The sequence below is a fragment of the Periophthalmus magnuspinnatus genome, chromosome 5 (genome assembly GCF_009829125.3).
Source record: "Periophthalmus magnuspinnatus isolate fPerMag1 chromosome 5, fPerMag1.2.pri, whole genome shotgun sequence".
Taxonomy (NCBI): domain Eukaryota; kingdom Metazoa; phylum Chordata; class Actinopteri; order Gobiiformes; family Gobiidae; genus Periophthalmus; species Periophthalmus magnuspinnatus.
The window spans coordinates 10,410,158-10,482,246 of NC_047130.1; the positions used below are offsets into that span (position 1 = coordinate 10,410,158).

General features: G+C 38.4%; 3 protein-coding genes across 3 annotated transcripts; 2 read left to right on the plus strand and 1 right to left on the minus strand.

Annotated features, from left to right (window-relative positions):
* Positions 1 to 9,075: 9,075 nt before the first annotated feature.
* Positions 9,076 to 10,817, plus strand: LOC117370884 (uncharacterized protein C20orf85 homolog). The gene is made up of 4 exons (XM_033966432.1): positions 9,076 to 9,131; positions 9,698 to 9,779; positions 9,857 to 9,940; positions 10,668 to 10,817. The coding sequence occupies exons 1-4, from the start codon at positions 9,076 to 9,078 to the stop codon at positions 10,815 to 10,817; spliced, it is 372 nt and encodes a 123-aa protein (XP_033822323.1).
* Positions 10,818 to 13,196: 2,379 nt separating this feature from the next.
* Positions 13,197 to 19,872, minus strand: LOC117371297 (cytochrome c1, heme protein, mitochondrial). Its single transcript, XM_033966947.2, has 7 exons — positions 19,751 to 19,872; positions 17,867 to 18,057; positions 17,147 to 17,273; positions 16,319 to 16,476; positions 14,974 to 15,134; positions 13,753 to 13,853; positions 13,197 to 13,353 (listed from the first exon to the last, which is right to left on the minus strand). The coding sequence occupies exons 1-7, from the start codon at positions 19,829 to 19,831 to the stop codon at positions 13,249 to 13,251; spliced, it is 924 nt and encodes a 307-aa protein (XP_033822838.1). The 5' UTR covers positions 19,832 to 19,872; the 3' UTR covers positions 13,197 to 13,248.
* Positions 19,873 to 25,986: 6,114 nt separating this feature from the next.
* LOC117370885 (high-affinity choline transporter 1-like) lies at positions 25,987 to 40,479 on the plus strand. Its single transcript, XM_055222000.1, has 8 exons — positions 25,987 to 26,244; positions 28,995 to 29,111; positions 30,309 to 30,464; positions 32,133 to 32,281; positions 37,040 to 37,183; positions 37,811 to 37,964; positions 38,630 to 38,847; positions 39,534 to 40,479. Exons 1-8 carry the CDS (start codon positions 26,061 to 26,063, stop codon positions 40,086 to 40,088), a joined length of 1,677 nt encoding a protein of 558 aa, XP_055077975.1. The 5' UTR covers positions 25,987 to 26,060; the 3' UTR covers positions 40,089 to 40,479.
* Positions 40,480 to 72,089: the final 31,610 nt, after the last annotated feature.

Genomic DNA, 72,089 nt, shown 5'->3' on the forward strand with positions numbered 1-72,089 from the left:
AAAATGTGTTTGATTTTGCTACAGGTTGCCTTTTTATTCATATATGTTCTTATTCTGTCTCTTTCACAAAGTTGCTATGAGAATATTTGTATGTGCTTTTTGAGATTATTGAAGCTCATTCTGCTTTCTGTTTGGATGATTGTCTTAAGAACCAAAACACTAATAAATGGGAGCTCATGTCCAATGTTTTTGTATTTAAGAATAAATCAGGATTAGAATTGTTATCAGTAAAAGCTGTGATTGATTTGAGAATTTTTACCTTATATCTGGGGACACAGACAGGTCAAGTGTTTTTGCTATTGAATGTACAGGTCATCAGGATTATAAAGAAATAGTAAATAGTCAAATTTTATACAGTACTTTTTCACCTTCAATGCACTCAACAAACTTTCACTCACCCATCCACACGCACATGCACAGTGTCCGCGTACACCATAGACTGTATATATAAATGGACGTAGCTAACCTGCTAGCCACCGCAATCCAAATAGGAGGTGATCATGGGAGCGCTTATGGCTCTGACTCTGGCTCCAATTCACTTGACATAAAAAAAAAATTTCATCCCTCTCTCATAACTGCTGCAGTGAGCCTCGTCATTTTGGTCTTGAAATGTTTGGATTAACCCACTCTGCATGATCCTAGTATTTTATTCTGCCTTCTTTCCCCAAGATTGCTCCCGCTAGCATTAGCAACAGGTTTAACTGACATCCTTGCTAAGCGCTCACTCCGTGTTAAACCAGCGGTGCAGCCGGAAACGGCCTCGCTCCGGATTGGCGCTTTGGTTGCTATGACAGTCACAGTCAGAATTCAGATCAAAATTCACCCCTATAACTGCCAGCCTCGATGAGCTTCATTTGACTGGTGTCGAACGCTATGGGTGATGTCACACTCACTTAGTCACTTCTTTATACAGTTTGTGGCCTACACTGACGGCGCAGCAGGTTAAGTGTCTTGCCCAAAGACACAAAAATAGTATTCACCTGAGAGAAAGAGGATCAAATCACCAATTGTCAGATCACAGGCCCAACACACAGTCATCAAAGTTGTCTGGGCCTGACTATTCTAACAGTTTTACTATGGCTAGTAAACATGTTATTGTACTTTCTCAATCATATCTGCAGAGATAGTCTTGTTTTATGGCGGACAGATGAAACACTGTATCTTATATTGAAATGTGTAAAGATACCACAAGTTTATGATCTGTCTGAATGCTCTTCATAAAGTGTCGTGTGACGCAACAAAGAGAAGTGTTGTCAAGGTTTTCTAATGAAATCATCACTATTAACATTGACATTCCTGTTTCTACAAATACTACTACTATTACTGCTGGACTACTAGCTCCAGGCCTATTGTTTCTTCATAAACTATGCCACTTGACTACTTACTACTACTACTACTACTACTGCTGCTGCTGCTGCTGCTGCTGCTGCTGCTGCTGCTGCTGCTGCTGCTGCTGCTAGGCTATTATTACTAGTACCACTTCTTCATAAACCTTTGTGTGGTGAAACAGAGAATGAGGTGGTTGAGGTATTATACCATTTTATTAAACTCAGATGAAGCAATAAAATATTTGCAATTAGTACTATTACTCTTCCTGCTTCTACAATGACTACTACTAGGGCTATTACTACTAAAACTAATACTAGGCTACAACTACTACTACGACTATGACTACTTCATAAACTATGCCACATAATGCAACAGAGAACAAAGTTCAAGGTATTCTCCCAAGTTACTATAACTACTACCACCACTACTAGCCTACTACTTTTAATACTAATAGTCATACAATATGGTTACTGCCCATAGACCTGCTGCAGCTACTTCTGTCACTATCACAAATGCCATTTCTGCTACTATAATGATTACTACAAATTTTACTACTACTATTACTACGTCACAGTGTTAAAGGTCATGTCCATCTGCAGTTCTGGAGGTTAACTACAGTAAACAGCATCAGGGCATGAACAGGTTAAAGTCTGTGCTCTGACGCACTCGGAGATCCTATTCAGAGATATGTCCTTATATGTCTAATACTATTACTACAGCCTGCTACTACTACTATTACTGATAATGCATTTGTCTTATACAGCACTTTACCTGGTCCTCAAAGTCACTCTACAGTTGTGTGCATTATTCTTTTATTACATACTTGATGGTGATAAGCTACTATTCAAGCAATAGTTGTCCTGGGGCAGACTGATGAAAGCAAGGCTGCCAATCTGCCATTCAGCCCCTTCTACCAACACCAACAGTCATGCACACTCCACACTCATACTAGGAAAGGTGTGTGAAATGTCTTGCTAAAGGACACAACAGCAGTATGTGCTAGGGCCACTGCTGCCCCACAATGGCACTTAGTATTATCATCCATCCCAATACTAATCACACCCAACTTAGCTTCCAAGATCAGATGGGATCAGGCAAAGTAGTATGCTAGTATGAAAAATATCATCACTATTTCTACAACTACTATTACTACTACTGCTACAAATACCCAGACAGCATGGTAGGTAGATCCATTTTATAGAGTTATATTTGAATGTTATTAAAATGCACTGTTGTAAATATAACCTAATCACTACTACTTCCCCAGGGTGGAAGAAGTACTTTTGATATTTAAGTAAAAGTACAGATACTGGAGCAAAAAAAATGTACTCATGTAAAAGTATCACATAAAAAAATCTGCTACTAGTAAAAGTATTAAAAGGACCCATTAAAAATGTACTTAAAGAGTAAAAAGTAAAAGTATTCTTTGCAGGTTTTGAGAATGGGTGAAGCTTCAAATGTAGTGATTTTGGTAAAGATTTGTGCTGAATTTTGTTCAATATTTTTGTTGGTTTGCAACGTGTTTAAAATAAACCCCTCAGTAATGATAAATAATACTTTTAATTTTCAGTCCTGTTAAAAATGTAGTGGCGTAGAAAGTACAGATACCTGCTCTCAAATGTAATGAAGTAAAAGCATCCATTGTGATTATTATTATTATTATTTTTTATTTTTTTATTTTTTTTTACTTAAGTACAGTACTTTGCTACTTTTACTTTGTTACGTTCCACCTCTAGCATTACTACTACAATAGCGATGAGAAGTGGTCCTACAACTAAAACTTCAACTATTACCAGAAATGCAGCACTTGTTTCAATAGGATGTTACTAAATTATATACACTGATAAATCAGAAGGTTAAATGAAAAAATTGACAGTAGCTATACCAATAATCAAAAGCAACAATGTACTGGACAATTGAAATACTTATCTGTGGTAATCTGCTGCCATCTGCTGGTGAGTCATATAGTAAAAATACACTTTGAAGACTTACTAAGTGGTTTGCTAAGAGAGGCAGTTTTACACTACCAGTTAAATGCTTGGACACATCTTCCCATTCATTTTGTCTTCATGTTTACTTCTTTACTGCATTGTAGATACAGAATACATCACATTTATTAAACAAGATAAAGAAAATATACACTATGAGTCAAACGTTTGGACACACTTTCTCATTTATGTAGATCCTTACTGAAGCATCAAAAATGTAAATAAACGCATGTGGAATATAGTAAACAAAAATAAACTCAAAATTAAAAGATAAAAACAGCCAACCTGTGCTTTGATAACTGCTTTTGACTCCTGACATTTCCCTGATGTGTGAAGTGAAAGTGAGACGACTTCATCATGAAGCTCATCAAGAGAAGGCGATGGGATTGTGGCGTTGGTAACAAACAAAGGCTGCCTCAAAAAAACACATTACTTGAATATACAATCTAAAAAAGTATTTAGTTTAATTTAGTATTCTTTGTTACTTAATTCCATACAGTTGAAGCCAGACGTTTACACACACTATATACACACACACTCCCCCCTCCCTCACTGTCTGACATGAAATCAGACTAATCTTTTCTTCTTTTAGGTCAATTAGGATTGCCAGATTTATTTCTATTTGCTAAATGTCATAATAACGAGAGAAGGATTTTTTAAACAATTTTTCATAACTTTCAGAAGTTTACATACAATAAGATTACTATGCATTGAAAGAATTTGGGAAAACCCAGATGACATCATGTCTTTGGAAGCTTCTGATTGGTTTATTGACAACATCCGAGTTAATTAGAGACACATCTATGGATGTATGTGAAGGCACAGCTGAAAGACACTTCTTCTTTGAGTAACATCATGGGAAAGCCAAAAGAAATCAGCCAAGATATCAGGAAAAGAATTGTCAACTTGCACAAGTCTGGTTCATCTTTGGGTGCAATTTCCAGATTCCTGAAGGTGCCACATTCATCTGTTCAAACAATTATACACAAGTATAAACACCATGGGAATGTCCAGTCATCATACCGCTCAGGAAGAAGACACTTTCTGTGTTTCAGAGATGAATGTCCTTTGGTTCAAAATGTGCAGATCAACCCAAGAACTAAAGTAAAATACCTTGTGAAGATGCTGGCTGAAGCTGGTAAGAGTGTGTCTTGATCCACAGTGAAACGAGGACTGTACCAACATGGGCAGAAAGTTCGCAAATGCATAGGGACAAATGCCTACTTTTTTGGAGACATGTCCTGTGGTCTGACAAAACTAAAGTAAAACTAAACATAAAGTGAGTTTTTTATGACACTAACACAAACACTCGTATCTACTCCTTCTCAAAAATTAGTCAAGACAAACTGTTTCCATTCTTTGGCCCTGATGACACAATGTCCATCCTGCCTCAGAAAATATGAGCTCAAGTACAGTGTGGGCAGGATTACACCATAAACATTTATCAGGAGTACTTTTTTTTTATTCTGCTTGAGAAGGTTGTCATATATTGCTTTCTTTCTCTGGTTGTATCCATAAGTATCATTTTGTGTAAAGCAGTGACCTCTGGGTTATGCATTTGCACTTTTTCATTAAGAGACGGCTATTATGTGTTTTTAGTCTTTCAACTCTAAAAGGGGCTGCACAGTATGTCACCTTTCCTCTTTGTGTTCTGCTATTTTATGATTTTATGACCTATTCTTGGTGACAAGCACTTACACTCCATACTTGTATGTGTAGAGGACACATACAAGATTTTCTCATTCTCAGTATATGGACAGCATACTACAACAGCTGAGATAATGATGATTTAATTACTGGCTGATTTAATTGGATTTTAGCATTAAAACTAGCAACCCAAAGGAGAGACTCATGTGAGGCTTATTCTGCTTTCTGATTGGATAATTGTTTTATAGTTCTATATTTGATTTGAAAGTGTTTACCGCACATCTGGGAATACAGTCAGGTCATATTTATGGAATTCTTACATACAGTTCTTTTAAATAAAATAAAAACAATAATAATAATAATAATAATCTGTTTATTTTCTGTCCACTAGAAGTGAGCTAGTGGTACTTGTTGTAGTGTAGTTTATTGTACTGGATCTATTATTAAATCCTATATTTTTTGCTCTATAAAAATGTGTACTATATTGTTTGAAATGTATTTTTAATGTGGTGTTTTAATAAAGAATGTGTATGAAAAATACATTAGATGACTAATATCTCACTCTTTGTCCTGTCCTTACTCTGTGAAGTAACACAAGTCATATTTGTGTGAGAGCATCAAAAAACGTGCTTCCTGCTACAAAAAAAAAAAAAAAAAAATTGTGTGTACTGTGATCTCCACATCAGGCCTAGTTCATACATCACCAGCTCCACACTGCCAGCTCAGTCGTTGTTATCTTGGCTAATGTCATCAGAGGTATAATACTTCCGACAATAGAGGTATAAACACCAGACTAGAGTACAATGCACCAGATTGAACACTATCACAATGTGTTGAAGGTTCATGTTTCCAGGTGCTGGGTCCTGTACTGATGGTTAATAAACTTCTCCTGTGTTAGAACTTCAGACTCTTGTCTCTTCTTATAATTCCACAACAGTCACTGCAAGGCAGTAAAGCTATTTAAATCTGTTTGTTTCTGACCATGGTAACTTACTTTTCCCCGTCCCCCAGCGCACATGAGACATAGTGCTACCATGGACCTATCTGACTCAAATGTGTTTGTGAAAAAAGCCACTTCAAATAAACTAGATCTGACCAATAATGACAAAGACAGAAAGAAGTTAACACTGCACAATCATATTAAATGTTCGTCTGTAATAGGTTACACAAATGTCACAAAGGATGTGAATAATTAGGCCACTAAAATACATGTGATTGTATAAAAGATGAATATAAATTTACACAAAAGACTGATGAAGACAAGTAAGCTGTTGATTGGTTCCCATTCAGGATAAGACAGTCTGGCTGTTCGGATTTGGTGGGGAAAATCATGTAGTCCGTTATATGGCAGCAAACAGGCGACCTTTAAAGCAGGACTAAACACCTAAACTCCGCCCACAATCAGATTCAAATAGAGCTGCTAAACTGGGCAGTGCCTGGAGGACTAAAGAAGAGAGTTCAGGGGAGGAGGGAGAGGTTTAGATGTGTAAGGAACCGTGTGAGTCGTCCAACAGGTGTCCCCACTGCAAACTCCGCCCCTGAAGTCTGTCTCTGTTCTTACTACTTCTGTTCTACTGTGAACACGGACAGACAGAAGCTCAGAGAGACAGGGAGGGACCAACTCATGCAGACATTTAAAAACTATCAACAGAATCGTAAAATCAATCCTGAAGCTGACAGGGAGCCAGTGCAGAGAGGCCAACACATGAGAAATGTGCTCATATTTCCTGGTGCCCATGAGCATTCTGGATTAAGAGAAAGCGGTGGATGGAGCCCTAATCCAGCCTACAGTACAAGGAGTTACAGTAGAATAATCTGCAGATGATGACGGTATGAATGACATGCTCCAGGTCTCTGGCAGGTATGGAAAAATGCACTGTATCCCCAAATATGTGGTAGACATGTTCAAATCAAATATAGCCACTATCTAAAAAGAAAACGTCTCTTTAAACTTGTGAAAAAATGTAATCGAGTTCCTTTATAATGGGGAACAATGTGTCAAATCTCATTATTCTAGGTTTTACGTTTAAGAAGGGAAAAAATGGGTGGAAAATTCATTTTTGTTTTCATTTTAGTTTTTCATTAAAATATGACCCCCTGGACATCAATGAAAAGTCAGTATTACGTGACAGAATATTCAAATCTGGAGAAAATTTTGTTTATTTCAGGTTTGTGAGTGAGAAAGTATTTAAAAAGTGATTCTCTATACCTTCCTTTCTCACTTACAAATTACTAGTACTAGCACTCTCCTCTGCCATCTCCACTATACCCCCCTCCAAAATCACAGAAATGTCACACACACAGATACACACACGCATACACAACACAGACTTGTCACATACAATTGTAAATAACTTACATTTACAAACGATGTCATGTCTTGATATGTCTTTTTTATTATTATTATTATTATTATTATTATTTGTCTTGGGCAAATGGACATCTTTTCTCTTTGCATAGCCTAGGCAGCCACAATCGATGTCAATCAACACAATGATACAAGAGACAAGGAAAACTAAACAAAAACAGACAAGCAAAATACACAAAAAAAAAGAGTATCTCCGATTGCCCAAAAAGGAGTGGGAAGAAGAAAATTTATTTAATCCCACCCCCTCTGTTATTATTTCTTAAATTTAGCATACTTTACTTCCTTTTCATGATTGTATTACATGATTACATTGGGGACTATGAGTTAAACTCATGCAACTTACGTGTTACATCATATTGGATAAGGTGCCAACAATGGTAAGGAAAGTTATTAATACCAACAATGGTAACGGACAGTAAATACCAACAATGGTAATGAACAGCAATACAGCAATAGTAATGGACAATAAATACAACAATAGTAATGGACAGCAAAATACAACAATGGTAATGGACAACAAATACCAACAATGGTAAAGAAATGGTAGATACAAAGCCAGCATTGCAAGATTACTGAAATTATATTAAGACTCTTCCTCTAGATACTGCGACCAGATCATATTTTTATATCGATGCTTGAACGTACTGATACTATGGCATTGCTTGATGTGTATATCCAGACTGTTCCAAAGTTTAACACCACATACCGATACACGGAAACTTTTTCGAGTAGTTCTAACTTTAGGCAATTTGAATTTCTCATATTCTCTAAAATTGTATGTTCTCTCTTTGGCTGTAAACAAAACTTATGTCTTGTATGTCTTACCACCACTTATATTATATATATATATATATATATATATATATATATATATATATATATATATATATATATATATATATATATATATATATATATATATATATATATATATATATATATATATATATATATATATATATATATATATATATACATATATACATATATATATATGGTCACTATGTTTGTATGTCTTACATTACATAAATACATTTTTTTAAAAGTGGTTGACGGCGTGCCCTGTGGGATTGAAGATTCAGTACACACATCCTCCGTGTCATACTGAAATTCTCATCTCCAACCATGCGCCAATGTCAGAAATGTCTTAAGGATGTTCGTCCTGGTGCAAGTGGTCTCATTGGAATGAGTGGTATAGGGGGGAAGGCAGAGGGAGCGAGGGCAGGCTTCACGGTTGCATGCACCCTGTGGTCGCAAGTGAGGACAAGGGCCTTTAGTGCTGTATGTGGCTTTAATTATCATTTTATAGGATATAGTTAACTCTTTTTTTACAGTACAGAAAAATTTAAAATTTTCCACACACTTCTTGCAGCATAAAAAATAGTTTTGTTTTTGTCAGACAAATCACAATCAATTTCATCTACCTCAACACTGCCAAAGCAAAAGTCACAGTATATAACTTTTTCAGTGGAATAATGCAGGTAACATGTAAGTTACATACTGTACCTTTTAATTTTTCTTTCTACATCACATATGTATGTCAAATGCATAGATAATTTCCCTTGCACATCCACTGAGGCTGTCCAAACTTTGTCAGAGACACACAGGGACATATGTGTGGGAATGTGTCTCCATGGTGACGGTAAACTCTGGTGTCACTGAGCCTTAGATGTAGGTGAAACATTACACCACAGCACAGCTCCAGGACACAGGCTGACAACACAGCCTAGGAATCGGAGTGCGATGGAGGGACGGAATGCTCCTGCTCCAGTCAACTATGTTCACCAGGACGAAATATGGTAAAAAATAATATATATGTGTGCTTTTTAAATTCAAGGCTTGATGTGTGGTCATCTATAATATTAAATTATGCATGGTTTTGGAACGGTAACAGGGACAACAGTAACATGGTAACATGTGAAATGGTCGGCCTACAAGATGTTAAATGATTTGAATTTCAAAATAGTAATTTGGGTGTTCTGATATATTTTTAAGATTTTATTTTTTTTTTTTGTATTCAGAGCAGTGCTGGAAAGTAACAAAGTAAAAGTTGTAAAGTACTGTAATTTAAGTGCAAATACCTAAAAAATCTACTTTAAACTGGATACTTTTTACTTTTACTTCACTACATTTGAGAGCAGGCATCTGTACTTTTTACTACACAAATTTTTTATCATTATAGCAAATAATATGTGACAAAGTGGGCCTGACAAAGAGGAGGCGTGCCCTATGTCGGCCAATTTTAAAGACTTGGGTGAGGTCGTGGACCAGAGAGAACTGTTTTAAGTTCTTTTTGTTTTGTTTCAGTGTCTTTGTGTTGTTATAATAGTTGCACTGACTATTAAAATAAATGTGTTACTTTTAGGAAGGCCCATGTCAAGCTGGAGAAAGACTCTGCTGATGTTTGGCCGAGAAAATGGGGTTTTCTGACAGAGGAGTACAGAGAGGTGAGAATTTACAAAACAAAATCATACAGCTTGGGAAAAGAAATGTATTTATCATTCATATTTTTTGTCTGTTTTAGTACCAGAAAGAAAGTTTGAAGCATGCAGACATCAGAGGGCACCAACAGGAGAAAGAGAGCAGCGTCCCAGACCAAAACAGCAACGTAAATGTTATTTGTGTACATTTTATTTAATAGAATATATTATTATCACTGCATTTGCACATTTGGAACAGACAGAAGTCAACATTTTCATGGGAATAATAGGTTTAAAGTAAAGGAACATTATGTAACTTTTCCGGTGGACTGTAGCCCCCTGGTTGCCTCCAGTGAAACGTAATTTGCTTTGATTACAATATTTCACAGTAAACTTAGTTAAACTTTATTACATTTGTATTTTATTACAACTAAATTTGAAGGTGCACAATGTCGCTTTTGTCACTTGTGAGAGGATTCAGCACCTGCTTGTCTCCATGGAGATTTTATTGCTTTGCCTAGAATGTTCCAGAGTATCATCTTAAACAGATCTATGTAACACTTAATCAATAACATGTGCTTTTATTGCAAATGAATAAATGTATTTTTTTTTCTATATAATTCAATGCATTGTTACATGGATCATCTCTCCAAATATCTGACCTGAAATGTTCCACAGTATAGCATATCTCCTCCATGACAAGCAGACTAAATTATAAGTCTGGTGGTGCCACCTGCTTGTCACGGTGGAGATATGCCATACTGTGGAACATTTCAGGCAAAAGCAATGATATCTCCATGGAGACAAACAGGCTGCAGATGCGTCACCAAAAAGGTTATGCAGTGCACCTTTAAATCAGACAAGTTAATCAGACTGTAATGACTTCGGTTTTATTTCTTCTTTCGTTTGCTGTAGGCGACTTCTCTTCCATTTCCTCGCACGTCACAGGCTGTGATTGGCTGGCGCTCGGCTCATTCTCATCTGCAGCTGGAGAAGTTTGGAGCAGTGCATCATGGGAGACGGAGTTTTCTCAAAGATCTGGGCTGGCCGTTGGACTCCTGCTGACGGGATCAACTGTATTTATATTTTTCCGTTTTCTACCTCATTTTTACAATCCTTTTGACTGTGCACTTTATATAATGCGTAATCATCATCATGTGACCGCCATAACAGAATAGTTTAAATAGATGAAACTCTATTCACTATAATGCTCACAGTTTAAGTGCTCATTTGTGCACATTAATCTTACATTTAACGGAACAGTATGTAGTTGATAGCTATCATCTGTAAGTTTATTTTGATTTTTTGGTTACTAGTAGATGGCAGATGTGAAACCTCTCCCCCTCCCCTCACCAATTGCTTTTGGAAGTTGCCTGATGATTTTGGAAAGATTGAATGTTGACCTAATGACTAAAGAGAGTCCACCTGTGTGTAATCTTTTCTCAGTATAAATGCAGCTGTGCTGTGAAGGGCACAGAAGTTTGTTGAGAGAGTGTTGGTGAATAGACCACAAAATGAAGTCAAAGGAGCACATCAAACAGATCAGAGAAAAACTTGTGAAGTTTAAAGCAGGGCTTCGATCTAAAAAGATTTCCCAAATGTTGAACATCTCAAGGAGCACCGTTCAATCCATCATCCCTAAATGCAAAGAGTATGGCACAACTGCAAAACTACCCAGACATGGCCGTCCACCAAAATTTACAGAACGAACAGGAAGAGCAGTCATCAGAGATGCAGCCAGGAGGCCCATGGTGACTCTGGAAGAGCTGCAGAGATCCACAGCTCAGGTGAGGGAATCTGTTCACAGTTCAACTATTAGTCATGCACTACACAAATCTGGTCTTTATGGAAGAGTGGCAAGAAGGCCATTGTTGAAAATCATCCATAAAAAGTGTCATTTACAGTTCACTAGAAGTCATTTGGAGACAGCAAACATGTGGCAGAAGGTGCTCTGGTCTGATGAGACCAAAATTTAACTTTTGACCTAAAAGCAAAATGCTACATGTGGAGGAAAAATAACACTGCACACCATCCCCACAGTCAAACACAGTGGAGGCAGCATCATGCTGTGGGGGTGCTTTTCTTCAGCTGGAACAGGGAAGAAAACCTGTTGGAGTCTGCAAAAGACTTAAGACTGAGGTGGAGGTTCACCTTCCACCAGGACAACAATCCTAAACATAAAGCCAAAGAGACAATGGAATGGTTTAAAGCAAAACATATTCATGTGTTAGAATGGCCTAGTCAAAGTCCAGACCTAAATCCAATTGAAAATCTGTGGCAAGATCTGAAAACTGCAGTTCACAAACAGTCTCCATCAAATCTGACAGAACTTGAACTGTTTTGCCAGTAAAATTTCAGTCTGTAGGTGTGCAAGTCTGGTGGAGACATACTCCAAAAGACTTGCAGCTGTAATTGCAGCAAAAGGCGGTTCCACAAGTGGGCTTAGTGGGGCTGAATACTTTTGCACGCTGAACTTTTTTTTTTTTTTTTTTAATCTGGAAATGATGTATAATTTTCTTTCTCCTACTTGAGACTTATGTACCCTTTTGTGTTACAATTTCAAATACAATGCAAATTAAAACATATTTAAATTTGTGGTTGTGACTTGACAAATTTTGCAAAAGTTCCAGGGGGATGAATACTTTTGCAAGCCACTGTATTGGTTTATTGTAGCACTCTAACGCCAAGTTCCTAGTTTGTGAATTTTGTTCACTGACAATAAACGTACTCCGATAATTAGTTCTACTTAAAAGGGATTTAAAAGTGAGGTACAAACGAAAGGCTTAACTGTTTGACTATATTCTGCCCAGTCATCCTCTGTATCAACTCCAATAACTTATATATATATATATATATCTTTTTAAAAACGCCTGCAATGAAAGACCCACTGATATGTTTAATGTCATGTGTAACATTCATTAATTCCTTAGCGACTTGGAATAAAACCGAAAAAGCCCAACTAATTCTTCCTATCATAGCCTTTTTAAGAAGTTATTGCAGTTTAATTTTCCAAACTCCAGACTCAATTATGTTTTATTTTTAATTTTATTAAATATTTACATGACAGCGTAGGTGATGGGACCAAAATACACTTAACAGATTCAAATAGAAGCTCTTGTACAGTTGCTCAAACCAAATGATAGCCACTCTGCTCTTTACGATTTTTATTCTTACACTAAAAATAGTCTCGAGTCTTGACAAAGGCTGACTTAAAATGCAAAACTGTAATTGTAAATATAATCCTAGTCCATTGAGGAAAACCAGCACTTTCAAGACAATGCATACAAAAACCCCACAACATCAAAATAAAGGCATATCTTTGGAGGTGAAATATTTATAACATATTTTGAACATATTTTAAGGGGGATCTGAGTCAGTGATGTAATGTTGTGGGGTATTTGGGCACATTGTGGTTTACAGGTTGAACTTGTACATAGTTTTAAATTGGTAGTTGTGTTGTGATGTCTTATTTTGAAGGTCTGGGAGTATAGTAGTTTCATTTTGGAGGTCTGTAGGCGATCTTCCTGCTCTTGAGTACGGACCACCTGTGCCTCTTCATGTAGTAAAGCAGAGGCAGGAGGATAGCGGAGCCCATGAGAAGCTGAAAAAATCAAATTAAAATGTATAAATTGTCATAAATCAGAGTTGGCCTAGTTTTTTTTTTAAATTGCAGTTTCAAGTTTGTATCTTCATATGACAGAAGGGTTGAAAATATGTGAAAGAGCCATCTTTTGTTTTATGAAAATGCTTGAACAAGGTACATCGCCCTCTACTGGCAATGGTAAGGAATGAAGCCTGTTAGCTACGCTGCTAATCGGTCATGCAATTAGGCATTAAATGTAAAAAAAAAAAAAAAAAAAGGAAATTTCCCTACTGCACAATTAATCGTAATCGAATTGAAATTTGAACTGACAATTTTGAAGTAGCATAATTCCACCCACAAACTAAAAAATATCTTGTCTTGCCATACGTGTTCAGCAGTAAGCCTGTGTGTGCATACCTTCAGTCCCATGCGTTTGCGCTGGTCATGCTCTGGCTCAGCAGCCCACCTCAGGAACGTGCACACATCTTTAGCCACCTGACTCATGGTGGCAGGAGTTCCTATGGCAAGCAGCAAGGGACAGGATTAGTGTGATCATCTACCTACTTAGAAATAGATTTACTAGTTATTGTGAAATGCAAGGTAAACCAGGGCTAGTCTATAGGAAAAAGACTTTTGAGCAATATGAGGAGAGGGAAAAAAAGCAAATCACAATTTGAGTTTATGTTGTGTTCTTAAAAAAATAACCCACCAAACAATATGAACTTCCTGAATACACATAGACCGATACATTGATTGTCAGATATTTGTATTTTTAGTGCATCAACCATTAGCCTAAAATCTCCAGCAGAGGCCGATATTTAACTTGGAGCAAGTAGCTGCCTAAAAATATGTATATACACTCACCTGAAGGATTATTAGGAACACCATACTAATACATTGTTTGACCCCCTTTCGCCTTCAGAACTGCCTTAATTCTACGTGGAATTGATTCAACAAGGTGCTGAAAGCATTCTTTAGAAATGTTGGCCCATATTGATAGGAGCATCTTGCAGTTGATGGAGATTTGTGGGATGCACGTCCAGGGCACGAAGCTCCTGTTCCACCACATCCCAAAGATGCTCTATCAGGTTGAGATCTGGTGACTGTGGGGGCCATTGTAGTACAGTGAACTCATTGTCATGTTCAAGAAACCAATTTGAAATGATTCGAGCTTTATGACATGGTGGTCATGAAGGGATGGACATGGTCAGAAACAATGTTCAGGTAGCCCGTGGCATTTATTCTTTGTAAACCCTAGAAATGGTTGTGCGTGAAAATCCCAATAACTGAGTAGATTGTGAAATACTCAGACCGGCCCATCTGGCACCAACAACCATGCCACGCTCAAAATTACTTAAATCACCTTTCTTTCCCATTTTGACATTCAGTTTGGAGTTCAGGAGTTTGTCTTGACCAGGACCACACCCCTAAATGCATTGAAGCAACTGCCATGTGATTGGTTGATTAGATAATTGCATTAAGGAGAAATTGAACAGGTTCCTAATAATCCTTTAGGTGAGTGTATGTAAGACTACTTTATAATGCATTTCAGTGTCTTGATTACCAGATTAAGGGCACACAGTTACAAATAAAACTAAAGCTGTCCCTTGATTAAAAAGATTAAATGAAATGTCTTACCATCATCATACTCCAGGATCTCGTTGTAGATGGGTGGGGCCATACCAATAGCCTGTCCTGGGAAATAGGGGTTATAATACAGTCCTTCCCTCACAGAGACCCCTGCAGGCGGCTCGCAGTAACCGGTCAACAAGCTGAAAACGTAGTCCTCTCCTCCGTGCCTAAGAATGACAAAAAGATTACCATTACTGCATTACTCCCGATAATATGAACATATTTTAGCAATTCATTAGAAGTGTGCTAAAATGTGACAAGGTTAAAGTATTACACACTATGAGAAACAATTGTAAAAATTGACTTAACTTAAGATTTGGGAACTTGTAATCTTCCAAAAACTGTTGTCATTTTAAATAAAAGGCATTACAAAAGGCAATATACTCTGTAGTCCAACTTTACATATCTCTAAAGCAACAACTGCAATGTGATCAATTTTATTAAACCCATTTGATTTCAATTATTGGGGTCACATTCATACAAAATAGAATTGTGCTTTGATCAGGCAAGACAGAAGTTACCTGAAATTGTTTTTTTTAAATTGAATTATTAACTAATAAAATAAATACAGACCCAGTTAATTCCATACTGCAGAGATTTACCATTAACATACATTAGCCTATTTGTCAAAGATAAAAATTATAAATATTTTACAATGCATTATATAGTTTATTTATAATGAATGGGGCTCGAGTCCTTTAACTCCGACAGATTGTGGCTGTAGTGAGCACATTAGCTTTCCATCACTACTAACAACAACGTGGCAAAGTGAACCACAGAGACATTGATTCAAAGTAGCACTGATATCTCGTTCTTCTCTCCTGTGTCTCAGCACCGTTAAAATCAATTTGAGAATTTGGAATTGATCCAGAGTAGTTGAGACATAAAACTGATCTTTTTAAGAACTGACTTTTTTCCAGCACTGCAGATAATTATGAAAAAGGCATCTCTTCATAGACTTTAGGATCCCAAAAGCATTTTAATTGCAACAGGGACAAATAGATGCAAAAGAAAAAAGTAATTGATGCAGCTGTGTGGGTATTCTTATTAAGACTCGCTAGATTGACCCTAAATATTTGTTTTAATTCTTAACCTGGAATTGTTTTCAAATGCACTACAGTAAAAGGCCGAAACAAGCTGGTAATTTACAGCTAGTTTACAAACCAGTACCAATTTCAAAATAGCTGGATTTTAAAATACATTGACAGCAAATGAAATAGGCATACAATGTAACATACTGTTGTGTTATAATTGAACTCAGGACAAATTTTGCTTCACTTCATCTGAAAGTACCTATATTCAGACTTCGCTTTAGACATAGTTTAAACCTCATCCTGGTTTAGCTCAGTACCTGGCATTGACGATGTAGCTGAGGTCCGGGGGCAGCGCTCCATTGTTGGCCACTCGAGCGGCTTCAGCGTTTGGATATGGCTTTGGGAAATAATCCGACAGCTTTCCAGGACGAGTGAACATCTCTCCATTTTCATCAGGTCCGTCCACAACCTCTGCCTGAAACAGGAATATTGCACCAGGCAGTTTGTACACATTCAACATTTACAGTAGCCCTCTGACATTTCTCCCCTCACTATACTGCACAAAAAATATCTTAGCCAACAAGAATGCAAAAAAATTGTGTTTTTATTTATATTCTGAAAAGCAGTTGGTCAAATGTTCGAAATCTCATGAAAAATTATGGATGCTGTTTTATGCATTAAAATGTCCAGGAAACATATTTCAAATATACATACTTGTATAACTAAAACAATTCTTTATTTTGGCATTTTTTGGTATTTATATGTAAAAAGGCAAATTAAACTCATGATTCACAAGTTTAATCTTTCTTTATGCAGAAAATGCACTAGGTATTTATATAAATTGTAGTTTTTTTTGCATGAACTCCTGTGCAGGTGTAGTCTTGTGAGTGCTGTTTGGGTCAAATACATAATCATTTTCAGAGCTTTTTCCACACCACCTTTTTAGTAGACTACTCGATCAACAGCAGATGTCTTTAGTCAACCGAGAAATACTTCAGTCAGCTGCAGCCCTAGAACAGGATGTTTGATGTAGGGCTGCACAAATAATTGAAACTGAACTGTAGCGCTACAAAGTTAAATAATGTTTCCAAACAAAATATCCCGAATCAAATAACTCAATTGGTGCCACCCAAGCTTGAACAGACCTCTTCAGCAATGGCCTTGACCTCAGCCTCCGTGTGCGATACTCCCACCAGGTTTCTGAAGGCCAGGTACTCCATACTGTGGCAGGCTGAGCACACCTGTTTGTACACCTGGTATCCACGGCGCACGCTGGAACACACAGAACACAATAAAGATTTACAACAGGCCAGGTGCACACCATCTGTGAAAGCAAGACAAAAAATGTTTTTTTTGGTTCAGTTAGGGCTGAGTTAGGGGTCGAAGTGACTGAGTCTTTATTGATTCTACAGAGATCAGTTAAGACTAGGGTTGTGAAAAGTACTGCAAATAAGATAGTAATCAATACTAACACTAGTACCAAAAGTAGACACTCATTTGAGCAAGTATCAATGCTAAAAAAGTCACATTCACAGGACAGAAAAGCACCTTCCCTGAATAGCTTTAGAATGATCACTATGGAACCTACCTGGACAACTGAGAGATTACACATATATAAAGCCACATGGCAATATAAAAAGTACTATGATTTACTGTTTAAAATCACATTCCATTGTCTAAATAAAGTGTTTATCATTGTAGTATTGGGATCAGTGTTGAGTATCAAAAATTTCATTATTGTGACACTAATTAAATCCATCTTGAACTAAAAATGTCTTCCCAGATTGCTCAGCCCTGTAGCTCGTTTGTGATTCACACTCATTAACTGCTGTTGTAAGTGGTATCTTGGGCTCAAAGTGTTTTACCTGGCGTGGTCGAGAGCCGACAGGGGCCCTGCATGGCTCCATGGATAATGAGGTGGATGCAGCTCCAGATCCGAGGCTTTGACCGACTGATGCAGAGCCAGAGCCAGCCCAGCTCCTCCTGCTGTGAGCACCCCAATCGTAGTCAGGGCCACCTTCTTACCCCGTGGGAGAGCCGAGAAGGACATGTTTGCCTGAAAACACACAAAATAAATGTTTAGTAAAGGCTTCACAATATTGACTAATATACTAGTTCTGGTTCAATTTACACTGTAAGTTCTATAATCTTGTTACATGATTCTTCCACCATTGATTGACACTTTATTATTATATGTACTCCGAAAGCAACTTAATGGTTAAGTTTAACGACTTATCTGCATTTAAACTTGTTGCTGTGTCCTTAAACAAGATAGACTCACCCACATTGACTAGTATGAATGTGGTGTCGGTGGTGGTGAAAGGGGCCAATGTCAAAGATCTACCCCAGGGCAGCTGTCGCTACAGAAGCAGCCTACCACCATTTAGTGGAGTGACTAATGCACTCTAAAGTGCTTTGGGTGTCTTGAAGGCCGCAATATAAATGCAATGATTAATTAATACAGTTATGTTTGGTTCAAGTACTAATTAAAATAAAGTTCTCATCACAACCAACAGTAAACAGTCAAAGTAATCTCAGTGTTTACTTTTTACTTGTTCAGCTGACCTCCAAATATAGGTTACCTCCGATGACCCAAAGAATAGAGCGGAGTTGGAATGATACAGTTTTTTCACAAGGTCAATTTAATTTCAGTACTTTTTGGGTCTCGGAAGAACATAAACAATTAACTTGATTTTAATATTTCTATACATTTTAAGCCAATTACTATTAAACATAAGATTGGATTAAATTAGTCTTTTTCCTACTTGAATTTAACCATTAGAAAAATTAGCTCCATGATCACTCCATGATTTTTTATTTATTTATTTTTTTTATGTGCATCTCCAGTTCTTATCATAAAAAGTGACACTGAGCCACAAATATGTATAGTATAGTGAGAGTCATACTGAAGAGTAAATTTTCAGATTGAGTATTGATGCATCTGTACATATTGGCATTTCAACATTAAAAACAAGTTATGAAAAGAAAGAAATTAGCCAAATCTGGTTTTACAATCGAATAAGACAGAGTGTTCATCAAAGAGGACATAGAGGCTTATTCAAATAGACTGCCCCCAATTTATTGATTTAGACTATCAAAAAGTCAAAGTTAGAGGCTGAAGAGCTCTTAAAAGAAAAAGCGCTTCTAAGAGTGTGATCGGTCAGAAAATAAAGGTGACCAGTGGCTTTTATCACCGGAAGTCCTCTCAGTCCTTGACAGGCTTACTTTTAGCATCAGAGTTAGCTCACCTACTTTTAGAACCAATAACTTAAAATAGCAATGATCAACTGCACTGTATATCACCCTGATCACACAAACTAGTATCCATGGGCCGATTTTGATTATATCCTAGATTTTAGAACAATATATGCAGGATAAATTCTACTTATAAGAGGTTTAAAATTCGCCGGGTGGCTGACACGGTGGGATCAGTTAGCTATCCTGCTAGCTAGCTAGCTATAAAACCAGTTGATGTCAGCCGATCTAAACACGCCTGACGCTTCTACAGCAAATCTAAAGAACATGGCAATTCCCAAATCCAGGTGCTTTTAGGTCAACTAAGGACACGTTTGAGAAAAGCTCGGTGGCTCGTTTAAAATCCTCCGCAACGTGAGTGACCTTGCCTTACCCCGGTCAGCGCTAGGCGGCTAACGCTTAGCTCTTGGCAGGGTAAAACATTTTCTGTAAAACCTTTGGACAAACCGTTAACACAGCCGATTGACAAAGCCTACATCTTGGGATCGACATACCGTGGGAGTCTTGATGGTTTTCGGGGTGCTCAGGAGCGCTCTCCCACTGCCCGAGAGCACCGTAGCTCGTAGCGCCGCCATTTTCGCTGCTGGTATCTATTAGACCAGCGTCATTGGAGCGGGCTACACTTCCGGTGTGGCGCTTTCAAAATAAAAGACGTGTGACAGTTTTAACACAAAGGTCAATGGGTTATGCTTGTGGTTCTCAAACGTCACACAAAGTACCTCCAGATCTAAACCTGGTCTAAAACAGGACTACTCCAGGCATACATTGATGCTAAACTGGTGTACTTTTAACCAAGAAACTATCCAAAGGAGGACCAAAACAGGAAGACTCTGTTTTAAGCAAATATTAAAGGTCCCATATTACATGAAATTGACTCTTGTGAGTTTTAAGCCATATTATAATCATCTCACCTAATCTCAAATCTCAATCAGTCTCATCAAAAACATACTCAGAGTTGCGTTTTGTCTCATTCACACATGTTTGAGTGACCCTGCATTACTGGGCTGTCTCCTTTTTCAAAGCTCAAAATGCTTTGTTCCACCTTGTAATGTTATGAAGCAGGAGTTTTCAAGTCAACTTTTTACTTTTAGTTCAGCAGAGTTAGGCAATTCCAGGGCAGAAATCATCCAAATGATTCTAGTGAAGGTGTGTGCCGCGGAGCGTAAACATGGCCACCCGTTCAAGTGAGCCGAGTTCAATGGCACAAGTCTCTAAGATGGCAATAACCTATCCAGTTATTGTAATAGATCCATGTTAACATACTGGATCACTTCCTGGATGACCGCGACATCACAGAGTGTTTTCTGTTTGAGAGAAGAACTTTGTGTGTTAAACATGTGTGAATGAAACAAAACAGAACTACAGGTATGTTTGTGATGAGGAAACCACATTATAACACAGATGAAAAAAACAGTGTAATATGGGCCCTTGTTGGACCATTGTGGAGGACCTCACACACCAGCAGAGGGAGGTACTGCAGCTTGAAAAACACTTATACAAAAGCAACAGTGAATTGTTAAAATCTGAGCATTTTTACATTGTGTATAGTCCTATGACACACATTTTATTTATTTTTTTGGCAAACTTATAATAATAAAACACAATACTCAAATATATATTCTGGATGTGAAAAACTGGATGTGACCTGGGTGTCACATCCAGCGATGAGAAGTATACTTTGAAAATGTATTTAGTTACATATTCCATTACATGGTCCAATCAGAGTACTGTATTCCGAATACTTCAAATACTTTCGCACAGAGTTGCATTATGTTATAGTGTAAATGGTAATTGTTTTTGTTGCCCTGTTTGTGCATTGATTTATATCTAATTAGAGAAGAAAATTGCACATGTACTACAAGAACATTTTTAATTTTATACTGTGCAGTACAAAGCAAAAACTGCATGAAGTACTGTTATGTATTCCTTTTTAATTTTGTAAAGTAATTGTTTTCTGAATGCCACCAAATGAAAGAGAAACAATACTGGAATATAGTTACACAAGATTAGTTTTCAGAATACTGTTTTCGGTACATGTACTGAGTTACTTCCCAACACTGGTTACATCTATTCATCTATTCTATGAAAACTACATCTTTAAATTAAATTTGGTCTAATAAATTAAGAGACTGCTCAGATAAACAGCATTCAGCCTGATTTGAAATGTTGTTGTTGTTTGTTTGTTTTTTCATTTAAAATATCAATTGCATGGTTATTATGTGGATTCTGGCCTGAATAGTCTGTGAACTATAGTAGCAGAAACTCGAGGAGCAACCTACATCAATTTATGTTCAACTGCTGTCACTTTTCTCTTCGTTTTTTCTAAGTCCTTTCCTCACTCATTCCTCCTGCTTTTGCCCAGCTCTTATTTTTTAGGCAGGACTTAACTTCCATCTGTGCCACGTTTATGAGCTGTGTAACTTTACAATAATCTTACACAAGTCTCCTTTTTCACGTTTAATAACAGCTTACAAAACTGTCAATAAGGGTAAATATACATTGCAGTAAACAAATGTCCACAAACGTGTTTATATTATGTAACAATTATTTCCTCGTATTTACTTGATTTTATTGACCGGTTTAAAACATCCAGTTCGATTACACACTACCAGTCTTATTGAGTCTAACTTTAGTCTTTAGTCCTTAATTGTCCCATATTAGTTTTATATAAAGCTGCAAGTTGAAAAAAAATGCTATTTTCTTATAATGACCTCATATGGCCTCAGAGTCACTTGTCCTCTACAGTCATGGAGAGTCAGACTGTGCATTAGTGCCCCCTGCTGGTAAACATGTTCGCTTTGAAGTCAAACATCATGTATTTGTATATGTCGGCAGGCTGTGGGAATTTGAGCAGGAGGTTCAAGGTGAACCAGAAGCCCAACTTCTCTGTTTGTGTTAACATATTCAAGTCTCTGTGAGCTCTTTAAATCCAGTCCTGTGACAGTCCTGTGCACTCATGCTGATTATTCTCTCTGTTTCAGCATTGGGATTTTCTGAACCAGCTCAAAATGGCAGACGTATTTGAGGCAAAGCAGCTTCTCATGTCTCCCGAATACATTCCTGAGAGCTTTTTGTTTCTCACACACACGTGCGCATGTGCATGCATGCACACACACTGTTCCTTTATCATGTCTGTTTGAAATGAATGAACAGCTCATTTGACTTCACCTGGCTCAGGAGTTTTCAGAGTCTTCCTCTATGCACCACGTTGCCAGATTCCACCTTCTCTCTCCAAGCCCTGTGTTGCCGGCTTCCACCATATCTCTCTAAGCACCATGATGCCAGATGCCATAATGTCTCTCTCTTCTCCTTTGGAGCCCTTGAGCCCTCCTTTCCAGCCAAGTGTGAAAGTTTCTTCCGGTTCTTCCGCCCTGCCCTCAGCCTTGATGGTGTCAGCCCTGCCTCCCATCTCTGGAATGTCAGTTCCACCTTTTAACTTCACCAAGTCAGCAGCACCCTCCGCCTCTGGGCCCATCCTCCGGCACTGATTTGACCGTCTGGGATGCCACCTCTACCCTCCGGCACCGGAATTCTGCATACACTCCCCAGCATCGGTTGCCACAAATTGTAGTTTTTTGCCGTTAAGCTTGAATTTCTACATTGAAAGTGACAGTATTAGGACCAAAATCCTTTACCGCATGAGAACAGATTTGTAGTATTGATAAAGCAAGGTGAATCCAATGATCAGGTATGATTCGAATGGAAGTTGCAAAAGAGCCTGAGAACTGTTTGAACTGATGAGAAATGTTCCAAATGTTGTGACCACCTGTGGCCCTGTTCAGGTAAATGTTTAAATCAAATTAAAGTTTCAGGGATTGTTCTAAAATGATTGAAAAACTGTAATTCTCACACAGGTAACTTTACATCTACAGTACATCAGTTAGAGGAAGAGCTGTGGTGCATTATATTGTAACAACACATCCTAATCTAAAGTCATGCCTTGATCTAAAGGTCTTTCCATCATCTGAGCTTGTGGATGTGATTTGCACTGATGATACTGATGATATGCATTTAATCAGGCCCTAATGTCAAGTTCCAGATCTTTCAGTGCTCTACCTTAAATTTTGAGTGGAAGTTTTTATTGGCTCTGATGACTTCATCCTTTCAAAGAAACCTATCAAGACCTATCATCCCCCCAATTTTATATAATCAAAAAAGTGTGAGAAAGCCTTGCAGAATATTCAAACATGCCAAATAAAAGAGCAAAAAACAGGAAAATATGGATCAAATGTATGCATTTTTTGTGGTATTTTACATAGAGAAATTGGATGGTTTCATGTAAAGAAGAATACTGGACATTATAAGTCTGGATATTATAAAACAAATCAACCCTACGGAACAAGAAGCTACATACTCAGCAGAAAACACTACCTCTAATGTATAAATCCAAATGAGAGAATAACGCTATTGAATGAATCAGCAAAGGTTTGATAAAAGTTTGAGATGGGTTGGAAGAGGACAAAATATCCAGCTGCAACACCTATAGTCAAACGAAATTATTTTGGAAAGAAATGAATAAATTATGGCCTCAGAAAAATACATCTTATTTAAATATAAATTATGTTTCTTTTAAACTGATTTGATATTATTGGGGCTAAATGATCTGTTAAATGTTGATATTACTTTTGATGAGGTACAAAGTGTTATACACACACTGCATAAGTAATAAAAGCAGTTGTTATTGACAAATTGCTAAATAAGTCTCAAGTCATTTCCAAGCTTGTTCTGAACATTCTGTCATCCCATCTTCAATATCCTCACTTTTTTCTAGAGTGGCACAGAATTATAGTTGCATTGGTCTGATCAGCACTGTGTACCATCTGCACTCAGTAGTCCTCAACCAAAGGCTCAGTGAACACCTGGAAACACATGGCATTCTGGATGATGAGTAGAAGGACTTTAGAAAAGGCAGGACCTGCACTGACCAGTATGTGTTATCATCTGTGCTGAGGACCAGGCTGTAAGAAGGAAACTCTATCTTCACTTGCTTTGTTGATTTTCAGAAGGCATTTGACAGGGATCTCCTGCTGTACAAATTATTGCAATATGGTATTACAGTTAAATTGTATGATGGAGTCAAATCTATTTATAAAGTCCCAGTTGCTTGTGTGCAGGTTAATCATGTTCAGAACTGGCTGGTTTCCCACTCCTTCCAGTGTGAAGCAAGGGGATGTGGACAGGTTGAGCTAAAGTCTTAACATGTGGACTCTCAGTGCTCCAGCTCCGAATACATTGAAACTGGAGGATTAAACCTAAGTTTACTAAAAACGTGCTTTACAGCTATCCAAAATACAATTAAAACAGCTAAGCAATGAAACATGATTTAAGAAAAGTGTTATGAGCAGACCATAATCTTGGAGGATAATGTGCTGTGTTACGGCTGGTTATGGACTACTACTTATACGTGTTGGAAGAATCCAGAAGATATTCAGACTTGAATGGTGGAAGTGGGTCTTGGTGTTGGTAGTGTCCTAAAATGCAAATAAAATGTCACATTTAAAATAATTCTTTTACATCCGTCTATAGCTCAGAACAATGGAGCTTTGACTTGCACCATTCTCACTCAGCCCTCCAGCACTTCCTTTTGCCCTGAGCAAGTCAGTATTCATTTATTGCCCTTTCTGCTTATCTTTTAACCATTTTAACCTTCATCGGGGCAATGGAGTCCAGAACATTCAAAACATTCAAAGTCACAGAGTTCAACAAATCATCAACTTGAGGCATTTTCAAAATGTATCATTTCCATGAACAGTGCACCTGTGTCATCATTTATGTGTCTCCTTTAAACAACTGCAGGACCAGCCGCTGGTTTGGGAACAACAGACAAGTCAAACAAGACACAGAAATGATCAGACAGAGCAACATCCACCACACTGACATTTGACCAAAGGTTTCAAAGACAGAACTGAGCTATATTAGGTGTGAGGGGAGCCATCTTAATTCCTGATCTGATTAGGCTTTTTAGATGGTTAGGAAGGGCCATGGTTGAGGGTGGGGAGGAAAAGGTGAAAGAAGACTCCCTAGAGGGAGTGGATGTAGCAAAGGGTCCCAGGGCTGGTGTGTGGGTGGGGGAGGTGATGGGGGTGCTGCTGGGATTGAAACTTCTGTTGGGGCTGTCACAGACAGGTTCAAGGCCTGTGACGAGGGCCTTGGGGAAGTGACGATGATGATGAATGTTTCAATTGGGAAAGTGGTAATGCTGCTAACTTGTTCTCTGATGGAGGTGGTGGTGCTGCTGAATCCTTGATTGGGGGAGATGGTTGTGCTGCTGGTGGTGACTCCTTTGCTGGGGGAGGTGGTGGTAGTTGTGGTGCTGCTGATGGTGGTGGTCCAGCACAGGTCTGACAGTGTTATTGCATTCTCTGGGTCTGGCTTACAAAGTTGACTTTTTCAAACATTCTGAATTGTTTTGTGTCTTGTGTGAATAGTTTTGCAAAGTGAGCAAAAGATTTTCCAGACAAGTTTTCGAAAAAAAAGCAATTGGAAAAAGAACTAACTTTGTAATATTGTAATTGTACTTCTTATCGGTTGACACTCAACCTCTGTCCAGGGACCCCAGATAAAAATAGCCCTCTGGCAAAGTCTGGCATATTTATATTGAAATTTATATAAAGAACAATACGTCTTGGGAGCATCTTAACTTCTGATGTATTGCTTGATTACCGTATCTATTACACTTACTGTCCTTTCCAGTTCTTCCAGTTCCTCTCTGCCCTCTCACTCGCTCTCTGTCTCTTTCCCTCTTTCTCTCCCTTCCCTTTACTACTTTTCTACACATTTACCTGTCACACTTGGAGACTTATCATGGCAGTGAACGTACCTGGAGTGGTGGTGATGGTTTTGTTCTATCTGCTGGTTCTTGGCACAGGGATCTGGGCTTCATTCAAGTCCAAACGAGACCAGCGTAAAAATTCTGCAGGAGAATTAGAGTCAGTTTTCCTGGGAAACCGCAGCATTAGTCTGGTGCTGGGAATATTTACTATGACAGGTAAGAGGAAAACTTACTACAATGCAAAAACTTATACATTAAGATACAAAGTGACATATAGATAATAAAAACAAATACAGAACTGGATTCACTTATGTAAAACTACAGCATATATGAGCAGGCTAAACAGCAGGTAAAGTGACTTCAGTGTATTATACAGGAGATGTTTTCATATTATGTTACAGTATTGCACATGATTACTACAGAAGGATAACACGTGTACAGGGCTAGCATCGTACACTGTACAGTCTGACAGCAGCAGAAGGAAAGTTCTCAAGTTTTTAGTCACTTTTTTTAAAATGTATTTTAGGGTTAGGGTAGGTTAAGGGTTAACTCGTTAAACATTCTGAGCACGGCTGGGCAATTAATTGCATTAGTTTGATTAATTCCTGTTTCACAAAATTGTGAAATCGAGGATTATTATGAAACAGGTGTACTCTTTTATTTTTTTATAAAAACAGCATTATGATGCAAAAAATCTCATTCTAATTTAAACTATTAAAATGAGATTACTTATCTATACAAAATTGAATGCAGTTTACGATTTGTAAAATGATAGGATATGATAAGAATGAAAATGAAAAGTGCCTCTCCTGTTTGAAACACTAGCAGTCAGTGCTCTGACTTTGATTAAAATCAATTAAAATTGTATTAACTTTAGATCAGGCCTATTGTGTCCCTAAATGTACTGTTGAAACCAGAAGTTTACATACACTACATATAGAAAGACACAAACTCTTTTTCTCACTGTCTGACATGAAATTAAACTAAACTTTCCTGATTTTGGTCAATTGGGATTACCAAAATTATGTATATTTGATAAATGCCAGAATAATGAAAAAATGAATTTTTAGAAAATGTTTCACTACTTTCTTTGTTAGAGGTTTACATACATTGCACTAGTATTTGGTACCATTGCCTTTAAACTATAAGACTTGGGTCACATATTTTGAATTTCCTCCCACAAGCTTCTTACAATAGTTGGGAGGAATTTTGGTCCATTCCTCCTGACAGAACTGATGTGATTGAAAGTTTGTAGGTCGCCTTGCTCACACATGCCTTTTTGTTCCTAAATTTTCAATTGAATTGAGATCAGAAGCAGTTTGGCAGTATGCCTCAAGTCATTGTCCATTTGGAAGACCTATTTGCATCCAAGCTTTAAGTTCCTGGCTGATATCTTGTTGTTTCAGTATTCCCGCATAATGTTCTTTCATTATGATGCAGAAGCTTCCGAAGACTTGACATCATCATCTGGATTTTTCCACATTGCTTAAATGCATAGTGATCTTACTCTATGTTAACGTCTGGTTTCAACTGTACCTATTTAATTTGTAGGGTCTTTTCCTCAGCATGCAGAGACATGTCCTTCCTGGCAACGTGAAGGCTTGTCCTGTCCCAAGTTGTTTCTAAAATCGCTGCCTGCCAACCTGGCTCAAACTGGAACAAGAGCCTACATGAAAAATGCCTAATATGAGACACTGTAGATTAAAAGATGGCCCTACAGCAGAGGTGGGTAGAGTATCCACAATGACTTCTCAAGTAAGAGTACCATTAAATTGAAGTAATATTGCTAAAATAAAAAAGTACTGATCCAAATAATTACTCAAGTAAGTAAGAGGGGAAAAAAGAGAAACTATTCTTACTTTTTGGATGAATAGTCTGATTCGCAGTTAATGTAAATGAAAAATGACAAAATAATATCTGAAGATAAAGTGTAAGTAAGAAAAGCAAAGTTTAGTTTAGAAAAACAAATGAGTCCAAATGAGTGGAGAGCATTTGAAATGAGGCTGCAATGCATCTGTAAACTCTGGGCCAGGCATGTGCCAACCTTGTTAAATAGTAACAAAAGGTTTTGAAAAGTCGTCAAGGTAATTTTTTTTGTTTAAATAGAAAAACATTGCCTAGTTGGTAACTTTTTGAATCCTTTGCATGTATAAAACATGCCATAAGAATTCCTATTACTGGTCTATCATTGTTTACATAGCTTTGCTGTTAACCCTATCAATGACTTGGAGGTGTCCTTGGATGTGCATGGAAAATACCCAAAACATTGCGTGGAAATACTGACTGTTAATGTTGCTGGTGTCACAGTAAACTGAGTTTACATTTACAAAGATAAAGTATATCTTCCATTGTATGTCCTGTAGGGGAATTTTCTAACAGTAAAACCTTTAAAATATAAAATAAACAAAGAATTTGACTTAAATCAAAGAGTCTGTTTTATTGAATCAGTTGTGCACAATTGCCAAAGAGCTGTTGTCCCTAACAAAGTGTCGTCTCACCCTCAGCTGTCGAGTGAACATACATACAGTGTATTTATACATGGAAACAATAGTAGAAGAAAAGCAGTTTAGTCTAGTCAAAGTGCCCCAAGGCTGTTGGACATATCTTGCCACAGAGTTAGAGACTTTGGTATCACTATAAGGTGGTTGCGACACAGACAGATGTCTCAACAATACAGATTAGAACACAGAATGCCATAACAGTTCAATTTCTGTATTTGTATTGACAAGGCAGCATTACATTTCTATGTTGTATTAATTGCTGACACATAACATTTAGATCACCATGTTACCTTTCATTGTTTTGAAAATGCTATATTCGCCCAAAACAATGTATGAACATGTTTCGTTTTTGACAGCTTGAGCCCCCCTCCCTTTGCTCTCCATGTTAAGTCACTCCTTCTTCAAAGCGCTATCACAGCGCTCTCCTGGTGGTGTTCCATGGTGTTGTGTTTCTTCTGTGTGCAGCAACATGGATTGGAGGAGCTTTCATTGTAGGCCTGACGGAGATGCTGTACACTCCTTCTTTAGGTCTGATTGGAGCTCTGCTGGTGATCATGGCCTACTCCTCCTCCTTCATTGTAGGTATGTAGCCATCAGTAAACTGTGGTCTACACATCATTGGTGCTCAGTCTTGGGGTTACAAGCCTAAAGCTTGTTGGGTGATGTGAAGTTCAATTAATCATTTGTCACCAAAGGGCAAGTTAAGCACATTAGGCAGTAAAATACAATCATAATGGAAAAATCAAAAGTCCGAGTGCAGCTCAAAGGGTATATCCAGTCCATCAGACCCTGGGTCAGGGCACTTTGAAGTGAGTACCACATCAAATTGCCCTGCTCCTCATGTCAGTCCACTATATCCACATACTGATAATATACCTCAAAAGTGTTACTGCTGATTGAGCAATGAGACCCGTTTAGATCTTTGTATGAGGAACTGCACTGAAGCTAACCTTGCAAAAGTCTAATTGGGTGCAGTATTACTTTGACTGTTGCACAGTTAAACTGTGTTGTGTTGTGAATACATTACCAGGACATGGTGTTGTATTTTGTAGTGTTAATTTACATGAAAGTTGTGGTCAGTACAGGCGAGCAGCACTCTATGAGGATAGTCTCATAAAACATGAGCTTCTGCCACTGCATGTGTATTACTCTGTTATACTCATAATAATACTCAAATACTGTTCACAGTATTATCTTATCAATGTCCACTGTTATATCAGTGACTTACTGTTACTGGCAGTGTATTCTTAACACTTTAATCTTATATTACTGGGGCAATTAGGGCATGGGTGGACATATTTCTGTTGTAATTCTAGAGATTAACTAACTGTTGATCATTGTGTGTGATGTGACTGCAGCACTGTTTCCCTTTTGGGATAATAAAGATGAACCTGAATTTGCAACATGCTCACAGTACCCAGGGCACAACTAATCACCACGAAAGAGCGCTACTCAACCAAAATGATGCTCCATTAAAAGTTATGAGAAGTGGAGTCAGATACCATGTGAACCCTGTAGCTCCCTTTTCTCCTCTGTCTCTCTCTCTTTCTCTCTTAGTGCTTCTTTAGTATGGTACACATGAAATTTCTGCATTGGTAAAAGAATTGGGCTGTTGAGGAGTTGTGTCCATTTGACCCATGGATAAACACAGCAGAGGTGCACAGGGACAGGCCTTTGTGCATTTGTACAGCATTTTCTTAATATTCCATTGTTCATAAAGGTGTTGCCCAAGTATCCAAGTAGTGTATTTCCTGTTTTATTGTTTTTGTTTATAATCAGGTGCTTTTATGTTCGTGAAGCCGATGAGGGAGCTGAAGTGCGTGACCATGTTGGACCCGTTCCATTTGAAATACGGTAAAGTTCTGAGCGCTCCTTTGTGTCTGGCCTCCGTGCTGCTCGACGTGCTGTGGATGGGGACCACACTCATCGGTCTGGGTAAGACATCATAGATTTTATATTTATAAAGGAACAATTTGTAATATTTTGATTTTAAATTCCATAAACATGACCTCTCAGTGTCCCCAGGTACACGGTAGACATGCTCAAATCAAATATAGCTTTTACCGGTAACAATCATAATGCTGATTTATATTTGATTACAAAAAACATTGAACATGATGGCCAAAATGTTTATGTTATAATTGTGTGTTTTGGTTCTTAGGGTATTATCCAATCAGAAAGCAGAATGAGCCTCACATGAATGCCTCATTTGGGTTACCAGTTTTCAATGTCGAATTTGTTGAACCTAAAAGGACTCTTTGAATCATGACCTTACGTACTCTGAGAATGAGAATAACTTGTATGTGTCCTCTATCTGCAGGTTAAGGGATTGGTAATGTAGGTTCAGTTGTGAGTGTAGTCAAAGAATAAGAGCACAGGTTACAACTCAAGTAATTTTTTTGCAGTCTTCAAGAATGATTGCATGTTCTTGTGAATGTTTACATGTTGGAATGGGTTCGGGCGAGTCAGTAATATGGTGGGATGGTGGGACAGAAGGCTTGACTGAGCTCTTTATTAATAAATAAATCATGCGACAGCTAATGCTAATTGGAACAAAAACAAAAACAGGTAGTATTTTAAGGTCGCAAATGCCAAGAATGGACAGGCTGCCAACAAACATGGCAATAGTACAGTAAAAACAGTTTCATGGATTAGGGCGTGCTGACGTTTGAGCTCTGGATGGAGACACTAAATATGTAATATATCCCATTGGTGGGTAGAGTAGCCAAAAAATGTACTCAAGTAAGTGTAACATTACTTCAAAATATTACTCAGGTGCAAAGTAGTAGTCAAAGAAATAATCAAGAAAGGCAAGGCAAGGCAAGTTTATTTGTATAGCACAATTCGTACACAAGGTAATTCAAAGTGCTTTACAGAATAAGAAAGACATTAAAATCACACAAATCAAAACATAAATAATCACAAATAATCATCATAAAATTAACATTAAAAGAGAAGAGTGCAGAATAAAAATCTTTCAGTCGTATGCACAGCTAAACAGAAGTGTTTTGAGTCTGGATTTAAACATTGTCAAAGTAGAGGCCTGTCTCACATCTTCAGGAAGACTGTTCCATGTTTTAGCTGCATAAAACTTAAACGCTGATTCTCCATGTTTAGTCCTGACTCTGGGCACCAGCAGGAGGCCGATCCCTGAAGTCCTCAAATTGCGAGATGGTTCATATGGCACTAACATGTCGGAGATGTACTTTGGACCTAGGCCATGGAGAGACTTATACACAAGCAGAGCTGCTTTGAAGTCTATTCTTTGAGTACTCACTTATAATTACTTGAATAACTTTAAAGAAGAAAGAGTAAAATGTATTTGGGAAAATCACTACTATGTAACTGTAAGGCCAAACATTAAGAAGAAACACACATGGCAAACTCACAGTATAACCAAAGCTGTTACATTGTACAATTTCTTTAAAGTTATTCAAGTAATTGTAAGTGAGTACTCCCCACCTCTCATGATTACTGGTGAATGCAAGAATGGAAAAAAACAAAGCTCTAAACACATTTTTAAAAGAGGATGAAACATAACATTCACCTTAATATGTCAAAAATAAGTCTCCCCATCATCATAGTGGAATACGTGATGTGTAGGGTCGACGATGAGTGTGGTGCTGGACCTGTCGTACTTCCTGAGTATCTGGATCTCGGCTGCAGTAGTGATCATGTACACTCTGCTGGGAGGCCTCTACTCTGTGGCCTACACAGATGTCATCCAGCTCCTCCTCATATTTGTCAGTATGGTGAGTCAATAGTTCTGGCTGGGTTCTGCATGTATGTTTATGGTGGAATGTTCAGCAATTTCCATGGTGACACAACGAGTGCATTAGCAAACAGTCAAAAAGTTTTAAGATGTCTGAAAAGAAAATGGTTTTGTTTAGGTGTTTAACTTTGAACAAAAATGGTGAGTGTAACTACCTGAAAAATGTTGGCTAATGCTAACTAGCTTCTGACTGTAATTTTACATTTGAGGAAGTTGTTTAACAGCAGAAATAAGCTCACCTCTTGTAGTTCAACACAAAAAATTACAACAGAAATCTGCGTTTTAACAACATTGATTTTAGTTGCAGCCATCTGATAAATGTGATAGACCTAAAGAACACGTTGATGTTATCTCAAACTCAGCACTTGCTTCTGAGAATAAAAAACACATTAGCGCACAAGCTCAGAAACTAAACTCAACTAATTACCAAATGCCCAGACTTTACTTGCATCCCATGGAAAAATCACATATAAAGGTAAATTCACAATGACTAAGGCTCATTACCACATGTCTTTTTTGGGATCAATATTTCACTTTTTTTTACTTGAAATAATGTCTGTATTTGGAGAATCTACTTTATAAACTTCGCCTCCATTTCCAGTGAGGCATTTAGGAGCTCCATCTAATCAGTGTATCAGTTTTTTCTGTAACGCAACTAAACAGGCAAAATGGGAACTGAGCATTTCTGAGTGCTGGAATTTGGATTAGGGGCTGAACAAACATGAATAAAACAAAATTCAACTCCAGGTATTTGACAAGAGAACAACAACATAGTCGCAATCTCAAAAAAGTTTACATGTGTTCTTCAAAAAAAACATTTCTGCTGTACGGGCATTAAATGCAACATGATCCTGACAATAGTGCATGTCGTGGTTGTGTAACAGTCTGTGGGGAGGGAAGATTGGCCCCGGGTGGAAACAGGAGTTTACATCTGATTCAGAGCACATACGGATTAGTGCGGATAAAGGTACAATGAAGTAGGTTTCTTCCAGATAAATGCATTGGATCAAGGGAGCAGCTGCTAAAATACCATTACAAAGCAGCACATGTTAAAAAAAGAAAGTATTTGAAGCTGCTGGTGCCTCTGGAGTCCAGAGAACATCAAGGCGTAGGATCCTCTAGAAGCTTGCAGTTATGCACAAACTTCCCTTAACCAATGCTCACAAGCAGAAATGGTTCCAGTGGGCACAGATTACAAATTTTCAAACAGTCTTGTTCACTGATGAGTGCCATGCAACCCTGGATGGTCCAGATGGATGGAGTGGTGGTTGGCCATCATGTCCCAACAAGGCTGTGACATCAGCAAGGATGTGGCGGAGTCATGTTTTGGGACGGAATCATGGGGAGAGAGAGCGTGAAAATGACCTCTGTAAAGTATGTGGAGTTTCTGACTGACCACGTTCTTCCATGGTACAAAAAAAAAGAACTGTGCTTTCTGTAGCAAAATCGTCTTCATGCAGGACTATGCACCATCTCATGCTGCAAGGAATACCTCTGCATCATTGGCCGCTATGGGCATAAATGAAGAGAAACTCATGGTGTGGACTCCATCCTCCCCTGACCTCAACATAACTGAGAACCTTTGGAGCATCCTCAAGTGAAAGATCTATGAGAGAGCCAGTTCACATCCCACCAGCAGCTCTGGAAGGCTACTCTGACATCCTGCAAAGAAATTCAAGCAGAAATGCTCCACAAACTCACAAGTTCAATGGATGCAAGAAATGTGAAGCTCCTATCAAATAACAGATCCTGTGTTAAAATGTAACTCAACCTGTTAAGATGTTTTGATTGAAATAGCTTTTGATATCAGTAATATGCGAATGCTTCTAATTGAAAAATAAACAAATGGCCATTTTCAGTTCTTTATAACAATAACATGGTTTGAAACTTTGTTGTGCATAATAAATTGGAACAGTGCATTTTAAGTTTTTTGGGGGTTTTTTTCTGAAAAAAACTGTTTCAGGTTTGTTCAATAACATTCAAATTGTACTCTAAAGGTTGATGACTTGAAAATGATGATGATTATATCGAGAATTTGGCCAAATCAGGGAAAAATATAATTTGCATAATAATTTGGAATGCAGTGTAGATTCGGCTCCACACTTATTTTATCTACAAAACATGGTGAAAGTCCTGAAAATGGGGCAGACAGGCCGTCTGTGCTCTGTGGTCAAATGTCCACGCCTGGTACAGCAGTTCCCCAGGCTATATTCGGGTCCGAGATATAGCTGTGCCAGATGAGTTATCTCCCCACTCTGTGAATGGAAAGGGTCAGCGTGGATAGTGCTCTTTATAGCTCCCGCAATAGGCTGACATATCTCGCTCCCGTATACAACCAAGACTAAACCGAGAAGCTCCACGCTCTGTAACGCTCAACTCCAGCTGTGCATTTGCTTGTAAACATGCCCTGTATTGTAAAATGCCCAGTAGTATCCCATACAACAATCGTTTGCAAACTGTCTGCGTACGTTGTTTAAAGTCTCAATGTTGATGTTAAATAAGGGTAGACAAAACCACAGACCAGGGAGGATCCACAATCTAACACGATCTCATGCCCAGACCTCTTCACCTGTCTTCAGCTTTGGCTCTGGCAGCGCAGTACCCAATTCACCTGTCTGCTTTTGATTTGCATTGGTTTTCTTATTTTGTATTTACCTGAATTATTTGTATTTTAAGTCTAATGATTTGAGAAAACAATTAGAGCATGATTATTATTTGCAGCAGGGAACACGTATCTGTAAAAAGAAAACTGAATTAACTTCAACAGCTGAATGTTGCAGCAACCAAAGCGTGGACCCTGTATTCACATGCTGACCCTGATCTGTCTAAGTCTGTTAAAACTATAGCCCCAGTGTTGCTGCCTGTGCACATCTTAAACATTCATTTAATCAAAACTGCATGGTCCAGCTGGTGACAAGGAGGTGATATACATATGATATACAATGTTTGGTATGTGCATAATAGGAGTACTGCCCTATTTGGTATTTTGCTTTATTCCAATCCAATCCACTTTATTTATATAGCACATTTCACAAATGCACAAATACATTATCAATAAAAACAACTAGTTAAGTAAATCAAGTAAAGTAAATTTAGACTAAAAATAGCAAAATTTAAATAATAAATATGTATATAAAAGCAATAAAACAATTACCAATAAAACAATAAAATCAAATAAAACAAGCAAATAAAATCAATAGTAACAAATCAATAAAAGACAACAGAGGACCATACAACTCATGCAGAGTTAAAAGCCAGAGAGTAAAAGTGGGTCTTAAGACGAGACTTAAAACACTCCACAGTGGGAGCTGTTTTGACGTGAGGAGGTAGAGCATTCCAGAGCTTTGGACCAGCCACAGACAAGGCTCTGTCTCCTCTGGTTTTAAGTCTCGTCTTAGGCACCACGAGCTGGAGCTGGCCCTCGGACCTCAGTGCGCGCGCCGGCGTATAAATTTGGATGAGGTCTGAGATGTAATCTGGGGCCAGTCCATTCAAAGCTTTAAAAACAAACAATAAAATCTTCAATCAATTCTAAAATGAACAGGGAGTCAGTGCAAAGACGCAAGAATGAGTGATGTGTTCATGTTTTTTATTTCCTGTTAAAGTCAGGCAGCAGCGTTTTGGACTAAGTGCAAGTGATTCCTACACAAAGTGCATTGCAGTAGTCCAAACGAGAGGAAATAAAAGCATGCATCACGCGCTCAAAATCTAAAAAAGATAAAATAGATTTAATTTTAGCTAAAAGACGAAGACGATAAAAACTGGATTTCACAACTGCATTGACCTGTTTATCAAGTTTAAAATCAGTCCATAATGACGCCAAGGTTGGCGGCTGTGGCCTTAGTGTACTGACTCGGGTCCAAGGTCTAAAGAGGAGCTCGCACCGACACTGGGCCCAAACTCTATCACCTCAGTTTTATTTTTATTGAGATTTAAGACATTTTGAGCCAACCAAACCTTGACGTCATTAAGGCACTCTAGTAGAGGTGTCAGGGGGCTGCTGCTGTTCCTTTTTATTGGCATGTAAACTTGGGTGTCATCTGCGTACAGGTGGTAAGACATGCCATGTTTTTTAAGCAGCTGCCCCAGAGGTAAAAGGTACAGTGTGACTAGAACCGGCCCAAGAATTGAACCCTGGGGAACTCCACAGTGCAGCAGGGCAAAAGAAGAGGTGGAGTCCCCCAGCCTGACACAGAAGGAACACCCAGACAAATAGGATTTAAACCAGTCTAGGGCCATCCCCCTGACACCCACACAATTTTCCAATCTATCTAAAAGAGTTGCATGGTCAACTGTGTCAAAACCAGCAGTTAAGTCTAAAAGCACTAAAATGGCTGAATCACCAGAATCATTCATTAAAAGGATGCCATTAAAAATCTTTAAAAGTGCAGACTCTGTGCTATGAAAAGATTTATTCATCATTTCATATTTGGATCTTCACTGATAAATTTCTATAATCTACGGTTATCTTGGACTCTATTTGTCATGGTTAAGTTACAATCTAGGGAATAAATAATTTAACTCCTCTTTTGTGATGTTTTGGACTTGGTGTTACTTTGAACATTGTGGGTCTTGGTGTAGGTTTTGGTGTCTGTTAACATGCTTTGCCCCAACCAAATAAATAAATGAGAAGGTTTGAGAGTCACCACTAAATAGATGTATTTATGCAGCAATGATGTTTTGTGTTAATCAAACTGTTGATTTTAATGACCTTATATTTGACCCCTGTCCTCCGCAGTGGATTTGTGTTCCGTTCGTTCTGACCAACCCTCACACTGTCAGCATCAGTCAGACTCTACTCAACAACTCACTCCATGCTCCCTGGATTGGAGAGGTTGGCCTGGAGCAAATATGGGTCAAAATCGATGACTTCCTTATGATGGTGAGTAGGAGACAAATCCAAACTGTATTTAAAGCAAACAAACAAACAAAAAACTATGTTGAAAAATCTAGAAGAAAAAGATTAACATTACTGTAAGAAATTCAATAACTATGCATTGTGTTTTGGCAGTAGTCTCTGGGATGTGGGAGTAGAGGTTACACAATGACCAATAATCCTTAGTTTATCGCCATACTGTGGAAAATTCCAGGAACAATAATATCTATGGAGACAAGCTGGTACCAGAAAAGCTGCACAGTTTAACTTCCAAATGTCTTAAAGTTGTACACTTAACTTTTTCTTGAGGGTACACCATTTGTTTCTCCCAACGAATAGAATTTAACTCAATCAATCTCCATGGAAACAAGCACAACTAAGTCAAGTTACTGGTCACAACTGTCAAAGATATAAAAAATAAATTAAAAAAAAATGTAATTGAATAAATGCTAGATAGATCATTTTAAAGCCACACTATAGAACATTCTAGGCAACCCAATAGCATCTCCATGGAGACAAGCAGGTGGTGGAACCCTCACTACAAAAGTTACAGTGCATTTTAAACTCAGCAAGAGATTTTTTGTTAAAGTATTTTTAAACCATCTAACGACTAAAACCATTTCCCCCTCCTAGTGCTTGGGCAGTCTGGGGTACCAGTGCTTCCACCAGAGGACATTAGCGGTGTCTTCCACGCACACGGCTAAAATCACGTGCGTTGTTGCAGCCTGTATTATTTTGCTGTTTGGGATCCCTCCTGTGCTCATCGGGGCTGCGGCGGCCTCTACAGGTACATCTGGGAAATCACATTGCATTGGGACCTGTTTTTATTATTAAAACATTTACATCGATATTGTGTTTTACAATGAACAAAATGTAAAATCATCCTCAAATTATGTTATAGTTTAATATTAAATTCGACTATGTTTTTGTATAGCCCAAAATCACTACAGCAGTCGCCTCGTGGGGTTTTACCAACCAAAAAGAAAGTTCGATTGTGGCCATGCTCTTGTTAAGGCCTCATCTCTAAAATAAATACAGGTTTTATAGGTAAGAGTTCTCAGGTTGAAAATAATATATCAAGCTTTATTGGGCACAGGGCTTGTGTGTTTACAGCTTAAATATCCCTCTGAAAAGCTCAGCCCTGAGCTCCTTATCAGGTGCTGCAGTGGGGCTCTAGTGGCAAAACTGTTGCTTTTTTCACATTAATTGTAACAACATTTTTGAACACTTAGTACATTTTGGCCACATGACTTTCTCTCTGTTTATAAAATTCACTACTAAGATCAAATTGAGGAATTGTAAGTGTTTCTTGACCCCACTCCTAGAGCTTTAAGTACAGATTAATTTAATAGCCAAACATGAAAAAAGATGACCTATCAGGACATACATACACATCAGTAATCCACAATCTACAGCCTGAACCATCCAGTGAATGGTGGCTTGCGTCCTCAGACTGGAACCAGACGTCTTATGGGCTGCCCTCTCCATTCGCCCGAGGGGAGGTGGCTCAGATCCTGCCTCTGACCCTGCAATACCTCACCCCAGCGTACGTGTCCGTGTTGGGTATCGGCTGTGTGGCCGCTGCGGTTATGTCCTCCGCAGACTCTGTCCTGCTGTCTGCCGCCTCCGTCTTCACCGCAAACATCTACAAGAACATACTACGACCACAGGTTAGGAATGTTTAGAAGGTTTATAGTTAAACCCTAAACCTATTTAAATCCAGTAAGGTCTTATATTATTAATAAACTGAACTGTATGTAAGATTTTGCTTATAAATTAGACAAACATGACCTATCTATGTCCCCAGATACGAGGTAAACATATTCAAATTAAACATAGCTTTTACTGATAACAATCTAACGCTGATGTATTCTTAATTACAAAAAAAAACAAAAAACATTGAACATAATGCCAAGTTGTCTGTTATAATTTGTCGTTTTGGTTCTCAAGAAAATTATCCAAACAGAAAGCAGAATGAGCCTCACATGGGTCTCTCATTTGTGTTGCTCGTTTCAAAGCTGAAATCCAGTTGCTTTAAACCTAAAATGCCTCTCTCTGATCTGAATGGTCACTACCTAAACCCCAGCACCTGCAGACAATCATGAATCAGTGCTAGTGCAGCCTTCTTTTTCTTCTTTTTCCTTGTCTTTTTCTTTCTCTTCCTCTTCTTCATAAAACATTCCAGTATGTAGTATGTTTTTAAAGACTGAAATAACTTAAGACTAAAAAGTATTAACTTAAGATTAATGACTAGTAAACAGTTGGTTGTATGAAAACAGCATGAGCCTGATACTAAAGTTTCAGATTTCCACAGACATTTTGTAAAATCCAAAACTCATTTCCTTTGTGTCCACAGGCCTCAGACAGGGAGATCCAGTGGGTGATCCGTGTTTCCGTGGTGATCTCTGGTTTGATTGGCACCGCTCTCACTACCTTAAAAAACAGTATTATCCTGTTTTGGTTTCTCGGCGCTGAAGTTGCCTACATCATCATCTTTCCTCAGCTTGTCTGCATTCTCTTTTTCAAGTTCTGCAATGGTTATGGTGCTATTATGGGATGGATCTTTGGCTTTCCTTTGCGGTTATTATTGGGAGAGGCCTCATTGGATTTGAAGCCTACCCTATATTTCCCAGGATGCATTGCAGAGGATGGCGTGTATGTCCAGTGTGCTCCAGTCAAAACCATCTGCATGTTGAGCACTATGGCATCCATCTTGTTTTTTTCCTTCCTGGCTTCGCTGCTGTTCAGCAAAGGCCTGCTTCCAGAAAAAATTGATGTTTTCAATGTCAAAAATCAACAGTTAGCGCCTCCCAGTGGACATGTAGGTAAGCTAGCAGATAGAGGAGATGAAACTGGTTTGCAATTGGAAACTACAGAGCCGATGTTGAAAAAAACTAAAGAAGAATCCTAATAGCCCAAGAACAATACTATGTTTTACTTTATTTTTCCATTGCTGACCTCATATGGCACTATGCAAACCAAAAAGGGAATGAGGGTATTTGAATGTAAATATGGTTTTAAAACAAATAATGTACAATTACTCTTGTCTGGGATCTAGATTACACACTTCTTCAGTACTTGACAAAGATGTTTGTGTGTTGGAATCTCCCTGAGTTCAGATGGGTGTGATTAGCCAATCAGAGACATGCATGACCTGTTTATATCGAGTCCTAAACCTTGTTAATCTAAGGTGAGGAAAATGTGATTTTATTCAAAAGACAGATAACCAATGAGCTTTTCACCTGGGTCACTGACAAAAAAAAAAACCCAAAAAAACAAGAGAGATTTTCTGGATTTGCCCGGCAACAGTTACATTTTCTATAATGAATTAATATTTCTATATTAAATCAGTTTAAAACATACAGTGTTCAACAAAACAAGACGATGCTGTCATCTGGTGTCACAGTTTACTGTTCCAGTAATGTCAAACTGGTTGCTGTACTGTTGAGTTTATAAAGAATCCTGCGTTCATGTTAATGGAAAATAACATCATTGGAATGGATAAAAATTGAAAATGAAATATGTTTCACTGCTTCAGCATATGAAGTTATGTTTATTTTAAAAGAGGACAGTGCATATTCTTAGTGAGGACACCTCCAGTTCTCTCACTGTTGACATTTCTTTGTGTTTGGTTCTAAGTATGAATGGAGTCATCCACCTGTTATAGAATTTATCCTTCTTTAACATGAGTTTCCCTGGTCAACTCAACTCACAGAAGAGGTCTGCCATTGTATCTGATTATCAGTGCCGATGTAAACCTCATGTGTGGAAAACTTGAATAGCCAGTACTAATGTGCAGTGCTCAGTTTTCAAGTAGCTGAGTCCAGGATTGATGTGATGCAAACTTCTCCTGCCTCAAACAGAGAGACTCCTGCCTCTCTGCACAACTGTAGGACTCAATTGTGAATTGTCTGGTAATCAGGAAGTGCACATTAGCATTCTAAGTATTGTTAGCTTTTCAAGAGGATCCTGAAGAGCTTATAAACTCATCACTGTGAATTAGGATGTTACAGACCAGTGACAAGGCTCCAGTCAGACCTAGACCCAGTTGAGCAGTGGAATTCAAATGGTGCAACACAGATGTGAGGCAACTTGTATCACCAAACTTTTATACTTTATCTTTTCCAACTCATCTCTTTGTCTCCTCTTGTCTCCTCAACTCCTCTCGTTTCCTTTCTCTTCATCTCCTTATCTACTTGTCTCCTCATCTCTGCATCTCCTCTCTCATCTTATTTCCGCTCTCCTCTCATCTCCTCTCTCCTTGTCTCCTCATCTCCTAGTCTCCTATCGTTTCCTCATCTCCTCTCTCCTCTTGTCTCATCTCCTTGTGTCTTCATCTTCTCATGCCTTCTCTCCTTTCTCTTCACCTCCTTGTCTCCTCTCTCATCTCCCCATCTACTCACCTTCTCGTCTTCTCATCTCCTCTCGTCTCCTCTCCTCATCTCCTCGCCTCCTCTCTCCTTTCATCATCTCGTCTCCTCTCATCTCCTTTCTCCTCATCTCCCCATCTCCTCTCTCTTTGTCTCCTTGCCTCCTCTCTCCTTACCTCTTCTTTCCTTGTCTCCTCTCTCCTTCTCTTCTCTGTGACTTTCTTACCCATTTTCTATGGAGTAATTGAGGAATCAAGGATGGGAGGAGGCAAGGAAAGACAACTGAGATTCGACCAAAGCAGCTCTTTCAGAAACCGTCAGAACCGCAGAGAAGCAGTTGAGAGCCACAGACGTCTCCTTCCAGCTCAATTCCAGTGGCAAAAGTGCAATGCTGCCCCCTGCTGGATGAACCACAGCTGTGCGTGTTTGTGTGAGAGGAGACATCAGTGTCTTTGGGGAGAAGGAAGGAAATAGACACATTTTATGAGTAATTTGTGCTATAGTCCGACCATCAGCACTTTTTAGACACAAGCACCAGTCTTACATTTACCAAAGATAATTACACTACAGTACAGAAAACCACGACTTTACCTTTAATGTTATTGTGTGTTTTTCTGCTGTGAAACTGTAAAGACAACGTGGAGTTTACCTCTTCAATTACAACATTTTTTTTTTTAGCTTGTATTATATTAAAGGTGCTGTATGTGATTTTTACGGCCTTAAAAATGACAAAAACAGAACTAGTTAATGTTGAATGGTTTGCAGTGGATCAAAGTTATCACTCAGTTACCTTATACATTTAGAGCATCCTAATTATTCACCACAATGAGTTTATAAGCACCTTTGACAACTTTCAGAGACAAAAACAGAGTTTTGCCATAACAAGTTAACAACACTCTTCCTGATTATCAGACTTAATGTTTTATATATATATATATATATATATATATATATATATATATATATATATATATATATATATATATATATATATATATATATATATATATATATATATACACATAACAAAAAACATACATTTTTCCTTGCAAGTTGATCTATATTATATTGCTTTCTTGTTTTTGTTTTTTTTAGTTTTGTTAAATTGTACTATTATAGTTGCGGCGGGGGAAATTTTTTCTTCTTCATAGGGGGGGCATGATAGAAAATAATTGAGAAGCACTGCTCTGCTCTCAGTTCTCCTTCCTACAAGATTCCACCAATATGGTTGCTTGGTAATGGTTATGCTCCTGTCCAACCAGGAAGTAAGATTAAAACTAGAATAAGCAAGATTTTTTTGTAAATTCTAAGAAATTCTAACCATATTTTAGTGAAATGAGTAGCCTAACCTGTCATATGCGTGTTAAACATCTTATTACATCATTTACTTTGTCAGTTTTGTTTCATTGCATAAGCTCAGATTTGGTTCACTGCCACCAGGCCAAGTTACAGGTCAGACATGTGGAGAGGCAAGCCCACTTACAGTAAAGATGCGTGTGTTTTCAAGATGATGGATCAATACAACACCCCTCACTGAATACATGCTAGATACATACATTTAAAGACATACCATGGAACATTCCAGACTAAACAAGTTCTACCTACCTGGATGTAGAAGGCTTGTTGATTGGCCACTACATCTAAAGGGACTGGAGTTTGGTAAAGTTTTGTAAAGGAAATTTAAATATTGTGTGATTATTTTACCTCTGAGAAATCACGTGGTCTTGGTTTGGTAGTCAAGACAGTGTTTATAAAACATTTCATCTAAACTCTTTTGTTCCTTTTTGGTGGTCAATCTCATTAAGATGTGTTTATAATATAAGTGAAGATAGATGCAATCAGACCATACAGTTGGGTTTCAGATCCCTTTCCTTTGAAATGTATCACACCTTGTATTGTTTTCTCTCCACATGTCACATCCTGAGGTGATCAAGCTCATGAAGCCTCCAGGAGCTTGTCTGGCCACACCTCAGGAGGAGTGTCACATCCTTACTTTGAAATGGATGTCCTCTGGTTCATCTCAAACTATATAAATGTGGTGATTTCCATCATTCAGGGTCTGATATTAGGGGGAGATGCTGTTGGACCTATTTCTTGCAAGAAATAAACTCAATAAACTCTTGTCTCTGCTTCAACATTCATCAGAACCTGCAAAAGGAGTCTTATTTGGACAACAGTTTCATAAAATAATTGCATAATCCTCTTTAAAAGTGCACCATGTAACCTTTCTGGTGAAGCACTTCCTTAACTCTATGGAAACTTTTTTGCTTTGCTCAGAATTTTCCTCTGCACTGCTTTAAATCCACCCATCTTCATGAAGACAAGCAGATGAAGTTACAGACACACAGCAAGAACGACACAGCAAGAACGAACGATTTTCAAGGTAATTTTGCCCAATATGAACACAATTGTAAAAATGCATGATTTGATATATTTATTGCATTACTGTGGGACATTCCAGACACAGCAGTAACATCTCCGTGGGGACAAGTAGGTGGCGGACCCTTCAGCAGAAAAGGCCCATATTGCCTTTATTTATTTATTTTATTGTGCATCTTTAAGTTAGTTGGATTCAGACTTTGGTGTTTAGTTGCATTGGTAAATTGAACCTCGATATTTAGTGCTATTAATTCTGTGCATTCCCCAAAGTGTTTCTGTCACAGTCTCTTGGCTCCAATATCAGTCACTCCCAATGACCATAAATCGTCCAATCACAACACATTATTCATCTTCCACTGACATGAATCGTCCAATCAGAGAGCCCGTGAAGCCCTCTTCAGAGAGCACTCCGTTTCACTGTTAAAGCAATTAGCGGGAGCTCACAACAAGAAAAGACTGATGATGCAGGCACGCCCTCTTATGCTTGTGAGGACATCTTCATTTGAGAAGAATTCTGGGTAAAAATAAGGGCTAAGTGATCCTATATGATGTATTATTGGGCCTTTTGAGTAGCCTACACCTTAGTATAGTTTACTATTAAGTGGCTATACCCATTTTTTTACAAGTAGTTGAACAAAATTGAACTTGCCCCAGTACTTTGTTGTATTAATAGTGTATAAGCTGACATATTTGTATATACAGCTGACATATTTTGATTTCAAAATATGTCTACTGTATGTATAGCTGTATAGCTGTATACTTTCTGCATCTAATTTTAAAGCATTTTATTGTCCAAGTAACAGGAAATGTGTCTGTTAGCATGCTAGCCGTTGTTAACATTACCATGACCACACACTGGCCTCTGAAAGTTGTGTAAAGTGCTTATATACTCAACGCAATGAATACATGGATGTTAGGAATGTGTAAGGAAAAGTGGAGTAACGAATTTAGAATTTATTTATTTTTTTAAGACAGGAAAAAAAAATCCGGCACAGCGCCTGTCACTCACTAAGGACTCCACCTTCTAAGCAATCAGCGTGCATCCTGCAAATGAAACTACTGCACATCACCTCAGGTTTGTGAAGTTGTTGCGTACAGTTTTGTATCATGTTTGTGTTGGAGAATTGTCTTGTGTGAGCATGGGTGATGTAGTGTTGTGGGTGGAGCCTTGTACAGGATCGCACTGATAACCATAAGGAGGGTTCGAATAGAGCCCGGGAGAGATCACAAGATTACTCCAACATGTATGGATGATATCTCAAACCTCTTCAGGCAGGTTTTTGATGAAAGAAGAACGTTATAACATGGTGAAAAGTCAAACAAAAAAACAGTAAAAACTTTGTGAGCTTTTTTCATCCCAGTGAAACATTCATGAATTATTAATTATGAATTTCAATGTATTTGTTTTGCTTCATACTCGAAATTCTAAAGCAACACCATGTAACTTCCTGGGAGTTGCACTTCACCTGCAGGATTCCATGAAAATCAAAAGTTAAAACCATACTTTGGAAAATTCTCTATGGAGATGAGTTAGCTAAGTCCAAGCAGATGGAGGTCTGGTTTGTGGAGATGCAAGCCCGCTCATGTTAAGGATGCATATTTTTCAGTGCAATAAAAACATGCAGAATTAAAAGAAAAAAGCTTTTATTTTAGTCATTATTTTGCCAAAAGGTTACATGGTGGGGTTGTAAGTTCTATCTTCAATTTGCATTTGCAATAAGAAATCCTGACTTCCCTAAACTCTTCTCTAAACTTACTTAAACACTGAAAACCAACCTTCAAAGAGCGTCCCATTTACTCTCTATTCCAACATGAGAAACACTTAATTATTTGGCAACTGCAACAATTAGCCCGGTGCTAACAACAGCAAAACGGTGGAAGCTACACACACTTGATTGTAATCTGCAGCAGCAATTAGCATCGACGCTAACGACCGGATGGAGTGACAGACGGGGGGCCTCTCATTAAAACGGCCCAGATCAGTGGTGCCATGTCTGGACTCATGGCTAACCATGCTAATGCTACGTCACTGCAGTAATTTAGATAGACAGCTATTCCACAATATCAATCATATATATATTTTATATATTTATTTATTTACTTATTTTTATCAGATTTAAATTTTAACTTGTTGGTCACTCTCAATACCTGATTTTAGGTTACTGTCTTAAAACACGAAAAACAAAACTAGTTCAATTTAAAACAATTTGTCACAAAGTTATTCCTCACTTACTTATAAGAGCTTTTCACAACTTTCAGAGGCCAGAGTGGAGTTTTGCCATGACGGTAAAGCTAACGACAACTGGCTCGCTAACACACATAACATGTTTTCTAATTAGATGCAGACAGTACACAGCAGACTTATTTTATCCCAAAGAACTGCTTATTATCTGGGGAATTTTTTACAACTAAATGGGAGAAGTTAAGGCCTTTAAGTCAGCATACTTGCAGGTTGAAATGCTAGCAGCTATTTTTGAAACAGTTGTTGCATTCTCTGCTCACTGACAGTGGCTCAGTGGTTAGAGTGTTGGTCCCCCAGATTGGCAGCCTCGCTTCCGTCAGTCTGCCCCCAGGGCAGCTGTGGCTACAATAGTAGCTTACCATCACCAAGTGTGGAAATGAATGAATAATGACCATAGTGTAGCGCTTTGAGAGGCTTTGACAAGCCTGTAAAGCGCATTACAAGTGTAAGCCATTATTATTACTTTATTGTAAAAATCAGGACTTGGTGCTTTATAGTTATTTTCCATGGTTTACGGACACAATGGAAAAAAAAAAAAAAGCTCCAGGATCATGTAGAGCACAGTTCATGTAGAGAACAGTTTAACGTCAGAATGACGAGGCTCACTGAAGCAGCTACAGAGAGAGGGGTGACAGTTTTCTGGTGTAAAGTGAATTGGAGCCACAGTCGATGGCACCGGAAGTGCGCCCATGATCACTTCCTATTTGGAAGCGCGTTAGCTGTATCCATTAATACACACAGTCTATAGGTCTAACCCAGGATTAATTCAAATCTAAAGCACCTGTGAGTTCTGGGCACTGCTGAACATGCCACAAGGACTGCAATTTTCAAACAAACAAATGTTTTCCTTTTTACATTCTACAGGTTTTGTCTGTAAAGTCAAACCTGACTTTACAGACAAAACCTCCACTTGAACAATGAATAGTGCTTTTTCTTTTTTCACTCTATATCATGTCCACCAAATGTGCTTGTCTGGAAGCAGTGTGGGAATTAATGAGGAACCAGATAAACTAATGATTTTCACTGGTGACAAATGGACCTATTGTTGCATTACAATACAACGGCAGACTCCCTGTGTCTGTACATTTACAAATGAAAAAGCTTTTGTAACAATACTGATTTGAAATAGGTGGCAGGGTAAGGTCAGATAAACCCTGTGTTTTTTTTCTTCTTCTTTTGAACCTATTCTACTTTTTGTATTTTATGTTTTGTAATTTAAAATGTGATTTGAACATGGAAAACGTGTAAAATCAAGTCAATTTATATGCTGAATTGATTGGAGAGAGCTTCCTGGATTAGAAGGGCCCCACCTCGTGACCATAGACTGTATAAAGAAGTGGAATGAGTGAGTGTAATGTCACCCATAATGTTTGGCACCAGCCAAATGACTGCTAGCCTCATCGAGGCTGATTTGTCTCATGTCACCTGATTTCTCTGTTATTAATGTTCATATCTTGATTTTCTGATACAATAGTGAAATAAAAATACCAGGATCATGTAGAGCTGGTTGATACAAACATTTTAAAACCAAAATGACAAGGCTCACTGCAGAAGTTATAGAGAGAAGGTCGACATATTTTTTATGTAAAGTGAATTGGAGCCAGAGTCGATGGAGCCGGAAGCACGCCCGTCAGCACTTTCCATTTGGAACGTAGCTATGTCCATAGTTAGCTAATGTCCATTTACATATACAGTCTATACTCATGACATCATAAAGTGGAACAGAGATTTTTAAGCATTTGAAAAGGAAATGGACGGACTCTGCAAATGACTCAAACTTTAAAATGCAGACGTGATGAATGTTATGAACAGATTTTTACCAGACGACAGTTTAAAACAATTCTTTTGGCATTGACTACTATGACTAATGGCTAATCCAACCATTTTCAATCACTGGCTCTCTTTGCTTCTGTAATCCAGCGGTGCTAATGGGGCCGCTTTAGTGCTTGTGGTCATTGAGATGTGTGGACATATTGATGCAGAGCAGAGGCAGGTAATACATCTAACACAAACACTGGACTCTGTTAGAAAGGCTGAGCCCAATTACCACAGTGTGATGGAGAACACACACTTAACCTTTATGTCACTGTCTCTCTGTGCGCTAGCCGCTCAATGGGATTAGCATAGCGCTCCGACAGGTGGAGGTGGATTCAGAGTAGATGTTTCTGTCAAGGGTGGAGGAGGTAATCCAGTTTATGAAAATTTTTCTTTCTGATTAAGGGGGATGGTGAAGTCAAATCAGCCATTTTTGGAAGAATCTGGATCAGTTTCTACACCAAAACCACAAATTTAAAAAAGTCTTAAAAAACAAAACAAAACAAAAAAACAGCTGGACTTTCATAAAAAAAAAAAAAAAAAAAAAAAAAAAAAAACTAGTTACAAATCCCTAAATCTAATTTTTTGTGATATTCATGGGTCAAAAGTGAAGGTACTGTGGTACTGCCATCTTGAGGACCAAAGCCACTATGTCGTCTGCTTACTGTGCTGTGGGTTGTACCAGCAACAAGTCTCAAAATAATTATTTTTCTATAACATCCCCAAAGACCCTGTTCGTTCATTCCATAAATGGATTAATGCCATCAGGAGGGATCAGTGGACCTCAGTGCAGTCACACATTGTTTCAGGTAGGGCTAACATTAATTTGTTTACAAATTACTAATAGTATGTAGCGTTCCGTGTGAGGCAGCTTTCAAAGTTAAAGCTTTAGAAGCATCCTAATAACATCATAATTATTTTATTAAAGGTAGTTTGGATATGAGAAAGCCCCAAGCACAGTATTCTTTTCTGGTTACATGGCATTGTGCAGCTTTTGCTCTGACATTTAGGAAGGAATTGTAACGTTTAGCCTTAATGTGATCAGATGTCCACAAACATGTCAAATTTATAAATTACCAATTTGTCAGGAACTGTCTGATACACAGAGAGTGGTTATGGATGAGGTAAACATAAATGTCTGCAAAAGTTAGTTTTGGCAACCTTTTTCTGCTTTTTAGCAGTGTGAATGACTCACCAGGCAGTAGGTAAATGTCAAAGACCCAAACTTCTGCCTTCTTAAAGTATCGCCCCTTTTCCTCTTTGGTGAGACATGCTATAATCTGACTTAGCATCATGAACTTCCAACAGCAGAGATACAAATTGATGTAATGAGACTATGTGCTGGTCATAGTTGGTTCAGAAAGTCACATAATGTTTGAACTTTTATTTATTTAAAGTTGTTCTGCAGTTACCTGAGGGATAAATAAAAAACAGAGGCTGCGCCAGGTTGGAGAAGCCAAGGGGGTGCTAAGGTTTTCAATGTCGGTGCTCACTTAACAAGTTAATTTAGAGCCTTTTAATAATGGAGCACCAACCACCACCAATTACACACCACATTCATGCTAGTGGGAGAAAAGTAGGAGAAGTGTCTTGCCTAAGGACACAACAGCAGAACTTGATATAAGTGTAATCACACCTCCGATCTTTGGGTTGATGGACTGAGTCACTGTCGCCCAACAGCTGTATCAACGCAGCCAGGGCTCTTGTGTTTAATCATGTGTAGAATCAGGGCAGAGTATTTGTGAAAGCAGATCTAATAATGCCAAAGTGCTGATTACAGGCGCCGTGTGTATGACAGACGAGCTGTAAACACTTTACTAATCAGAGCAAATGCACAACCAGGAGAATGGCACCGGCCTCTTCATCTGTGTGGAGAAATTAAACCCGCTATCACTGACGATCTTTATTATGCTGTATATTTGGTCTTTGGTGAGATTATTTCCATCCAATCAGACACAGAACCTCTTCAATCAGATGTGAAAGGAGAAACCTCTTTTTGAAACTTCATGGTTGGTTCAGTTTTCTGGAGCCATAACAATCATATCATGGGATTTTTACCGACTAAGAAGTGCAGTGTGTACAGTTCAAAGGACAGAAGTTAGAGACTGTTGGATTGTGTGAAATGAGCTGTATGTTTTTTCCTGTATCTATGGAGGCCTTGTAATGAGTTGGCTAAGGAGCTAGCATTGAACTTTTGAGATTCTACAGACTTTTAACACCAAGGCAGACATGGCAGACATCTATATAAAACTGGCATCATGTGGATAGGCCCAGTAATTAGAGAGATATTAACGATTAATCAGGTCAACAAATGTGCAATCTGACAGTTAACAGCAAATTCTACCATTGAAATCCATGCTGTCAACCTGTTAGCGGGTTTGCTTCTCCACAAATCTGATCTGCAAGTTCTCCCTATGGCATCACCTGCTAGTCTCCATGGAGATCCATTAGCTATACTGTGGAACATCTGAAGCAATCAACTGGCAGATACTCCACTGGAAGAAGGTTCATAATGCAGCTTTAAAATACACAGGTCGACAAGTTTTCATGTTTTCTTATTATGACTTGGTTTGGTGGGATAGTATCTGTGGTAAATATTTATCATAGTTTATCATCAGTTAAGTGGCAGTTTGTGGAGAAAAATGACATGTTATTTATGGTAAGTTAAATACAGAAAGTAGCACTGAGTTTTAAAATAGAATACCTTGACCTATGCCATCAACACAAAAAATTCCATCCAAACTGCAGAGGTAATTTATGCACGAGGAAGGCATTTTTCTGGGTGACAGTAGCTCAGTTGGTAGAATGGTTGTGTCCACTATTATTAAAGCGGTAGTATTGGAACTGAAAAAGCTGTTATCAGTGCATCCCGGTTGTACATCCTGATTTTTTTTTGCATTCCTCTCCTTGCTCACTTCAAAACACAATAATAATACTGCTGTCCATGTCCAACCAGGAAATCAAATTATAAACTTCACCAACATTAAAAACTCGCCAAGATTTTTATTTATAATTTTTTTTATATTTTTTTATTTTTTATTTTAATTACATTTTAGTAAAATTAGTAGCCATTCGCTCTACATTCCGCTATCCTCAAATTTGGAAGATTTGAGGGAGAGTGATGGTACACAGCTTTATCTCATCCTGCACAAATTGCTTGGTGGACTCCAGGCTGTTCATCAGGGCTTTTTTAAATTAAAGGCACGGCGTGAGGTATTTAAAAATCAATAGAGAGGAAACATCAGTGTCTTTGGGGAGAAGGAAGGAAATGGACACGTTTTATGAGTAATTTGTGCTAAAGTCCGACCATCAGCACTTTTCAGACACAAGCACCAGTCTTACATTTACCAAAGATAATTACACTACAGTACAGAAAACCACGACTTTACCTTTAATGTTATCGTATGTTTTTCTGCTGTGAAACTGCAAAGACAACGTGGAGTTTATCTCTTCAATTACAACGTTTTTTTTTTGTTTTGTTTTTTGCTTGTATTATGTTAAAGGTGCTGTATGTGATTTTTACGGTCTTAAAAATGACAAAAACAGAAATAGTTAATGTTGAATGGTTTGCAGTGGATCAAAGTTATCACTCAGTTACCTTATACATTTAGAGCATCCTAATTATTCACCACAATGAGTTTATAAGCACCTTTGACAACTTTCAGAGACAAAAACTGAGTTTTGCCATAACAAGTTAACAACACTCTTCCTGATTATCAGACTTGTTCTGATCATGGCAGTGCTCTATTGTCTAACATTACTTGCATTAATAACAATGTTTTTAGCTTCACACAAAATGTTTTAGTTTCCAGTGCACAAGCAGTTACACGGTAACAACGGCTCTGAAGTGTTATAGAATAAATATTATGTTTAAGAAACTTAACAAACTACGCGATCAACTCGGTTCTCTGTGAACCAAAAAGATCCTCAGCGTTTGCTCAGGCAGCCTTTTCTTTTCAAACCATCAGACAGTGAAATCAGCTTCCAGACTGTCGAAACTGTCTGTAGATTTAAATAATTTTACTAGAAATTTGAAATAGTACATTTTAGATAATCAAATGTGTCCACATTAGTCTAGTTTATTTGTACTGTTCAGTTTAACTGTGAAAAACTGCACGTAATGATTTATATATATATATATATATATATATATATATATATATATATATATATATATATATATATATATATATATATATATATATATATATATATATATATATATATATATATATATGAACATGCTTTATATATATATATAGGAACATGCTTTTCTTTTGCCGTACTAGAATAAAGTGTAATTGCATGTCCACTACTGTAGGTGGCAGTTGCGCTCTCATTGTCAGAGTGTGCACAGGCCCTACACCATAGAACTAATACTATGCCGTGTACGCGCGCAAACCCTACACTGTAGGTAGAGCGTACGCAGCGCGCACACAGCAAAGAGCAGGAGAGAGCGAACAGATCGTGACACAGTGAACAAGAGACACTTTTGCTAAAGAGGCACTACAGAAAAAAATTTAAACAGGGATGAAAAGAAAGGCGGAGATAGACAGAGGTAATGAGACGCACGAAAGTCACACGAAAAGTAAAGTCCAGCTAAACGTTGAGCAGGAGCTGAGAGTTGCAGTATCAGGCTTCAAACCCCGGTTCGTAAAGCTCTGCCCTGCAAAACGTGCTCATTGCGCCATTAATCCTGACTTCATTTTGATGGAAAAAACAAAAACAAAAAACAGGACAAATTGATTTATTTATTTTTAGTTTTTTATTTATGTCTTGTTAATGTTGCTGATAAATTAATTTATTATTATTTATTGATTTTATTTAATTTTTATGTTTTAATGTCATATTTATTTAATTTTAATGTATTATTTTGATATTAATTTAATTTTAATTTATTCATTTGATGTCTATTTAATTATATATATTTTTTATTTGATAAAATTTCATTTTATTTTATTTTTTCTGTATCAAATGGTTCAATCAGTTGTTCAAAAATGTGTATAGTTCAAATAAGGATTAATATATATATATATATATATATATATATATATATATATATATATATATATATATATATATATATATATATGTATATATATATATTGCTTTCTTGTTTTTGTTTTTTTAGTTTTGTTAAATTGTACTATTATAGTTGCGGCGGGGGAAATTTTTTCTTCTTCATAGGGGGGGCATGATAGAAAATAATTGAGAAGCACTGCTCTGCTCTCAGTTCTTCTTCCTACAAATGTGTTTTTGGAGGATTTTGTCAGACCTGTTACCAACATGTAGACATGCTAGCACCAGGTCTCTACAAATCCCTTTTACTTAATAAAAAAAAAACAAAAAACCTGCTTACATGGGTTTACGGGAAGTGGTTGCAGACTTCCGTGTTGTTGTAGAGTTGTGTTGTGTTGCTGGATTGGTCACTTTATTGGTAGATTTTGGGGTAGATTTGGTAGATTTAGTTGGCAGATTTGCTTTGACCGGATTTGTATAAGGTACGCCTGCTTTGAACATTTCTTTGGGTCTTTTGGTGACATGGGTGGCAGATGAGGTTCCTGCAAGGCAGTCCGCAAAAATCCAGATGGTTTTTTGGACTGCAGCGGTAGAGAATTAAGATTTGGAGTGGCGCTGGTTTTATTTAGGAAGCCTCCTTTTCTAGGTATATTAAACTCTCCTTTACCTTTCAGAATCTCCTTAAGATCCGCAAGGTGAGCTTCAAAAGCATTCACAGTGAGCGGATCTGGCAGGCATATTCCAAACACTTCCAAGTACATGTGATCCTTTTGGACTGCCTTTTGAAAATCAGAGTAGGACAATTTTCCATCACGATCGTAGTCCATCGCTTTAAACACATTGTCTAAAATGTATTCTACATCGTAATGGAAATGAAATTCTGAAATGTCGGGGAATTGTGGTTTCATGAAACGATACATTTCTTTTATAGATATCGATTTGTCACCATTCATATCGTATATCTGGAAAGTATAACGGCTTTTATCGTTCAGGTCGCCGCGAAGGAAGATACTAATTAAAAGAACAATAAAACACCAAGATATCCTGTCTAGCTTGTATTAAATGCCAGGGAGAAGAGGTGGATTTTCAGTCTAGTCCATAGACTGTATAAAGAAGTGACTAAGTGAGTGTGACGTCACCCATAGCGTTTGACTCCAGTCAAATGAAGCTTATGGAGGCTAGTGGTTATATTTGGAGCCAATTTGGAGCCAAGTTCCATATTAGGAATTTCGGCCGCAAGTATCAAAGCAACCGAAGAGCCAATCCAGTGCAAGGCTGGTGAAGGGAATGCCTCTTCCCACCGCTGGTTTAGCAGGGAGTAGGCGGTTAGCAACACTGTTAATCAAACCTCTTTCTAATGCTAGCGGGAATGACCTCGGGAAAGAAGGCAGCTGATTTGTCTGTTATTAATGTTCATATCTTGAATTATGAACACAATAGGAAAATAAAAATACCAGAATCATGTAGAGCGGGTTAATATGAACATTTTAAGACCTAAATGACGAGCCTGACAGCAGCAGTTATGGAGAGAGGGGCGACAGTTTTCTAATGTAAAATGAACTAGAGCCAATGGAGCAGGAAGTGTGCCCATGATCACTTCCCATTTGGAACGCGGTGGCTAGCAGGTTAGCTATGTCAATTTATATATACAGTCTACGTTTGAATCATAAAAAAGTCATATCACAGGAAGCTGAACCACATGAATACTAGCAGAGTTTCAGTCCATTTTAATACAAAACTAATTGGTATCGGAATATCAATTTTGCAAAACTTACCATAGTATTACTTTGCAGTGTATCTAAACAGTATCGACCAGAATTCCTGCTTATATTTTCCAGATAAAAATAAGGTATTAAAGGCAGTTTGCAGTTAGCTCCAAACAGATATGAGTAAAGTTGAGTTGTGGCTCGGAGCGAAACATGTCCAGGTGTGTCTTATCTACCACTGCAGCCTTGTGTCTACTCAAGGGAGCATCACACATTCAAATGTCCCCCTCTGCCTGGGGACACTCACAAATAGGAGTCCAGCAAGCAGAGGAGTGGACCGGAATACCAATCTACAAGTAAAATATAGTTAAAGTGCATATGACAGGTTGAAACTACCTATCTCTCTGTCACAACATAGATTGTATAAAGAAGTGACTAAGTGAGTGTGACGTCACCCATAGCACTCGGTTCCAGAAGCTCATCGAGGCTAGAAGTTATAGAGGCCAATTTGGAGCAGACTTCCATATTTACAATTTCGTTCTCTAGTATCATAGCAATCAAAGAGCCAATCCGGAGCGAAGCTGTTGAAGGTAACACCCCTTCCCGCCCACACCACTGGTTTGGCAGGGGACGGGCACTTAGCAATACCTGTCAATCAAACCTGTTGCTAATGCTAGCGGGAGCGACCTCGGGGAAAGAAGGCGCCTGATTTGTCTCTCATTAATGTTCATATCTTTGTTTTATGGACAAAATACCAGGCTCAGGATCAAGACCAAACTGACAAGCCTGACAGCAGTAGTTACAGAGAGAGGGGTGACAGTTTTCTAAAATAAAGTGAATTGGATTTGCTGGAGCCAGAATGGCGCCCATGATCACCTCCCATTTGGAATGTGGCGACTAGCAGGTTAGCTATGTCCATTTATATATACAGTCTATGGTCTGTAATTTTACTTCAGTAACAAAAATGAGTACTTCATCCACCACTGGTAAATAGTTATGGAATTACATATAAATGCATATGCCACATCTGCTCTATGTGTCCAATCAGGAAGTAAAAGTATACATTTCACCAAAATAAAAATTAAAAATACAATTAAAAACATTTTAAAACTACAAAAGATTTTTAGTAAAGCTTAAATATTGACCTTCTTCTGCCCTGCCTTTTGCCTCTAAATGCTACTAAACCTTGTTTAGTCTTTGTGGAGGCACTTCCAGTTAAGTGGGGATCCCATTCATTTCAATGGAGAATTTGTTTTGTCGCTAAAATCTGATATAAGGTAGGTTGGTTTGTGTTCATGTGTTCATGTGACCCGTAAATCCTTATAGAACCTATTAGCTTTTTTTTTTTTAATGAAAGGAAAAAATTTGAATCGCACTATATTTTTTTGTCTTCTTTCCAAATTTTCTGCCCTTTCCGTCTTTTTTCTGTAGTCTTCTTTTGTTTCTTTGTTTGTTTGTTTTATTACTTGCCTACTCATACATACACATGCACACACATGCCATTCTTATTGTCTGGTCACCCCCCTTTAAACCTGGATGTATGCATCACATTTTCTCTCAAGTTAAAATGTCTAATATCTTTTATTATTTGTATAGTCTCTAATATCACAATTTTAAAAACCTGCAACTTCCAGAATAAGGTGAATACTGATGTTACCTGTGTTTGGGGTGAATGATAAAGACTCTCCAGCTGTTTAGATTTACAGGGTGTCCACAAAGTATCTTTACAATTTTACAAAGAAAATTGATAAGATATCATAATCAGACTTGTTCTATTGCACACAGTGGTTTACAAAGTTTTTCACTTCATTTAACTCACCTCTATATGGGCATCATTAGTCGCATGAAGCACATCAAGAAAGTACTGGATTTCTTGCCATGTTCGCTGTAGTATAACCTCATCAATGGTTGCAATCGCATCAGTTATCCTTTGCTTTAGTTCAGTAATGTCCCCCTTCTTTGTTTCATTGAGTCTCGGTATCCGATTTTGTCTTAATAAATCATGATACACATTGTGCCTTCTCTTGAGGAGGAGCCATTTCTTAGGGGTTCATTTAAAAGGATGCCTCTTTAATCAACAGCATGCCTGAAATACAAAAATGCAATGTGATTAAAAACCTTTATAACCACTGAGTACAATAGAATAAATCAAATTAATATATCTTATCCATTGCCTTTGTAATCAAATGTTTTAATTGTAAAGACATTTTATGGACAACTTGTAGATTAGAACCACAAAAACATTGCTAAGTGAGACTGAATTCAAATGAGAAGGCTTGAGCACCCCAAATATGTTGTTAATATGTAGTGTTTGTCAGTGTCTATCTGAAGTGGAGTGTATATTTTATAGCAATACAGTTCTAACATGTCCGTCTTTATATGCTGTATGAAAAGTGCTGATTAGAGAAGCATTTTGCGGTATCATAATTTGAGCAGGACATCCCTCTACATAATTGCTCCCCCATAGGTTTACTGTATGTGTGAGGCTTTAAACTCAGCAGGTGGGAGATGTTTCTGCTGACTGAGCTACTTCTCCTCTACTTAACATTTAAATCAGGGGGGAATATCTCATCTCCTAACGTCGTCATCAACAGCAGGGGATTGTGGGTAACGTAGGACTGGATATGACCTCAAGACACAGTGCTGAGATGTTTTTTCCTTCTTTTTCTTTATTGACTACTATGACCATTGACAAAATGTTCCTGAATTTAACCAGAATGATCTCTGTATTTTTTTCTATTGAAGGACATCAGTCTGGTCCCCACACCCTCTGTCGCGCCTCGAGCCAGAACCAAACATGACCGTACAATCTGATTTGTTTATTTCAGTGACGCCTGTGAAACGAAGGAGCTCATTGGTCACCCATCATTTTGAATTAAGAAATATATATATCTCACCTCTCAGTTTAGTCCTTCGCTCATTGATTCTGGGAACTATTACCGATCGATTGTCAGTCTATTGTCCATTTTATTATTATTTGAGTGATAGAGAAATTTGAAAATAAGTTGAAGAATTTTATTTCAAAATACATTCAAAATGCAAGAGGGTGTTTTCATTTTCAGGCCTACACATATTTATTCTACAGCCTATAGTTACATGCTGCTTATCTTGGTTCTCAGTTCTTTCATAACATGAGCCACATTTCAAAAAGTTTACATTTATTGAACTAAAGTAATTGTTTGACTATTTCTAACATAAATATGGTCAGACCATATTATTATTTGATATTATAGATTATTTGATTGATGTGGCTGTCGCTTTACTCGGCTTAACACTTAAATGGTCACATTTTTATATAGTGCCTTTCCACATTCAAGGCTCTTTACAAAGCACTTTACATCAAGGAACCACTCACCCATTCACACACACATTCATACACCAGTGTACACAGACACTGGGGGTGAGGGGGGTTAAATGTCTTGCCCTAAGACACAATGACAGTATTAATCTGTGGGAGCTGGAAGTGCACTGCCAACCTGTGGGTCAGTGGATCTCCATCTTTGACCGTACCGACCAAACTCAATTTTTTGCGCATCCTCCGTACTTAAAAACCCAAGAACAAATTAAATTCTGGATACTGGTTTTAGACAGAAAGCCCAAATACATATGTGTGAACCCCAATGGCAGACTACACTAGACCAGTGATTCTCTACGGCCCCTGGAAGAAAGTTCAGAACAGTTGATTTAGTATATACCCTCTCTTTAACAGTTTCTTCAGACCCTGTATGTGTTATACCTAATGAATACTATCAAACCCACTCAATCTTAAACTCTTCACTACCCCATAAAAGTCCCACTGACCTGAGAAACCTTTCCGCTTGGTTGGTTTTACTCTTGGGGGATAAAACATGAGATAATGCATAATTAAAATCAGCAGAATGCACCATAGACCTCCAACATATGCTCCATTCATATTTCACAGAGCTATACCCGTTTTGACATGAGGAAAATACTTTGAACTGGTTTCATTATCAAAGCACAAAAGATGAAAAGGCAAAAGGAGAGGGAGAAAAAAAAAGAAGTAAAGAAGTGTGAAAGCTCTGGGAGAACAAAATGCTCCAAGGCGGACGGTGAGCTGGGGCCAGGGCTGCACCATGAAAACAACATGCAGTGTAAATATTCTGTATTGAAGAATATGATTACAACATTTAAATGTAGTTTTTGAATTACTACAATCACAACTGAATCTGGGCCAGTACCTCAGAATAGAGCACACTTACACATTTGACTTATTCTCAATACAGAGTTCAGGAAGGAAAAAAAAGACCATGGCACCCATGGAAATGAATATTTGTGGCAGTAAAGCTCGCATAGACATATATCAGCCAAAACAACAAAAGCAAATGAAAATTTGTGGAACAATCCGATAACCTGCTGGGATGCTACTGATATCTATCACTCTACAGTGTCAGAAAACAGTTCAATGAGCACTAAGACTAATATTTAGCATCTTAAAATCACCATTGGTTTAACATTAGGCTCACTGAAAATTCTGTGTTGTGTTACAATCCGCATTTCTCATATGAAAGCTGTCAATCCCCATGTCATCCTCACCATGTCTCATGTGAAAGCCCAGAACCTCCGAAATTCACTCACTGAGCTGCAGAGGCTGCACTAGCACTGATTCATGATTGGCTGCAGGTGCTGGGGTTTATGTGGTGACAATTTAGATCAGAGAGAGGAAACTGGCAACCCAAATGAGACTCATTCTGCTTTCTGATTGGATAATCGTCTGAGAACCAACGATTACCAAATAATGACATTAGTCATTTAGGATTAATCAACACTATAATTATAATTGCTATAAGTAAAAGTAATACTTGATTTCAACATGTTTACATTATGTCTGGGGACACAGATACAAGGTAAACAGCAGCTATTACTGCCTCTGCTTGAGCTTCTATATAAACGTAATGGTTTCCAGGGAGTTATTGTATTATAAATATACAGTGCACTAGCATTAAGCAGTAGTTATAGTAGTCATGTGTGTCACTGCAAAGTAGTTTTACTTTGACCAATTACATCTCCCTTGTTTCTCGTATGTTCTGTTTATTTATTACTTGTGTTTTTCTATAATGATAAAAGCCTTTCTTCCGCCATCATTTGTGCTGTGTATGTTTTATCAGTCATTCAGTCTCCAATGCTCGAGTCTGCTCCTGTCTGCTCCTCTGGCTCTGCTCCTGTCTGCTCCTGTCTGCTCCTCTGGCTCTGCTCCTCTGGCTCTGCTCCTGTCTGCTCCTCTGGCTCTGCTCCTGTCTGCTCCTGTCTGCTCCTGTCTGCTCCTCTGGCTCTGCTCCTGTCTGCTCCTGTCTGCTCCTCTGGCTCTGCTCCTGTCTGCTCCTCTGGCTCTGCTCCTGTCTGCTCCTCTGGCTCTGCTCCTGTCCGCTCCTCCACACCACTCCATCACGTCTTGTATGTTTGTGTCCATCAGTGTTGTCAAGGGCATTTTGTCTAAAAGGATTCTTATGTTATTCTTCCATTTGTTCTCATCTCGTTGCCTTATTGCTGTTGTTTGCCAAGAGGACCGTATGGGGAAACAACTCTTCATAGCAAGAAGATTTCAGGTTCAGTACTTGGGTGGCCTGAGCCTTTCTGTGCAGAGTTTGCATGTTCTTCCCGTGTCTGGGTGGGTTTCCTCTAGGCACTCCGGTGGCATTGAAGATGGGTCAAATGCAGAGAACAAATTTCCCTAAGGGGACAATAAAGTGTACCTATACCCTAACCAGCACCTGCAGCCAGTGCTAGTGCAACCTCTGCAGCTCAGTGAGTGAACTCTGAAGGTTCTGAGCTTTCACATGAGGCCTGTCTATAAACTGAGAATGAGACAAACTTGTATGCGTCTCTATCTGCAGGTTTAGGCTCTGGCAGAATTTGAGATTATAGTCCCTTTTTTAAAACGTTAGGAGTGTAGGCTACATACAGTTCCAGTCTGTTTCTGTTTTTGAAAATGGCTATGCTCCCCTCTCTCTAGACACCTCCAAAACAACAGGACTAATACTCAAGACATAGTACTTACCAAGATTACTTTGAATGACAGTTCTTAGCTTTGGGATATGAGTTCTAATCTGTACTGTATGTATAAAAACTGGAGGATTACTGGACATTGGTGTTGGTGAATGTAAATGAATAACCCCACATGTGCAGCAAAAAGCAAAGGTGGGTTTAATTGTCAGAAAGAATATCTGTAATGTCTCTGCAAAGGGACTGTGTGGCTCTGCAGGATTTGGAGAGAAAGTAATTGGCATATTCACAGTGTACGACACAGACAGAATATTATGGTTTTAAAAAGAACCAAAAGTTGTTGTGACTGATTTATTCCGGCATCCTGCAAAGTACCCTGCCACGCGTTAGCCTCCTAGCATAATCGCACAAGTCGTTTTCCAAGGTTTTTTGGAAAATAGAGTGGCCTTGCAGACACCTTACCTTTATGAATAAATGGGTTACTCGCTGTATGATGGTGGTAATAATATATAGTGTAAATAGATTTAGTTACATGAGTATGCTTTGGGCGGCTGCATGAGTCCAGTCGTCACAGAGTAGCCAAAATCGTACACAGGTTAGAGTAACGTTACTTCAGAATAATGTTACTCAAGTAGAAGTGCAAAGTAGTGGCCCTAGAAATGTCAGTGTCAGTACCCGATTACTTACCATATAGTTCAGCAAAATTTGTTTTGTCCCAGTACATATATAATGTAAAAGCAAATCTTAGGATAGAAACTAGTCCTCTGTGTACTGTCTGCATCCAGTTATAAAAAGTTGTGTTTTCTGAGATTCAGGAAGTGCGCTGTTAGCATGCCAGCTGTTTTTAAGAATTCCCTACGCTTGTAATGTGCCTTACAGGCTTGTCAGAGCCTCTCAAAGTGAAGCTGCTAACCTGCACCATTAGCCTCTCCTCCGACCACCACTAATCACTCACACACATCACATTCATACAGAGCAAGGTGGATGAAGTGTCTTGCATAAGGACACAAGGACAGAACTCAGTCAAACCTTGGACATTCGGGTTAGTGGACGAACCACTGAGCCACTTTACCGCCACTGTTTTTGTTTTTTTTTACCCAGTTGTATTAAAAAAACTACATGGGCCAATACATAGCCCCATAAAACTCTACATTTTAATGAAACCCTTTTTGGCACTCACATTGTTACACATTGGTACTGTAAATTCTTTCATTCTTGTGTCTGTTTTTTTAAGGTCCTCTTGGTGCAGATTTGGCTCTGAGCTTTTTATCTGAGTCATGTGACGTCTCTGTACAGGAAGTACCCGTGCAGTGCCAAAAGCTGCAGGAAGTGGGTTAAGTGAAGCTTGTTTTTGAGAGCTGTCAGAATGTGCCATGGAGATGAGGAGTGCCAAACTTTAGCAGGTTATTCTCAGGGCACTTTGGAAGAAATTGAGATGTGCCACTGACATTTGGAGAGAGAAAAAAAAATGGGTTTGAAAGTTTCCAAGAACCCTTGAATTTGTAATGTATTTTTGAAACTCAGAACTGTGCTGCCTGTAAAGTTTCAGATTAAACTTCCTAATAATGTACAATTTCAAGAAAAAATGGGCAGTAAAAAAGGAATATTTGAGATTCAAAACAAGAAGTGCCTGAATACTGTTGCCTATCTGACAAGCAGGTGGTGGTACCTATCCCCCACCAGAAACAACACAACAGTGCCTACTTTTGAGGCCTATTAGAACTTATTATATTTGGTACAGTCAATAAAGTGCACTAAAACTACTGCAGACAAGTATAAAGGAATTGAAAAAGTTCTACAAGTACAACTGAACCTGTGTTGGCAGAGTCTTAACTTGCAGATAGAGGACAAATACAAGTTTTTGTCATTCTCTGATGCTATTTAAATCATACTTACTGTCCCTTTAATTAATATGAATTAGCAAATAAACATATTTTCTCAAGTGGAAGATTTTTTATTATTTTTTTTGTTCCATTCAAATTCTAACCAAAGTACCAGCTCGATCCCTCTGGCCACACTAGCTGCAGAAATACACAGGTGAGTACACATACATTAAGTGAACAGCACATATATCTGAAGTAATGTGTAGTGCAGTGAAGGCCGAGGCGTGAAAGATGGTCTATGCCTCTCCATCTGATCTGTGAGGAGGGTTCTGCAAGGACACGGCTCTTGTTCCTCATGAATAATCCAACAGAACAAAAGCATTGTACCACACGTCTGAGATCAGGTCCAAATACTACATCGCGCTAAAGGGAATACGAGGCCTGGACTGCATCAGTGGTCAAGATTATTACAAACAAAATGATTAAAAAACACTTTGTGTTGAGGCTATTGAAACAATTACAAGTTACAACTGCTACAATTACAATTGTCTCTACTAAAGTCCTAAAAACTTCTCCTACCAGTGTACAATTTCTACCACCAACAAACTACTGTAACTGTTACTGCCAAAGTATGACTACAACCTCTACTCCCAAATTACTACCACAATTGCCACTATCAAATTCCACTTACAACTACTATCAGCGTACTACTACAAGTACTACTACCTAAGTAAATCTAGAGGTACAACTATCAAACTGCTACTATGATTAAAAAAAACACTGGTGAATGGTGAATGGTGAATACTATTACTAATACAACTACTATACTACAATTTGACAAATTTTACTACAACGGCACGACAAGTAATAATATTACTACCAAAAGATATAACTAGTTCTATATTTGTTACTATTACTACTGCATGACAACTAATAATACCGTTACTAGTGCTACAACTACAGCAGCCACCACCAAATTATTTCAAGGTTACTACATTGAACAGATTGATTGGACTATTACTATTACTGCATGAGAACTGATAATACTACTGTAGTGCAACAACAACCAAATTAGTGCTAGTATTCCTACTAGCATTACTACCACTACTACTGCAGGTTCAATAATTTTACTATTACTACAACTGTACTACAACTATTTATTACCCCCAGGTCCCATGCTTCAGAGCGATGTATGTTTGTAGGCCCACCTCTCCATCACTGCTCTGGGTGTGGGCATATCAAGCAGGCCTATTTATAATGCAACACGGGGAGAAAAATAACTCCTCCTTCCTGTTCCTCATGCTCTAGCCCCACATCCTGGGGTCCCAACGCAGAAATGCATCATGGGACATCAGATGAGGCATATTTCAATCAGTGAGCCCTTTGGACAGAATATTCGGAAATTAAATCCTGTTCTTTGCACTGTTGTATACATAGTCGTTAAATGCTTATGTTGACTTGGGGACATAAAACTGCAGATTGCTAGATTAATGTTAATGTAAAAACTAAACCCTCCAGATCTGTTCCCAAGAATAACAGTAGTTTATTCTTTATTATATGTGTATTCCATACTGTGGAGCATCCTGGCAAAGTAAAAATATCTCTATGGAAACAGGGAGATGATGGAACCCCCCCACCAAAAAGTTATACTGCACATTTAAATGCCCGGTACAATCTTGTTTTGGCCAATTCATTTTTAAAAGGCATTTTGTTGGATGAGAACCATAAGGAAGCAACTCAGTCATGTGGACGGGGCAAACGTTTCATTCTGAATCATGATCTTCGCTCATGGTTCAAAATCAGATACCACAGTTTTTCCCAATGTAATTTATAGTTTTTTGTTTGTTTTTTTTAGTTAGATTTGATCATTTTAGTACTTGAATATTGACTTTATTGATTCATTCTTGACAGCCCCACCATAGACCATTGATTGCTTCTCTAATCTGTCACTTTGCCTCCCCTCCTCATGATGCTGGACCCCCCCCTCCTCACTGCTTTACAGTGTGTGCCCTGAAGCACTTCACCCCTTCCTCTGAATATGCATGAGGTATTAGCATGTTCCACCGGCCCTGTGCTCAAATGAAGACGTACAGGGAACACATGGACACCTGGGAGGTGTTTAGACAGGCCTTTGCTATGGAAATGTCCCACTGTCAGTGAAGGAGGCATGACAGGAAAGTGATGCACACTGATAGACACTGACCTAGTTGTATGAGTTAACAGTGATGAGCTGTTCAAAATATCAAAAAATACTGTGAAAAAGACAATTTAAATTGTTATTGGTTCATATAAACATAAATTGTTGCTGGGTTTCAGATAGTCACCACTATAGGTCAATAATATTTAGTGATGATGAGCGTGACTAAAATGCCCACCCGCACCACAGGTTTATCAGGGAGCGGGCACCTCACAATGCTGTCAACCAAACCTGTTGCTAATGCTAGCGGGACCTCAGGAAAAAGAAGTCCCCTGTCTGTTATATAGAGCAGAGCAGGTTAATATGAACATTTTATGACAAAAATGACAAGGTTCACTCACTCACTATTTGGAATGTGGCGACTAGCACATTATATACACATATGCATTTATATACACATATATGCATTTATGTATACAGTCTCTGCTCCAGCTCTGTGTGGTAACGTCTCCATAAATGTATAGCTTAGCTGAGGGAATTGTTCAGTAACTGGAAAGCAAAACTGTGTGTTTTGAGAAGCCAATGAAATTTGCAAGTCTAAAGGAATGATATGATAGTCATTCTCGCTCCTTCTTCCTATTTATGAATGAATTCAAAGTTCCTCTGACCACTGCTGCACAGAGAGCAACTCAAACATGCGAGACATGCGTCTCCTCTGCTCTGCTACAACCCCGAGCTGTCAATCAAGGCGGGGGCCTGTCCAGCGTCATTGTCCCTGTGTCCCACTCCCTGGCTCTGCAGAGCAAGAGTTCAGATAGTGCTGGTGACTAACTTTATAAACTAACCAAAGCAGCACGGCACGATTATTATAGTCTCAAAATGAAAACAGAAAAGAATGTGGAAATCCAACATTGCAGCATTAGAACTGCAGTCAAGGTAAAGTCACAAACTTTAGCTTTATGTAAAGCAGCTTTTGTAGCTACAGATCCAGATCAAACCAAACTGTAGAGTAGCATGAGGCTGGACCGATACAGGGGGAGGGCAAGGAGAGGGGAAAGGCGAGGGGAAAGTCTTTAATTTACATATTTTTTAGTGTAAGTCAGTAAATGAAAGAAAACGAGGAGAGTCATTGCCAACTGCCCAGCCCTGAAGCGAAAAGCAGAACGCTCTGCACCAAAACCAGAAGGTGTCGGTTCAATTCAGTCTAGTTCAACCACCCTAGCCACTGTGTAACCCCTTCCATCTAGGGTTACCCTTACCTAGTCAGTGTTTGACCCTGATTGGCTCACTCCCAATTGGTTGGTGAATAAATGACTGGAGCAGCTCTGTACCTGTCTGCTCCTCCGCCCCTCCCACTCCGCTCTCACTGTGTCTGTGCAACTGCCGTTTGGACTGGATGACAACTACTCGGCTTTAAACATTACTTTCCACATTCTTCTTACACACGACTCAATGGTGAGTTTTTGCCAAAACGTGTTCGATCTTAAATAATCATTGAAATCCCCCAAATTCAAAGCCAGTGCCGAGTTTGGCGTAAATTAAGTCGCGGTTTGTTTCCGCATATCCGCGTGTTGAATCCCGCTAAGAATGCGAGTATTTTTGTGTTTGTTTTGAATTACGGCAATCATTAACTAAAATTTATGAATGAAACATCATGTTCTAATTAACTGTGATGTGCTAACTTTAATTCGGCAGCGCTGTTATGCTGTTTTGATACATTCTGTTAATGTAATTGATATATATTGTTAATCTAATTGCTCACTGCTGGCGGTATTGTCGGTGTAATGTGTAGTCTTGATTTGTTGCGCAATTGTTTTATTATGAATGTTGAAATGTTACGGTAACTGAACTGAGATCCTGTTTTGACCTTGTTTTTTTCATGGGACCAAACAGATTCTCTACTGATGGCGAGCTGGTAGGACTAATATATTTTGTTTTGCTCCGCGAACTGTGGATTACGGATTTGCGTGATTACAAACTGAACCTGAACTGAATCCTAAAAAAAAAAAAGGAATAAACTGAACTCTTACACAAAGTCACACAACTTTAAAAAAAACTGAACTGAACTCTCACACAAAGTCAAAATCTTTGACAAAGAACTGCCTTCTTTTTTTGTTGTTGTTTAAAAACGTTAATTTTGTTCATTGTAATTTGATTAAATGGTATGCCACTTTGTTTTGACTTTCACCAAATATATTTTACTTTATTCCAATCTGTTCTGTGTGTCATTCATGCACAAGCTCCCTGAGCAGCCTGTTCTTCTGTCGTCTTAATGCGTTAATTGCCATAAACAATAGCCCAACCAAAAGCGAAAAGCAGAACGCTCTGCACCAAAACCAGAAGGTGTCGGTTCAATTCAGTCTAGTTCAACCACCCTAGCCACTGACCCTACCCAAAAGCCTGACTCTGATTCTGAGTTTTTGATTTCGGATGGTTTAGTGGGTCCCCCTCCTGGCAAAGCGTCTCATCAGCACCTTTCTGACCGTGTTTTCTTTTCCCCTTTTCCAGATAATCCTGCGTTTCCCAAACCTGTTGGGGCAAGGTCCCAAGCCTGTCCTCAGAGCCCAGAGTATGTCCAGACGTCATTTTCATGCTGCAGAGGTGGACTGTGCATGGGAGTTGACCAACACTAACCACATGTTATGTCTCCTTGTCATCTGATTTGGTCCATGGCTCATAACCACAGCTGTAGTCAGCTCAGAGGAACTCCCTTCTGCTTTTGCCATTGTTCTGAACATGGCTCCAAATTCAGTAAGGTTTGTAGACTTTTAGCGCCTGGTTAAAATTTATATTTAAGTGTGTTCCTCATACTTAAGTCACTTGACCAGTCTTTTCTTTAGATTAAAATTTGCTTGATTAGTGTTTTTCTGCACGTTTCTATTATGCATCTTCACAGAAAAGCTGGTTGTGCTCTTGCCAGAGTTGTGCTAAAATTGGCTGGTGAAATTACTTGAATGCAAGTATGGCTTTTGCTTTTGTTTGGTATTACAAAGGATTTGTAATACTTAAGGGGGGGGAGTGTTACGGCCCTGTGCCTCCAGCTCCTCCTACATGCCTCGGAGTTGTCCCTGCTGTCTCCATGGACCTCTCCAGGTGGTGCTCCTCTAGCTGGCTGTTGATTGACTGGAGGGCCCTGAGTCTGATTGGAGCAACAATCAAGCACCTGGACAGTCACAACCTTCCACCTGGCAGCACCCCTTTAAAAGGACCCGCCCCCTGCCACTCCTCCCTGCTTGATTCTGACAGGAACAGCATGCCACTTTTATCTTTTGTGATTCTTGTAAATTGGACTTTGAAACTGACTTTTCTAGACTTTTGGTTAATTCTGAGACCCGGTTGTTTTGTGTAATTGTAACTTTTGTTTTTTGTTAGCTCTGTTTAAGTTACCCATCGATAATCCACTCTGTTTAGAGCCTCTTTTTGTTAGTGTTTACTTTAACATTCCTTTTAAATAAATTATAACTTAGGTTTACAATTTTCCATCTTGTTTTGTTACTTCCCCTTTTCCCTAGCCAAGCTGCGTCGTAACAGTACCATGGCTCTAAATGTAAAGTTTAGTCAGCACGTGTGGTTCTGGCTGGCATCTAGTGGTGATATGTGGAAAAAAGCGAGTCAGCCAACATAATTATGAATGGTATCTTTAAGCCATAAGACAATCTCATAATGCAAAGCTCCTCCTTTTTCAAATGAATCCACTCAGACAAAACTCATCCCATTACACTTACATATTACATTACAGTTTTGGAGAACAATTGTCTCTACATAATTGCTATATGGAGCTATCATTTGGACTTTGTAATCGCTGTTGCTGAAATGAAATGACTCCACAAACACAATCAAAGTCATTTACCTGTGACCAGTGTGTTTGAATTTATATAAACCAAAAGCCCCTCATCCATGTCCAATTGTATTCTGCTGTAATTAAGCCTCTGCTGTTGTTGTTTCTAATTGGATGAGATTACAGGAAAAAAAAAATTCCAAAATGAGGAGACATAATGTTGTGATTCTCAATGGAATTTTAGGACTGCGAGAGCCAATTTGTACCAATGCAGAACGGCAATGGGTGAGGAGATACTGTTTTTGCTGTTTGGTTACGTTAGAGCTTTTGATAATAGAATGGTTCATGCTTTTATTATTATTCATTTTTTGTTTATTTTTTGGCTAAAAGTTACACTTTTTTTTTTTTTTTTACTTTAGCTGTTACAAAATATAATTGCCAAACCAAGCCACCTGAGATAGGCTTTATATTACAAAAAAACTGACTCTTGTGAGTTTTAAACCATATTATAATGTTTTTACCACTCAAAACATACCTGGAGTGGTGTTTTGTTTCATTCACACGTGTTTGAGTAAACCTTTATTATTAGTCTGTTTACATCTCCAAAGCTCAAAATGCTCTGTTCCATCTTGTGATGTCATACAGTGGTAGTTTTCAAGTTAACATCTACCTTTTACCTTTAGTTTTGTAGAATCTGGCAATTCCAGGGCAGAAATTATCCAAATGATTGTAGTATAGAGATTAAAAACAGTGGAGCACTTCCTGTCTTACCTCATGACATCACAAATTGGACGAGCGTTTTCAGTTTGAGAGAAGAACTCAGCCTAAAAATGCAGGGTTTGTGTGAATGAAGCAAAACACAACTTCAGGGGTGTTCGTGATGAGGAAACATTATAACATAGGTCGGAAAATACTGTAATATGGGCTCTTTAAATTGAGATGCGCAAAGTTCATTGTTGTCAACAGAGGCAAGGTTTAAATTACTCATCTGACCGGGTTTATTCTTTAAATAAGTTAGCCTGAAATCCTTTTTACAGTTCCATTGTACTTCATTTCACTCGTTAATCATCACAGTTCAAACATGGCTGCCTTTCTTGAAATTTGTCGCACATCGAGGACAGTTCATAGTCAAGATGAAAACAGCACTATTGCACCAAAACAGGACCGCAGGTGGGATCTCCGTGGCAACAGTAGCAGGGCATTACATGGCTCTGACGTACCATGGCCTAGGCACCGCCATCCACCCAACCATAGTAGCAACGCAACACCCGAGGGCCACGAGGGACAACAACAAAAGGGGACCATACGAGTGTGAGGTCAGAGGGCGAACAATGTGAGTGAAGAGCATAGACTGAATATATAAATGGACATAGCCGCCAAGTTCCAAATAGGGGGTGAGCAAGTGGTCAGTGAGCCTTGTCAGTTTGGTTTTAATGTTTGTATTAACCCGCTCTACATGATCCTTGTGTTTTTATTTTGTTATTGTGTCCGTAAATCAAGATATGAACATTAATAACAGATGAATCAGGCGCCTTCTTTCCCCAAGGATACTCCTGCTAGGGTTAGCAACATGTTTGATTGACAGCGTCGTTAAGCATTTGAGTGGTACCTTCATCAGCCTCGCTCCAGATTGGCTCTTTGGTTACTCTGATACTCGTGGTCGGAATTCCAAATATGGAACTCGGCTCCAGATTCGCTCCTATAATGGCTAGCCCCGATGAGGTTCATTTGGCTGAAACCGAAAGTTCTGGGGATGTCAAAGTCACTTAGTTCTTTATACAGTCTGTGGTGAAGAGCTTATATTGACTGGCAGCTGACATAAATGACCAATAGAAATGGAGCTCCTAAGTGACAGAGCCCGCCTGCATGCCATACTGCCACACACTCATCTCGCCACATTGTAAACGTGCAACCAAATTTGTTAAACTCTTCATTATTACAATAGTATGGGCGACAGCAGCTCAGTTGGTAGAGTGTTTGTCCACTGATCCGAAGGTTTGCCATTTGAATCCCGCTCTCAACATAAACATCATTGGTAGAGCAGCCAGATCCACCGACCCACAGGTTGGCGATGCGATTCCAGCTTCTACAGATGAATGCTGTTGTCGTTGGGAAAAGACACTTAACCCACCTCGCACCCACTGTCTGTGTACACCGGTGTATGAATGTGTGTGTGAATGGGTGAGTGGTTTCTTGATGTAAAGCGATTTGAGTGACTTGAAGGTGAAAAAGCGCTTTATAAAAATGTGATAATTTACCTACACCTACAATGAGAACGAATATCAGACTAAATTAATAAAGTAACATCTCTATTGCATACACCTAGAGAGAATGGTCCCTTTCAGAGTATTCTATAAACATTACTTCTAATTCACTTCATTTGGGTTGGCATTAGATCTGTCACGCCTCGTTGAGTCGTCCAACTTGGATCTGTTTTCTCAAACTAGAGCCAACGGTTGAGGAACTACTCTCTACAATAAGGAACCCATTGGGAAGCTTCAGTGTTTATTAATAATTGTGAGTTTAGACAAATGACTTTATTGTGTTTGAAAGATGAAACCAACAACACCAGTCATCATCAGTACAGTGAGCTGTGACACCAGTAGTTGTCATTGCCAGAAGGAGGTCACTGATCTTGATATCTGGGTCAGTCTGTAACACTGCCAGCTCGAGGGTTTTCTCTTAGTTTACGTCTCATTTATGGAAAGTATGGTTAACCTACCACTGTATGTGGGGCAGAGCAGCTAACTTTATGAATTATTCCATCATTTTCTGTTTCCCTTAAAAAAAACCTGTATGATACCTTATAGGAACGTCCTTACAATGTAATAAATTATTTGTACTGAATATTTCCTCTCTGTTCCTTTACAATTCCCATTTAAAAGTCTCTCTCATATCAGTGTGCCTGTTACAGTGCAAAATTACATGTTCTACAGTTTTTGATTCTAGCCAGTATTCACATAAGCCTGTAGGACTACAAACATATGTTACGGCCTGACTCATGTGACCGCAACAAACGACGGGGGCAGACATGACTGAGAAGGTTTTAAGCTCTCTGCTGGAGCGTTTATTCGGTAATTTACAATAAATATGTTCATATTGTGCTAAAGTGCTTAAGTTGTGATGACTGGCTGCAGGTGCTGGGGTTTAGACAATGAATATTCAGATCACAGAGAGGTATTTTAGGTTTAAAACAATTGGATTTCAGCATTGAAGTGAAAGATTTAGGTGAGGCTCATTCTGCTTTCTGATTGGATAATTATCCTAAACACCAAATTATAACATAAACAATTGTTAACAGTAAAACCTATATTTGATTTGTTTAAGGTCAGCATTATGACATTATGCTGGTTTATCTAGATTCTATATGTTCTGGCAACCCAGGTTCAGGTGTGATTTATAGTTTCTTCTTTAAAACAGTAAGAGCCTATGTCGTTTCTTTAATTTGCTTATGTGAGGTGCAGTTGTTACATATTCAAACGTGACAGGACCATTTATGCATTGGGATAAAGTTATTAAATATTTGAGCACTTTTACTGACTTGTTTCGAATCTGAAGACGTGGGTTGAAAGGAGCGTTTCCGCAGATGGGCCTATGAATTATGAATGATATTAAAAATGACTGAAACTGCATGACTGGCAATAATCAGTTGGGCTGTGGGGACAACTCAAGTGATGGATTT

Bases quoted from the DNA above. Each gene is read 5' to 3' on its own strand.
- LOC117370885 (XM_055222000.1), top strand. From the start codon at position 26,061: ATGGCAGTGAACGTACCTGGAGTGGTGGTGATGGTTTTGTTCTATCTG. The intron at 29,112-30,308 runs GTATGTAGCCAT...GTTTATAATCAG, and splicing joins CTCCTCCTCCTTCATTGTAG to GTGCTTTTATGTTCGTGAAG. The intron at 38,848-39,533 runs GTTAGGAATGTT...TTGTGTCCACAG, and splicing joins AGAACATACTACGACCACAG to GCCTCAGACAGGGAGATCCA.
- LOC117370884 (XM_033966432.1), top strand. From the start codon at position 9,076: ATGGAGGGACGGAATGCTCCTGCTCCAGTCAACTATGTTCACCAGGAC. The intron at 9,132-9,697 runs GTAAAAAATAAT...TGTTACTTTTAG, and splicing joins GTTCACCAGGACGAAATATG to GAAGGCCCATGTCAAGCTGG. The intron at 9,941-10,667 runs GTAAATGTTATT...CGTTTGCTGTAG, and splicing joins TCCCAGACCAAAACAGCAAC to GCGACTTCTCTTCCATTTCC.
- LOC117371297 (XM_033966947.2), bottom strand. From the start codon at position 19,831: ATGGCGGCGCTACGAGCTACGGTGCTCTCGGGCAGTGGGAGAGCGCTC. The intron at 18,058-19,750 runs GTATGTCGATCC...GTGTGTTTTCAG, and splicing joins AAACCATCAAGACTCCCACG to GCAAACATGTCCTTCTCGGC. The intron at 17,274-17,866 runs GTAAAACACTTT...TGTGTGTTCCAG, and splicing joins TCGGCTCTCGACCACGCCAG to CGTGCGCCGTGGATACCAGG.